This window comes from Hippoglossus hippoglossus, chromosome 4 (assembly GCF_009819705.1).
Source record: "Hippoglossus hippoglossus isolate fHipHip1 chromosome 4, fHipHip1.pri, whole genome shotgun sequence".
NCBI classification, from domain to species: Eukaryota; Metazoa; Chordata; class Actinopteri; order Pleuronectiformes; family Pleuronectidae; genus Hippoglossus; species Hippoglossus hippoglossus.
The window spans coordinates 24,792,939-24,865,027 of NC_047154.1; the positions used below are offsets into that span (position 1 = coordinate 24,792,939).

Below are 72,089 nucleotides of genomic sequence, written 5' to 3' on the forward strand. Positions count from 1 at the left end.
AGGTAATCTCATGTTTTTATACGTCTGCGTCTGGTATCAGCTTCATTCTCCTTCTCATGAGGGTCATCAACACGCCGCAATATGAAGAGTTCTTTATTAATGTATAAAAGTGCATTTGGGAAATTCATTTAGATTAAATCATTAACCCGGGACAGTCTCATTAAGTCTTGTGTGTGATGCATAATTGAGATTTAGTTTCCTTCAATAAAGAGCAAAAAAACATTTACTGCTTCTTGATTTTCTTAAGAAAACAACAAGAATTTTGTGATGAAACAAAAAGTTGAATATTCTCTCTGAGCAGTTTTTTTAAAAAGCTCCTTTTGTTCGTGAACTTTTTGTTCCCAAGTCTGCAGCGATAAGCATTTACCATAATAAACAGGCTATAATACTGCTCCGCTTATATTCTAATAGCGAATCTGTAGTGCCGCAGTAGATGATAGGTAACACCGGATCGCTTCAGGAAATCTCTATGAAGTACGAGGCGTATTCATCCCCTGCACCAAATAATCCCAGCTGTTTTAAATATAGAGGAGAAAACTGCTGGTGTGATGGCGTTCGGGAGGAAATGATAGACGACGAAATGAAGCCAAAATGAATGGGCCCTTAGTTGAACAGACCTAAATTCATTTCACAGGCCCGGGTGGAATGGAGTTATCTGAATCGACTGTCCTCCACGGCTGCCTGAGGGATATTGGAGACGGCTAAGGTCAAATTACGGAGGGAGGGTGGCGGAGGAAACTGCCTGAAGAGTTCAACGCAGATCTGCGAAGACGGAGAGCAAGAGCGAGGGGGAGAAACTGCTAATGGCGTCGTGTATTCAAGTCGTTGTAAAATCAAACAAAACAGCCCCCTTTTTTAAGAAAAAGGTCAAAAAAGGCCAAACGCCGCACGTGACGCGTTGCTTCCTGTGGGAGAGACGGTTTCTCAGGACTCGTCCCAGACAGCGGCGGAACGGGAATGGACGTGACGCTCTCTCTCTCCAGACACTCTCAGGTCCTCTAATGAGTCTGTGCTTAAGGTGTAAATTAGTTACGCAGCCTTACTCATCACTGACACTGGAGCAGCAAATCCACCGGGCTGCTCCAGTTCCAGCAGACATGATGGAGATCCATTTCATGAACATCACTCATTAATATGCTAATGGAGGTCATTAATGCTTGATAGCGAAGTTAATGGAATTATGGTACTTACCAGGTCATGGCCGAGAAGAAAGGGACACAGTTTCCAGCAGAGGCAGTTCCAGTATATATAATACTGAATAATATTTCTGTCTTTGCACCGTGAAAAACAAAATCGTGTCAGTCGTTTAGTCATCGTTGGGATTTGTGCCGTTAAACACCGAGGTGGGAAATAAGAAAGTACAAATACAAAGTTACTCTAAAGTTGATTTCTCCGATGACTTTTTACTTCTGTTCCCTACATTTTAACAGAGATATTTTTTCTTTCCACTTCTTACATTTTCAAAAACAAGGCTCGTTAGTTTGGTTTTATTGCCTTTGAGGCAGAATTATCTTTTTTTTTAATTTCTTGATCATCAACCAAAATAGAAACGTCCCTTTTACTTTCAGTTTGAACATTACTGGAAACAACCTGGATGATGTAAGAACACAAGGAAACAAACTGAATAACATAGGTCTCGTTGTTTTAAGACATTTTATTAAAGAATCTGCTCCATATTGTGTCTTTGAAGTGAAATTAAGGCTCGATAATACAAACACACTAAATGATTTATCCAATCATGTGATTCATCATGTCAATCTAAGTCCAACTTCGACGGCTCCAAACAGTCTGGTGGTTTCTCTGCCCCCCCACCATCAGCTCATCACCGCCGACCACGGCTCCAGTCGGGTTTAATAGGAACGACAAATGGATCAGGACGGGGGAACAACACGTTTATTTCTAACGCAGCAAAAACAGACGGAAGAATCCACTTAAGGAAATTGTTAAATTAATGACACTTTTCTAACAAGTTGTCACAATCTCGCGGGCGACGCCTGGACGGCCATTGACAGATAGGAATATGAAACTGGGTCCGTGTCTCAGCGTATCTGGCACAAATCTCTGCTGGGACGCGACATAAATCAACTTCAGGTCTATGGACAGCTCCGGCGCAGCGCAGCATACTAAACGGACACTAAAACTCACGGGGAACTGGGTTAATTAGCACCACACTGAGGCTGCTGCGCCTGCACAACTCCGCGCCTGATTGCTTCCATGGACTCATTTCTGCAATTTCCTTTTAAAGGTGGACTTCATTTGTTCAGTTCCAGGCCCCGATCACGAGTTGGCAAACAGCGTGACGTGGACGAGACGGCGCCCGAAACCAAGCGTCGCCACGTGTCACCAGTTTTATCTTCATTAAAACATGCTTCTGGAGTAAGTTTAATTCCAAAGAACAAGACATATACGAACAGAAGATGGGTAGCTAGTAAAGATCATTTTTAGTAGCTTGCAAATAAGCTATTATAAGGCAATGGGGGGGAAATCGACGTCCTGACTCAAGAGCAATGGATTAAAGAAATCTACACAATTGAAGAACTGACACTTGGCCTGAGACTACAAGAAGAACAGATGGAAGACGAGTGGAGGAAATGGACATTATACACATTTATTCTGCTGCTGTCAGTCTGTCACTGGCACAACTGTACAATTTGCTTCTGTAAACTTTAATCTTTACACCTTTATCTCATTATGCTATTTACTTTACTTTTAATTATTTTTCTCTTTTTCGCTTGTTTTACTGTCTTTGTTTTTACTTGAGTTCTGACCTCGTGTCCTCCTCCTACTCTCAGAAGTGAAACCTGGATGCTGTTTGCATTAAACAAAGTATTTAATGTGAACTTACTTTGATTGCCTGTTAAGATGCAGTTTTGCTGGAGCTTCCATTGCAAGTGAATTTTCCTACACGTTCACACTTTGGTACGCACGCATCCGTGCAGTTTACATCCTGTTCCCATCATCCTGTGAACTGTTGAGTATCAAACTTTACTTAGGGCTTAGAGTCTGTTTTCTTTCTGATCCGAAATGGCTTCATTTACACCGTGTGTTTAGCCTGAATGTCAGCTGTGATCCACGTGCATGCGGCTCCACTTTTAGGTTTAAAACTTGGTGTAAATGAGGCCACTTGGAGTCAAATTTGAATGTTGAGGGCTTCCGGACACTTTGATGACAGTTTGGAGGCATTTTCTGTTGTTTTTAACGTTTCAATAAGTGGTCACCATTTACTACAATTGCACCCCTGAGACACCAAAAGTGTTGTGTGGACTCACCCACCACCTCCATCAGCACAGTGGTGAGGAGATAATGAACGTGAACTATCCCTTTAACACAGTTTGGAGAGATCTGCTTAAACATATGTAGTAATAATTACATCTCTAGTCTTTTTTCCCCTTTTAAACCTAGTTTTGTGGGACCGGTTGGCGTAAATAGATGAAGTGAATGTGATGTTTTGTTTCTTTGAGTGGTGTGGATACTTAAACCAATCATCTGTCCATCCATCTATGTGAGTGTCCACTGGGGGATTCAGATTGTGTCTCAGATGTTTCTCAGCCAGAGGAACTCTCTCTCTCTTTCTCCTGTATCTCTGCATATGAAGTATTCCTCTCTGAGCCTCTATAGGAGCCAACCAGAGGACCAGCCTCGTCCTGTCCTCTCACCTCCCGCAGGCTGTGGCGGCGCTGGTTCCCATCCCTGCGGTCTGAAAATGAAACCAGGTGTCTGGGCACATATACAGTTTTTGGAAACAGCGCTGATCCCCGGCGCTGTAATGCGTGCTGTCACAGTCATTATGAAACCGCCAGCATCCATTCATCCAGCGGGGCGAGCTGCTTTCTGCGGGGCTGCCTGTGCGGTGCCACTTAGTGACTGGAGGCTCGTGCGCGGCCACGCATCACCAGGCGAAAAAAAACCCAGGGAGGATTAGACATTAACGCACTAATGTGGCACCTCAGACAGATCAGGACTTTGAATGTTGACGTCCTCTCCTGGTGGCGCTGCATGGAGAGCACCAGCTATTATGGGAGGAAGAGGGGGGGAGTGGGGGGGGGGGGGGGGGGGGGGGGGTATTCAATTACATCCATCGCCCATGTCTTTATAAATAACTGCGGCATTAAAAAGAAGTATATTAGGGCGTAAAGTTAATGACAGGAGTGTCATTTCGCTTAGTGCGCACCGGTGCTTTTCATTTAAAGTGCGGAGGAGAGAGGGTAACTGTTAACCAAACGCTGGTTAGGATTCTCCCCACGTCCCCCTCCCCCCCCCCCATCCTCGTCCACCCCCTCGTTGGCAGCTATTACAGAGGCTCCTTGTGTCTTAAACATGTGATTAAGTGAGAGAGGGACACGGGGGGTGGGGGGGGGGGGGGAGAGAGAGAGCTGAGCATCCCGAGCCTCTGCAGCTCCGGCACACTCCGGCTCCCTGCGCTCCTCCACACGGCGATGCGGAGTAGGCGGGTCAAGTAGCGGGAAGAGAACCGGCTCCAGGGCGGAATTCAGGACGGGATCTTCAACCGTCTCCGCGGGGGGTGTTGTGTCCGCATTCCGACGCGGGTCCCCGCCGGTTCGCGGCTGAAACCGATGCGTAAACGCGCCGTTTTAATCTGCTAATCGACAGCCCCTCTGCGCTCCTCCAGTCTATCCTCCTCCTCCTCCTCCTCCTCCTCCTCTCTCCTCTTCACTACATCTCCTGCTGGATGATTTCATTTTGTAAAGTCATTATGTGCAGAAAGGTCAAAGCCTGTGATTTGCAGGAAGGCTGCATTGCACTGGGATAACTGGGATCCAGCCCCAGCGCACGCAGAGCACCACCACCCCCCCCCCCCCCAACCGGCTTCTTTGCCCAAAGTTTCTCACCGGTGTAGAATCGGGATTTTGTCCGGAGCAGCTTCACCGATCACTTTGGATCCCTGACTGTTTTTTTTGTTTTTTTTACCTGGAGTGTTTGTTTCTTCATCTGCGGAGTTACTATTCAACCCCGTTCCCCCGAACTGGGAAACGAGTTTCTCGCCGATTTGGGCACCGGAGAGCCACAGAGATTCATCTGGAGGATGGGAAATACTGAGCTGAACTTTATCTGCAGTTCCAAACCACGGTGAGTTCTTATCATTGTGCATCTTGTGTTGGATCAGGACGTGTGGATATGAATCTAGATTAAATTAACATGCGCAGGATTTCTGTTGGAATAGCTCTGAAATGTGCTGTTGCAGTGACATGTGTGAGATGTTTTCTGAGGCTTGGTCACAATGCACACACACACACACACACACACACACACACACACACACACACACACACACACACACACACACACACACACACACACACACACACCAAAACCCATCTCCTGCTACTGCTTTCAGGAAACCAAACACAATATTGCTTTTCATGCCTTGTCACTATGTACATGAGCACAATGAGACTCATGTCCTCCCACCTTCCCCCCCCCCCTGCACGCACCCTTTATCTGCCTTTCCAACGAACATGTCTAATCTCTATTCCTTGGGGGTGTATTGGAATTCTCGCCTGTGCAGGATCAGATCTGTAACAGTGATGTGTGTGCATGCTGCTCAGTTTGCCAAGCACCAGCTCCTTCTCTGCCTAGGAATAAAATAAAATATGAAGAAATGGGAGGAGGAGGAGGAGAAAAAAAAAAAGGAAAGAAGTCCCACTGATTTCATAATTATACATTTCTCCCCCGAAGCGTCACCCACGTTGAAGGCGCATGAGTCAGGGCAGCCTCATGGGATCGTCAGTGGAGGCTCTGATAATGAGCCAAATGCCCTCCAAGAAAACAAACAACACTTTAAATGCAATCATGCTGGCCCAGGAGCAGACTGGCACAGGTGCTGGTGGTAGTATTTTAGATGGAACTTTATATTGAACCAGTATCTCAGAGTGAAACCCCCCCCCCCCATCCCAGTGGCAGGAAGGCAGTTTTGTAGCCGGGGCTTTATGGTGGAGAGCACAGTGAATCACTGCTGTAATTCTCATTGCCACTTGCCAGGGTTGGGCAGCGGTGCCAAAGCCTCAGACTGTTTATAGGGCCACAACAGGGCCACTGTTCGGCGGCGTCCCCATCTATCCTGGGAGACTGGTGAACCCAACCGTGTCCAGGCCTGAAAGGCACACTGTCTCCTCCCATGAAAAGAGAGATTTCCCTGCTGGTATCGGTCACCTGACTCCCAGGAGGATGGAGGTGAACAGCTCATTACATCCCCAGACGCCACAGTTTGTCACCGTTAGGATGTGCGGCCCAGCTCCATGTGTGTATACGTCTAATTCTCCATGTCTCAGTGCGCTTGTCCATCTGGGTGCTGACGACAGAACGGACCTGTGATCTGCTCAAGCTTGAAAAACCCTTTTGCATCGTTACATGGCGACTGCGACTGGAGCCATCTATAGGCCTCTGGACTAATGACAACACAGAGCATTTTCCACTCCGAGCCTCCTCGCAGTTCGGCGTTGAGCGGCTGGATGAGACGTCATCATGAGACGTGGGCGTGCGAGTGGGAGAGGAAGGAGGGAAACGAGTGGCTCACTGCAGCCCTCCTCCCACTGCCACTGTAAACATGCCACAACGGGGCTGAACGGAGTCAGAGTGTTCAGTGAGTACAGTCGCGGTTTCTCCATCACTATTCTAGACTGATGGGTAGGTATGGGAGAAGAATGCTAACAAGTGTTGGACTTAATGAACGAGGGCACTCGCCGTGTGAAGTGCTGCCGCAGTACATTACATGACTTGTGTTTGCCGGGAAAGTGGGAGTTGAAAAAGAAAGAGAGAGAGAGAGGTAATAGGAAGTCTGAAATAAGACTGGGGAAGAAAGAAAGAGAGAATTTTGGCAGATTCTGCTCAGTATCCACAGCCCATTATTTTATGATAATGAGCAAAAACCGGCGAGTTTGACTTCAATCTAAAAATGATGGAGAGGAGCAGCTGGCGGGAGAGTGTGAAAAGTGGTGAAGATGAGAAGATGAGAGTGAGAGCAAAAGAGGAAAATTATAAAAAAAAGAAAAGGAGAGAAGAACGATTTGTGACTGACTCGGACGCTGAAATAGAATCTCTCAGATTACTGAGGGACTGGGGCGTTCGACTGAATTCTCTCTCTCTCTCTGAGGCAGCTGATAAGTGAATGTTGAATCTGAACATTCTCCTAAAATCAAACACAATAATGGACGGACGAGGCAAGTGCGAAATTTGCAGTCCTGTCATTTTCACATTATGGCCGACAGGCTATAACTTATATTTAATATAATAACCAAATTACTGTTTTACGAATCAGAATGAAAGCTGCCTGCAGAGGGAACATGTAGTTTCCACATGTGAAGTCGGGGATCAAGAGGTTTAAGTCCCACGAGCACTCCTCCTGTGAGATAGATTATAAAGTAAATGACTCCCTATTCTTTTCATGGGTTTATCTATTAGCTATTATTACATTTTAGAGACAAAGGGAGGATGAAAAAGAGAAACTATTAAAGTTTATGGTTTTCACAAGTTTTAAAAACATCAGCATCTCAAAACAACCCCTGAACTCTGGTCTTTTCAGAAAAGTTTAATTTCTGAAAGTATGGATGCTAATTAAAATGTCAAGATTCACACAACAGCTACTTAAGGCAACAGAAGTTACAGATGAAGTCTATCTTGTGTTAAAACCATAATTATAAACATACATCGAAATAAAAAAAACACTTAAGCCACTAAATCTTTTGTTTAAACGCAAAACACACGGAGGAGTCAAACTTCTTTAGTTGCACAGCGGAGAACAGGAATCCTTCAAGAACCTCCCTGAGGACGACAAGTTGTTTGGATTAAGAGAGAATGAGACTGAATCATGTTTTCTTTCTGTATTATAAGTAATGTCGGTTCAAAATCCAGAAATGTTCTGGTGCAGTGATGATGACGGAACGGAATGACTCTTTGAATTTGAGTCGGCTACCTCAGGAACGTCAGGATGGTTTGTCTTACGAGCCTGTTTTAGACTGAGGACCTACGACACAATAATAAAATAATAAATATCAATAAATCATTACAATGCATCCCTCAGACAGTATAAAATATTGAGCTTCATACTTTTCCTTACCCCACCACTTCTGTGTGGTGACAGGAAGTGAAGTATAAGTCAGAGCTGCCTCCTGAAAGTTGAGACACTTCAAGTCAAGCCTTTGTGTAGTGTTGTGTACTTGTTGCCAGCCGTTGTGCAGCGACTTCTGGGGAAGTTTTTGGTCTCCAGAAGTAGCTGCAGAGTGAGCGCTCCTAGTTTTTACTCCACTCACTAGGGTCAAATTTGTCAAGTTGTCCCGTCTGTCTGCACAAGCTGCACAACTGCACCCAGGTCGAGTCTGAGAGAGAAACCTAATACGATTGAGACCTTGGTTTGGATATCTAGTGTTTGGGATCCATACACAGTTAGCATGCATTAGCTCGGAGGGATAACCTAAATAAATCATGCAAATATATGTTACTCCATTAAAAAAAAAAACTAGCAACTCAATAAAGCAATTCTCGATTTGTAAAGAAAGGAAGGAAAAAACAAACAGTCAAATCCGATTCCACCCTGCAGCCATGGTACGAAATGGAATAAACAACATTTTCATTTTTCAGTCGGGAGGTGTTCAGGAAGTCGGAGCAGCAGCTTGAAGACCCAAACAAAATAAATCAAAGAGAAACGGCCGAGAGAGACGAGTGAGTTCCTTTTTAATTTAAGAGCAACTTTTGTCCCTGTTTGCACAAGGCCACCAGCAGAGGAGCTCTGTTTGTGCTTCACCGTGATTCATAGCAGCTTCGCTCTCCGTGCGCTCTCGGACGCCCGGTGATCTGCAGCCGTATAAAAACACGTGCCAGAGAGAAGTTTACAGTCTGGGAACCATCTTTGCTCTGACTCCTCCCCCTGTTTGCTTTCAATTTCAGCTTTTAAGCAGCTTGAGATGATTTTAACTTGAATTTATATAAGTACATGCACATGGGCTGGAAGAGAGACACCAGCAGGGTATTGGATCTATACCTTAATAATGAATGTTGCTGTAACAGACACCGAGGACAACGCACAGACACACACAGACACACATTCTGCCTATATGAACGTAATTGATTGCTAATTAACAATTGATAGTCTCAACAATTAAAGTTGTTGTGAGGCTACTTCTCCCTTTTTCCATCTCTGCATCGTGTTATGTTTGGTTGTCAGAGAGAATCCATAATGATTAGTCGCTGTAATAAAAGAGAGGAAGGGTCGGCTGTGTTTCTTCTCATTTTATCGCTTCTCTCAGCCAAATTTCCATCGTGCAGTTTTATTTCTTGTGAGAGGGAAGGATTTGTCGGCCTGATCTGTTTCCGAGGACAGATCTGATTTGGACCCCCCCCCCTCCGCCTTAATAAGCTTCTGTCGTATTTCGTAGCAGCGGTCGGGAGCCGTGGAAGAAAGGGACTCTGAGAAAGACACGATTCTGAAGTGACATATGCTCCAGCTCAGAGAATAGATCACACACAATAACACCGGCCGGGTTTATTGGTGGATGTGCTTCTGTGGTTCCCTCTGTCTACCGGCTGCTTTCATTTCATATGGACAACAAAGACCTTGTGAATTTCTGTAACAACCACAGAAAACAGATCATTCAGGGCGTGAGGTGGAGCCCATGTTCTGTTTGGGTTCCTGCAAACAGCTCAGAACTGCCCTACTTCCATCAGCTTGATGTGTAATGAGCTTTTTTTTAAAATAGTATTAATGAGAATGAGTTAAATAATTTGGGGTGACATAACGACGTGTTTCAGGAGCCTGTTGCAGGAAGTGATGTCGTGCTTCAGGAGCCCTCAGGAGCCTCAGCTGTTCAACAGAGTTCAACAGAGGAGTCAAATGTGTCTGTGATTGAGTTTGAGAACAATTTGTGCTCTGGAGTTCAAACCTCAGGAGTCTGAGTTCAAACTGAGCAAGAACATGATGTAGAATGAGGCAAGTTTCCCAGTCAACTTCTCTGCTAAGAGGATATATATAACAATGTTCCTCTGCAGCCCAGGTAGCTGAATGTGGAACTTAACATCCTTCTTTATTTGACTTAATTTAACCTTGTGATCATTTGTCACCTTCATCAAATTATCTTGAGGATGAATTGAAAGCATTTAATAGAATTTACAGTTTTCAAAGATTATTTGAAAATAGAGTTTTAGGTAAATATATAAGACCCTTAATAAATGATAAAGAGATTATTTTGATATTGATGCACATGTGTTAGAGACGTTAACAGAAATAATGTGCATGTATAGCTGCATTCAGACATTTAGTGAACTCCGGATAATCTCCTGACATTATGGGGGGGCTGTATGGGGGGGCTGTATGTGAGAAAATGTCTGAGTAAGAGACTCCTGGCTATCTCCAGAGCTTCTCCTGGTCATGTGTGTCTGTTATTCATGTGTCTACAAACATATTTGGCCTCATAAAGTGTACGTATCCATCTTGAATTTACATGCGAGCGCTTTGTGAAAAGATAAATTCAAAGACAAACACAAATTAGCCTATTTCACAGACATCACAGGCTCCTAACAAAGAGGAAGTGAAGCCAAATTCAACAGAAGTCACGGGTTAGAGAAGCCGCAGGCGACAGTCGGTCCCGATGAATCTTCATATACAGTGAGTCTGCATATAGAGCTGCAGCAGATATGTAAATAACAAATGTAAATAAGATTTATTTTTTTATTTTTTGCGTGCGACTTCACCGAAGCTAATTTGCATACAAAGAGGATTATAAAAGATGAGAAAACGCTGCGGCTAAAATGCAAAGCGTCGCACTTTAAAGTCAAACTACAGCGATAAAGAGCATAAGTTGTTTAGAAGGCCCGAGTTAATATGCATGAAATGATGGTTCACGGTGTCCAGCTCCGTAATCTGAAGCTGGACCTGGAGACCACAGTGAGGGAAGTTGTGTTCTGTTGTGGACGGGAAGTTTTTTTGTCTGGAAACTTCTTCTATATCGTTAAATCACCTCCACGTCATCTCCAGGAGGCTGAGAAGTAAAATGTACAACTTACAAAACAAACACATCTCTACTATAACCCAGTTCTGTCTCTCTTGTATAAGTTCTACGATCTGTTCTTCTGATGCTTCTAAATATGCATGTTAATGGGTCTGTACATGCGAGTTCTCGTGCACGTGTGTGGAAGACCTTTCATGGAATCGCGTGTTTATATTTGATGTCGTATTCCCGGGACACCGTGGGAGCTCGTCCCTTTTCTGTATTTGTTTTGTACGACAGCCGGATGAGTGCGACTGGCAGTCGTATTATAATTTCACAAAGGCAGCGTTCTCCCCCCGGCGCTGGTGCGAGAGGTATTGTTGACAGTTGTAGGAGGGAAGATAAGTGGGTTAATTAGGGCCAAAAACCTCATTAGTCAGCGTGGAGGGGAAGATGTAAAGTTTATCAGTTCCTGTTTTCCCCCACTTTGAGGATGGTTTTGGGGTTGGCTCGCAGACAACCTACAAAGTGGATCCTGTTGAAGAAAATTTCTAATGAAACGTTTTAATCAACCCCCCCCCCCCCTGCAGAGCGAGCACCTCCCCTCCATCTTCCCTCCTTCTCCTCCCATTGTTTTCCTTCGAATGTGGTCAAAGTGTGAGATATCGCAGAAAGAGACTCGTTCCAATTTGCCTACGTGCGGGCGCCGACAAAGAGGATCTGCTGTGGTGGCGGTTCCAGTCGTGGAAAGCGACCACACTGCAGGGAAACGCACAAACATGCATCCACACACAAACACACACACACAGCTCGAGTAGGTGACAGTTACAGCTTTGGTGTTGCACAGTGAGCGGAGCAGATGTTTATGAGCTGAATGCTCATGGTTTTTGTCCCCGTCGCCGATGAAAAGCTGCTGCCGAGTCTCTAAAGAAAGATTAGGCTCAGAGTTCCCACATCTCATCAAGCTCACTGTATCCTCCCAAAGACACGGGCGAGCGCAGGCAGCCAACTCTGCTGTCAGCAGCCGAGCTTATACCTGTGGATTAAAAGCGATTCTGGCTGTTGCACAAAGTTACAGAAGGAGTCTGAAACATTTACCAACATTTATTTCTAAAGACAGAATGAGCCCATTCATCACAGAGGCGGCAGATTGGCGGGGAAGGCGGACGAACGAGGGTTGTTTCAGACGTTTGAATCAATTGAGGTATTAATTCAAAGCGGCAACGCTGCCAATTTGGTTCAATTAGCTCAAGGGGGCTGTGAATCAATCGCGTAATTTCAAAACAAGAGCTGACTAATGTCGTGAGTGAAAGAAATCACAACTTCTATGACTTGATGTCAACAAATCAGTGGAAATTGGGGCAAAGTGATACCTGGATGTTTAGGGGCACTACTTCCTGTCCCTTTCAAATTAATACTGTGGTGTCAAATTGGAGATTTTAAGGATTAAGTCATAATATTGCGAGATATTGCTTAATTTTAGCTTATGTGTCATTTTCGAAGGTGAATATCAGCGGATCAGTCCATCGCCTGTGTTGAAATGAGGAATGTGGAGCATCTTGTTAAGTTGTACTTTAATACTTTAATCTGTTCTGAAGACAGAGCCACACAGACCTGGAGGAAATCGTCTCTCTTGTGGAGGAGGACATGTTTGGTCCACTGTGAGGTCATCATCAGTTAAATCTGTGTCAAGAGGTTTCGTAGTTTCTCAAGAAAGAAACTCCTCAAATTAAGACTTTATACTAATAGTATAAAGCTTTTTGTTCATTAAACTCTGACTTTATTCTTTAATTATTAAACATATTACCCTTAAAATCCAGTTTTTTGTCAACATGGCCCTAATACTCCATCGTAAAGACCAATCTGCAGACATTCTATATCTATTCCCCCGAAGGCTGTGGATTTATAAATTGTAGTACGAGTCGAGCAGTAAACATTAAATTACATAACATCAGATTTTTTCTTTTTTCTTGGTCATCCAGAGGAAGAGGGTGAAAACAAAGAGCGTTATCATTTCTCTCCGAGGTTCCAAACAGCCAGAGGACAGACTCACGCTGTGCACGTCAAACCTCTTAATGCAACCACCAGGAGTGCTCGTAATGAAAAGTGCCTTTGACTCACTTGTCTCGTCACTTCATTGACGTTTTTTTAACATGGAGCCTCGGGGAAGAACATGAGCAAGCGATGAGTGCGTCTTTCCTTTTTTTGCTTTGATTGGTCTTTCAGCACCATTTCCTCTTTTCTTAACAACGTGATGTTTTTTTCCGAAGCTGCTTGGATTCCCACAGTGATCGTACTGCGGTGGGGGGGGGGGGGTTGGTGCTGTGTTCCAAGCTGGTCATGGTTCTACCGGAGATGAGATGCGTAATCGTCTCGAGTGAAATGAGGAAACCACACAAAGTTATAAAATCATTCAGATGAGTCAACGGATACTTTTGTGTCAAGCAACAATAAGATATTTCCCCCAAAAAAGACATTTGCTGGACGAATGCATCTGGATTGTTGTTGATCAAAGTGTAAAGTGAGTGTGATATGAAGGTAGAGGTTTGGTGGACGACCTCTCAGACGTAGCTGGAGATCAGATCTGAGCTTCAGGTACTTGATACTTACACTTTATTTATCACAAGGAAGCTCTGGTCCTTACTTCTCCAGCCTGGTCCTGTTGTTGCTGCCGTGCACAGATTAGATTTAACCGTAAATACCTCTTTGTTTATCGTCCATTGCTAATAAAAAGAGAGGAAATATAAAGATTTGACGGTAGATGCATTCTGCTTTATTAAAGAAACAAACAAATCCTGGTGTTTTAACCTGAGGCTATATTTTAAAATGTGTATAACACTGAGTATATATTCTGATCACACTGAACATATTCTGTTTACATTGTTTATATTATTTCTATTCTATTAATATTTCTATATTGCACGTTTACTTATTTATTACTTTTACTGATGTCTGTTATCTGACTGTTATCTATTGCTGCAACACAGCAAATTCCCCTGTCGTGAGATTAATAAACGATTATCTTATCTTACTCTTATCTTATCTCTCATCCTGTTTTATCCAACTGAGAATCCGATCCACCATTAAGTGAACTATCAAGAGTCTTAGATTCATCTTGTTTCTACTGTGTCATCATATCAGATCCATGCATTTGAAATGAAATCTTGCAATTTGACAGAAAGTGAAAATAAAAATCCTGGGTCAAGATCCAAACCAGAATGTCTTGGCTTCTCTCTCGCTCCAGGTTTCTTGGAAATCCTTTTCTTTTTGGTTTTTGCATAAACCCACACGAGGGGAAAACACAAGTGCTCCTCGGTGGAAGGTAATTATTTGATAAATGTTCAGTCAGCTTCGGTAAATAGAAGTGAACAGAATGAGGAGCAGGTCATCGCTGCCCCCGTTCACTGCGCTGAGCCTTTCTTCTCGAGTAATGACGAGATATTAAACCCTGCATCCGACAGGAGTCATCACAGGCGACTGGCTGAGAGGCTCCGCTGCTGAAGTATTTGACATTCAGTGGTGCTTACTAAATGTAGCCCTGTCATCATGACGGGCAGTGGGCGTAAAGGGAATGGTGTTGATTCTGATCCACTGTTGGCTGTACTTCACTCGAATGGCCATTTGTTTAACGCCCCCCCCCCCGCCCGCCTCCTGTTTCTCTATCAAACTGCCAGAACCGAGGAAAAAAAAAAGACGCATTTCTCTCCTCTGCAGAAACCAACAGGACCCTGTCATAGGTGTTTTGTTCCAAGATGAACTGCAGCGGACGTGATTTCCCTCGACTCGGAGGAACATTTTGTTTCCAGTAAACATGTTTTCTAAAGACATGAAAGGAAAATAATGCGTCTTATGACAAAGCTTAAGTGATCGTGCATGGGGGGGGGGGGGGGGGGCACACGCTGACTTTCAATTCCACCAGAGAGCTCTTTGTGAACCTTGAGGGCCCCATAAAAGACGGGAAAACACGGAAAAATGCTTCAGGGAAACTCGTGCAATTTTTAATTTAACTCGAAATTATGATTACCTCGGTGCTTTGAGAATACGTCTGGCAATGTTGTCATAATCTGGAGCGAGATTCCAGAGAGCCACTCGATAGCTAAAACCAACATGAGTAATTGGTAAAGGGGCCGAAGTTGCCGGATGATGCCACATCTGTCCCCCCCCGATATTATTCGTGGCGTTTGCCCATTCCGGGGGATTCCAGTCCTCATTACATCCGCGTGTGGGAAAATCTGTCGCCCGCATCGTTTGCACTCCCCTCACTATTCCATCGAGACGACCGCACAGGAACAAACACGGCTTTCATTTCGTACCGAGGTTCCAAACAGCCCCCGGGTCATCGCTGGCCCGTGTTGTGCAAAATCACATTTGAGTGGATCCACCGCAGCCGGCTGCTTACTGCCTGAATGGAAAATCACTTCCTGTATCGCACGACATTTTGATTTGTTGTTTCTAGATTAAGCGAGGGGCTCCCTGCCTCCAGGAGGAGCGTTTTAACATTGTTTTATGAAAAGCAGTGTTTGCATAAGATTGGAAATGTGACGAAATGTCCTTGTGAAGTGAAAATGGCAGGAATCTGATATCATCCGGGCGGCTGATAACAAACGGCTTAGTGCGAGCACGGCTTCTGTTTGGCTGATAATGTGATTAGAAGGCTGGCGGAGACCTGTCTGAAAACAGTGACTGTTTGCAGACACAGCGAGTGTGTCAATAAAAACACAACACGGGGAGGAGGAGAGAGTCAGAAGTGGGTTCTCGAGGTGTTTGCGACTGCAGAGGAGGACGAGAGTAGGTTCAGAGACAAACTACGACAGAGTGGGAGAGGAAGAGGAGGAGGAGGAGGAAGGAGGCAGGTGAGCAACAGGAAGCTGAGAGCCGCCTGCGTTCTCCTGCATCAGCTTTTTGGACACTTGCCTGTCGGATGATGGGATTAACGCGTCTTTGAATTTGACCTCTGTGCTCTGTTTTGTTATTAACACGCCACACGCTCCCCTCTGAGCAAGGTCACGCTGTTCACAACGTGCACCATGTAAAGCAAGGCAGTGTTTCACCCACATTGTTTAGTCCAAGCTCAGAATAGCTTTGGATTTTACTGACAAAACATGGACCTACAGGTGATCTGGGGTCTGTTTTAATGCAGCACAGACACATTGTCATGCGTCATCGTACAGGAACCCGGTCTCCAGACGTCGTCTCCTGCCGACAACGCCGAGTTTGAGGTTGCAAACTTTGCATCTGTTGAATAAAGAGTTAAGTCATCGCTGGACTTTGTTAAATTTAATTCGACAGCTGCAGATTGACTCACAACGCATCACGTCCATGAGATGTGAAAATGAGCAACGTGAAGCACCAGTGATTTTATTAGTCAGGTCACACGTTATCCAACACCGATCGCAAGCCCACATCATCGTGTTCTGTGTGTCGTGCAAAGATTGTGAAGAATAATGCGTCGGAGGAAAATGCATTTTTACAGTTAAAGATAATTTATAAGAAAGAAATGAATAATGTAAAGATTAGAAATGAGTAAGTCCAAAAAACTCAGTGTCAGATTTGGCCCGAAACTCGCTCGGTCCAACTCTGTGTGGTCGTTCCTCTGCAGAAGGAATGGAAAGTGAGGAAGAGGAACAGAGAGCATGGCATATACGAAAACAACAAAGAAGACAGAGGTCTCACTGTCTCGCTGCCAATAAACTATTCAACACAGCTGGAGTGAGAACAGAAACTGCTGAAGGACTCGTTCGTAGTTTAACTGCATCAACAACAGAAGAAGTTAGAGCACTGGGGGGGTAACTTCATCCCTGCCCCCGTTTCACTATGTGCTGCAGTGCTGAGCAGAATTCTACCAGAGTTACTCCTGCATCTTCCATCATGTTGTACATAAGGTGAAGTCTACTGTGTTATATATAAAAAGTGAAAACTTGAGAATGAGGACTGGAGTCGGACTCGTAATCGTGATTATATCGTTGATCAGGGATTTGGTGACGAGACTGATTGGACCAATTTGAGCTGAGACTGTCACAGTCTGAGCGTCGGACAGTTTGGATATAAAATTATATATTCTGTCGTGTTTTAAGGAACAAAGTTAAATTTGTCCTTCTTCTCAAGTCTCTGCCCGTCGATAAAAACATGATTCCAGTTGTAAAAACGTGCAAATACGAGAAGGGCACTGAGTGGACAACTTGAATCTGCTACACGTTGCAAGTTTTCAGTTGTACTTGTTATCGTACGTTAAATACAAGTCAGATACAATTACCTCTGACATATTTTTCCATCAAGATCCATCTTAGATTCCCGGGAAATAGGTGAAAATGTCCAAAAAAACACAATGTCACAACGTTAAAGAAAATGGAAAACTGATTTCTCGATCAGTGCCAAAACTCCGAGGGTTCTCTCTTGGCCCGTGATCCATCCTTCCACCAAGTTTCATGTAAATCTGTTCATTAGTTTTTTGCACAATCCTGCTGACAATCAAACACACTCTCAAGCCGACTGGGGGAGAAATCCTAACCTCTTTGGTCGGCGTAGTAAAAGCCGGGCAAACCGAACGGTTACGCAGTGTGTTGCTGTCTGTGAACAATTTAATCCACTTCCTCATATTTCATTGTAGAGCAACAGCCGAGCAGAGTTCACCTCATTCCCATTAAGCTTTTCTATCTCCCGGCTGCAGAGTCCCCGGTTTCCTGCATTTACCTTTTCACCACCTCGTCCAGGCCCGAGCCTTTGGAAACGGCTCCTCTCTCTCCGTCTATCTGGGAACAGTTATGCTCTTTGTAGGTTTTAATAGTCTCAGGGTTTGTTTCCCAGTCCGAGCAATTAAGGATTGTGAGACTTCATTTGTACTTCGCTGTTCCGCAAACGTGACTTGAGACTTAAGAAGCACAGAGACCGGAGTCCGGAGTCCAAGCTGAGACTCAATTAAGCATTTTTTGACGATGTGACAAAACCTTTAAGGGCCTTGACAGTAAAAAAACAAAAACGCTCAACTGCTTTGAAGTGTCCCCGACCTGGGATCAAGACTCGCATCTGAGGTTTGACTTAAAACCTGCTCTGATCGACTGGAGACTTTAAAACCAGCTCCTGTGAACGAGGAGAGATCTGATTTAAAGACGGAGCGGTTTTACAAATCAATAAAAACTCCACGTATGAGCATCAGAATCCAGTCATTGCCTATTTTTAATTAACTGCACACCAACACATGTACACCCCCCCCCCCACCGGGGTCACACAAAGCTGGGGACAGCGATGTCTCACCGGAATCAATTTCCAAATTGCCTGTTAATCTTATCTTATTAAAGCTACTGAATTAAAGTCCACCCACGAGCTCAACTCTAACCCGTATGTCTGTGGCTAAACCAGTCGCTGTGTTTAATTCTACATTTCATATCTGTTGCGGCTCCTCGTCCACCTCCACACGTGGCGTGGTGCTCGTCCCAGGCTGTCGGCTGTGGTGTGTGATAGCAATGTTTTTTGAAGTGCACACACACTCACACACACACACACACACACACACACACACACACACACACACACACACACACACACACACACACACACACACACACACACAGTGGCTGAGTTAACTTGACAGACTGTCATTGGAATACTGTAATGGGACTCAAACCCCCGGACACCCCCACACACACACACACAGCAGAGGAGTGTGTCACAGCGGGGGAGATGATTGACAGGCCTCCGGATGGTGATGGAGACTGACTCGAGCCCCGGACATCAGCGTGAACAGCAGGTCGTCTGAGAGAACGCAGCAGCAGCACAGACTTTATTTTGCTTCGGCAACATCTCCTTGATTTACATGTTGATACAACTCTTAATAGACGTGTTACAGAGAATTTGAAACCGACGACCTGGGGTTCGAATTCACAAATAGAATCGTAAATTGCAGTTTAGCAGCAGCTCTCGTCTCCTGTTTGTCAGTTGAATTTAATAAAAAAAAGTCTCAACTCACAGGAGGAAAAGATTAATTTGTTCTTTCTGTCTAAACGAGGACTGATAATAGCACAAAATACATGGATCGTATTCTATGACATTTATCATGTGAAAGTATTTATGCACATTGGAACCTTTTGAAAAATCTGAAAATTGGACCAGTTAAAGTTCATCAGTGTTTGTGGTTTGAATTTAACAAGACCCGCATTGCAGACTTCAGGGGGAAGAGACATTGGATTTTAAATAAATCAAATCCATAAAAAGAAAACAGGTTTACAGGCAAAGAGAAATGAAAGGGACCTAAAACCGAAAAAAACAATGAAGAGGAAACATGAGGGAACAAGTCAGAAGCTAAACAGGACCAAACAGAAACGTGAGGAAACACTAGGGAACTAAATTGATAAACACCCAACACTCCCCTTATGAAACCACATTCAAATTCACTAGATCCAGATGTTTCTTTTAATTTGGATCTGCACCAAATTGCACACATGCATAAATATCAGTCCCCTAAAATTAAAATTAATTTTCATCAGGAGAAATTTATTCAAAACTGTTGAAAGCGACCAGAATCCTGGATCCGTCCCATGATACAGATCCATAACAAAATTGTGTGGGTGCTTCCCTGACTCATCCTTCTATCAAGTTTCCTGGCAAATCATCCAGTAGTTTTTGCAGAATCTTGATAATTAACAGGCAAAAAGAAACATAAACAAAATCAAAACCAATCAAGAAGTTGTTTAAAGTCGTTCACAGGAACCGATCAGAACAGTTTTATTATGTTTTGTGATTGTGATGCTCGTCGGTGTTTATCCGTCTCCTCAGCTCTGCGTCTGTCTTCCTCTGCAGGTGTCCGGGGGACATTCAGGTGATGCAGGTCCCCCGCTCATCCCAGTGGAGGAGCCAGCGAATGACGAGTGGCCTGGGCTGCTGAACGCCCCCCCGCCACCACCGCCGCCACCGCCGCCCGCAGCCCCCACCTCGCCCCCTCCATCTCTGATGGCTCTATGGGGCGTCGTCAGCCTCAGCCTTCACTGCTGGGTGTGTTTACGGTCTGTAGCTACAGCAGCAGCGGCAGCACCGCCCAGCCTCCCCAATGACAAGCCCGGGGGCCCCCTGGACTGGCTCCTGTCTGACAAGGGGCCCTTCCACCACTCGTCGGAGTACATCGACTTTGTGGAGAAGAACCGGCAGGGCTTCTCCACCAGATACAAGATTTACAGGTAAGTCAGGAGGAAGAGGAGCACTGGGTTTACCCCTGCTTCATCGTTACTGCCGTATGAAAATGTCACAACAATAATTATCCTGTATAATTTAAGTAGCATCACTTTCTTTGTGGGACCCACACGCTGCTTCGGGGGGGAAATACCTTTAAAGAGGATTTTGAGGATTCAGCATCATCCTTTAATGTGGAGGGAGAGAAACCCTGCATGATGCCATTAATACTGCATACACGGGATATATACTGCATATATATCTGAACTGGTTCGTTAGAGGAAAAATATATAGTCTAGATTTAGAGAAGTGTTCTTCATAATTAATGTGAACCATGAATGCCAGGCCCCAGAATTTGTACAAAGCCTCACCTGACCCTTATTAAAGCGCTGCAGCGAGAATTATATAGCTTGCAGTGAAATGTGCTGCAGTTAAATCAGGTGGAGTCGAAATTAAATGATAGAGATGAGGAAGGAGGGGTAAGTGAACTTTATTCTGCTTCGGCTGACTCAACCTGCGAGTGTACATCCGCTGTGATCGGTTTGGTCGAGGAGGAGCAGATTAGAGTTGAGGACAAGGTCACTCTGAGGACGTGTTCCTCCTAATTGCACATGTGATGAAGTCACGGCCGCGCTCACAGCTCACAGCTGCACGGGGCTTTCTTTTTTATTACCCGTACATTTGCTTCTTTTTATTGTGACATCAAAATGATGTAAGGGAGAAAATGCAACACAACTGCACGTCTGATATTAGTGCACACAGCGGAGGGAGGACGTGCTTTGTGCATTCAAGGCTGCTTAGTAGGCAGACTGCAGTATGTGGCCTATGCTGTCATGCAGAAAGGTTCCTCACAGCCGGCGTTCACAAGATGTCTGGCACTCGCCTCGACAGAATCGCAACGCGTGGCGTGCAGACGTGTTGCTGCCGCCGGGCAAGTCACCTGATCAGGTGGTCGAGTGAAATATGTTAATTTAGCAACTGGAAAATGAAGCAGATGATTTGTCACGGCTGCAGCAGCAGCACGGGCCGAGGCGTCGGCATGTGACCGAATTAGTGGAGCTGGGGTCGTGAATCATGTCCGTCGTCATTCAGGAGGACGACGTCCAGGCCTCGGGAAAAAAGACGGACAGGGTTCCTGCTTTACGGCTTCACCGATCGGCTGCCGTGTTAGAGGTTTTTAATATTTCCTTCCCTGGCAAAAGGCAGTGGTCCGTTTGGAGCCGAGCTGCAGGAGCGGCGAGATTAATAGTCTTATCATGTGGCCAAGTGATTAGTGAGCTCTTAGTACTTATTACTCTGCATTATCACAGAATCCCCTGAGAGGCTTCTGTCAGCTGCAAGGTTGCGTTTGAGGCCCTCTAGATTACCACAATGCGGCGTTGATTAATAGTGATGATATTAAAAGGAAAAACTAACCTAAAAAGTAAATAGCCTGTAAATCTTCCCCAAATTGAATTCACTTGGAATCTGTCCCGTTCGATTTTTTTATAGAAAAGAATCCAACAAAGACAAGAGGGCCACAGCTGCGGCGTAGCTTCTGTTTTAGCAAATATAATGTCTTTCCTTCGGTGCTGACGCCGGTTGGGTTGAGATGTGGTGATCGTATTTCAGAAACGCACATCTGGAGTTGGCTCATGAAAAATTCAGCCGGCTTGTTTTGTGTTAAAATTGCAATACTCTCTCTCTAGGGGGCGAGACTTCGCAGCGACGCCCCCCTGCTGTGTGTTGCTCTGGAACAGACGTCCTGAGAGTTTCCTCATCAAGGCCGAGCCCTCGCGTTCCAACTGGAAAATAACAGGGCGCTCAGGGCGACTCAAAACCAGTCTGAACCCTTCTGCTCGCCGCTCTTCACCACAGGTCGAAAAAACATCAGAGCAGCGCAACCAATGGCTTCTATAATATTTAGTAATAATTTAATTAGAATAACAAACCAGATCAAATACATGGTTCTGGGATGTCGACGCAATCAAGTCAAATTTGTATTCAAACTTGAAACTTGAAATGAACCACTGGTGCTGTTCTGCGCTCGACTTTTTAACGATGGGGTCAATTTCACACTGTTGGTGAATTATTTAATATAACAGTCCTCAAATTGATTTTCCCATCAAATATCCTTAATTGGAAAGTCGCTCAAGGTTAAAATGTGATTTAAAGTGTCAAAAGTAAAGAGTATGAATGTGTTTAAATAGATTCAGCCGATCGTCCCTGGATCAAAGCTCCTCATCAGAGCTGCTGGAGCGGTCAAAGCTGCGGGACTGGCCTCTTTCACTCAAGGAGCTTCTCATCCATTCATACAGCAGGTTTATATACAGCTCCTCTATCACTACATCAAAATCCTGATGGCTTCAGTGTCTTGCCCAAGAACACTTCAGCATGGACAAGAGGACCTAGGAATTGAACCTATGACCTTGTGGTTAGTAGACGACCCGCTTTACCTCCACAGCCTCCCCCAGAAATGCCTCCTATTTCATTTCCTTTTTTAATGTATTTCGAACATGTAAATAATAACAAGAGAAATTATATAAACACATGGAAAAAAAAACATAATCTAAAAACATTATTTACAAACTGATGAGGATGAAGATAAACTCAGGAAAGTGACTGCAAACCAGGGATTAGTGTTTTAAAAAATGCACCAGTTAGCGTCCACACATAATGAATTAAAAAGCAACGAGATATCTTTAATTAGTGGATTCAGGACGTGCCCACCCTGTGAGTTCACCTCGATCAAAGGAGGAGCAGCTCGGCGTTTGATACAAGAGCCGCTTCAAACACACGGAACAACAGCAGATCTCTGTGATCCTCGGGGGAGTCTGCAGCTGCGTCGAGGTGAGTGTTTGAGAGCAGATCCCCTCAGCGCTGCTTCTCACCAGACTCTCACTGATGCTCCTCTGCCTCGTGAAGCTCCACGTTGCTGCTTGGGGTGAATACGCAGATATATTCTAGATGATTTCCCTCAGTCTGGATATCAAATATCACTTCTTTATTTTTTTGGAAAGTCATAAGAGACGAGACATTAGATATTAGATATTCTACCCTAAGCGAGCTCTGTTAATTGTTCAGGTTTTTTCTTTGGTTCTCACTTGTATTCAATTTGTTCGCGCTGCAGGCAACTCTCTCGTGGAGCCGCCTCGCAAAAAGTCGGATTCAGTAAAAGTGTAAAAAGTGGTGATGATTCTACTTTAACGGAGAAAAACCTCATTTTGATTCCCCTTCCGTTTTTTATTAGCCACAACAGCAACATGAAAGGATCCGACACTTTGCTCTCAACTGAAATATCTAAATAACTTCTGCACGGATGGACTCAACATTTTGCACGTGCCTGAATCCTGACTCTTTTAAAACCTGCAGCGTTTCGCCCACATCTCGTCGTGTCAGCAGATTCTGAGCAGTTGCATTTTCGGATGAAGTGAGCAGCTCACATCCTGACGTTGAGAAGATCCAAACGGCAGCGACAATACATAACAAACCTCGAGCTTGTGTTTGCTGTAAATGATCATTTGTGACAAGTCCGTGTCGGGTGGAGCGGCTCGTCTCTCGGGCAGAACACAGGGCGGCGGAGGGTGATCGAAAGTGACACCATTATTTTCTGGTCTGGTCTTCGTCACGTGCAGACCAGACCTCTGCTAAATCCTCATAAACGCTCGATGACAGGAGAAGATGAATTCACCAGACTGGGTCGTGTGAGTTGCAGTGTTGGAGCCACCGCGGCAATGATGTAGAAATGAATCCACAGCACGTTACCCCGCCGCTCGATGTCCCGCCTTTCTTACTGATTGAATTTGAAAGAATTTTGAACAAGTCCTCTGAAGGAAATGAAAGAGTGTGTGTCTGTGTGTGTGTTGTGTGTGTCTGTGTGTGTGTGTGTTTTGGATATGGGAGAGCATATCCATTGGTTCCAGCACGAACACAATGTGGGCCTTCCGCTTTAGCCACCTGTCCACGGCGAACGTTGCCAAGGGAAAGCTGCCACATTCACCAGGGGGGGGGGGGGGGGGAGCAGGAGTGTTTACATGCATTTTGGCCCTTTTCTGAACATATTGCACGGGGATAATGTCTGTGATTATTATTTTATGGACCAAGAATTCATCCATTATGAATATAATTCAACAGCGGAGAACTCGCTATGCCCATTAAATATTATTAAACTGCTTAAACCGGTGAGTAAATGTGAATATAAATGCAAATGCAGGAAGTATTAACGGGCACAATAGCAGAGGAACTATTTCTATCCTTAACTAAAGTACCTAAGTATCTAAAAAATACATTAACCGAAAATCCCTTTTAATATTATCAGCTAAATAGCACCACAATTTTAAATAGTTTTTTTTTGCAGAAAATGTCTCATTTAACAAACTGAAGTAGCAGTTATGTGTTTGAGGTGCAGCTCATGGTAACGACTTAATATTCCGGTGGGTACGGTGGAGTGGTCCAGACTTCAGGGTTGGTCTCCCTCCGAAGGGGTCACCAGATAAATCTTTGGGTTATCAGATGATTAATGGAGTTGGAAAGTCATGAAAGAATAAAGCTAAAGTTTTGTTTCACTAATTTCAGATTCCTCTGGACTTAGTAATAGTGGTAATTTCACCTTTTCGGGACCCAGACAGTTACATTAGGAGGAGGGGAAATTATTCTGTGCATCTCAACAGGTAGAAACAACTATTTCAATCATAACCACACTCTGCATCGTGGAAGTACATAATGTTGGTTTTAACTCAAAAATAATGGCTGTCAAATAAATACACTGGAGAAAAAAAAAAGTAAACCAGATGTCGTCTAATTCGTCACGCAGTCGTGAAAAGTGATGTATGAATAATAGAAACCGTATTATACTCCTGATCTTTGTTATGTTTCCCCACCAGTGCGTTTGCAAATAGGATTGAAGCAAGCTGAGGAAAAAAACGTCTCCTTCTCCTTCTGAGGAAACTCAACAACCCGGCCCTGAAAGCGTTAAACTGATGAAAGCGATGTGCCTCTTGCGACGAGGTGCAATGAAATTGATAATAATAATGACTTAGCCGGTTGTAGGGGAGAGGATTGCAGCCACCTAAAATCTCCTGCGTGGTGAAACCCATTTCATTTCCCCTCTCTCCCCGCAGGATGAACCATTTGGCCTATTGGGGGTTTAAGATAAGACGGGGGCCTAGCTTATCACCGCCAACGATAACTGGAGAAACGAACGACAGCGGGGGATTTGAGAAATACTCGTTCTATACCTGGTCTCTGCCCCCCCCTCCCCGTGTATTTTCCTCTGCTGCCACAGAACGTGCCGCGGCTCTGAACTACTGCTGCAGAGTGGAACTCGAGAGACACGGCGTCCCATCTGAAGAGGTCATTTATTCGCGTGGCATGAAATGAGGTGAAGATTAATAGCGACACTAGATACATGTGAGCGAGAGATTAGTCAAAGGCTTTGTCTGAATACTGCAGTGTCAGCAAAAAGGTCAACGGGCTCCACGTATCCATTTAGCATCGTTATGTTTACTTCCCACTCCCGGCCTGCGGTTCCTGCTTAATGCCGTGTGCCTCGGTGTCTCGTCTCGTCAGATGGAAAACGAAGTGTGCGCTGCGAATCTCGGCTCATTGTCTTTTCTCGTGCGCGCCGCGGTTGGATTTGACTCTTTGAGCGAATCAAACATCTGGATTGTTTGAGCTTTCCTCATTACTCCTGGTTTAATGTGATGTATACCCTTTCAAAAGGCCAAACTCCCCCCATCCATCATCATGTGGCCAAGGTTGTTCAACCCGTTCTGATCACAACAGTCGGGCAAGAAAAGAGCAACATCCGACTAAAGGGCCGACGCCGCTTCGCATTAACTCGCTGAACGTTTGTCGGTGGCTCCCACGATGACATAAACATCCATCCGTCAAGGCAACCGTATTATTCTATGTGGCTCCTTCAAAGAAAGATTTTTTTTTAATTATTCTCTGAAAAGCATCACTATGTAGTCCTTCAAATAATTTTTTTTTTAAAACGAGCGGAGCGCTGTCTTGAGAGACAGATGGCTCTTTGAGGAACACGTCTTTCGAACCTTTCTTCTCACACAAGCGTGATTATGTGAGTAAATTGGGGGCAGTGCCAGGCGCGTAGCAAAAAAAAAAATTGGCATCGCACTCCCCGAAAGAAATTTCAAAGCAATCACAGACGATCTGTTGTAATTGCAGCTGTTATATTTGTCTGCAACTTCATAACTGTCTCTTTATGAATCCATCGCCGTGCAGATTTGTGATACAGAAGGAAAACGTGCTCCCTGAAAATCAGCTCGCTGCCGGCGTCGTGTATCAGAGATGTACTGTTTTTAAAAACATCAAGAAGTCGTCGTGGGCTTCAGACAGAATCTTAATTTTTTTACAAGCACACATTTAATTAGTTCTAGTTCAAATAGGTTATTGCTCTGTAGGTGGCTTGTCTCGCTTCATGTTCTCTATATGTAATAATAACCTTTGCAAACACAATCTTTAGTGAAGAGCCAATTACTCGACGTGCAGAAGAAGTAAACAACTACATACACTGAAAACCTGAGAGCAAGGGTGACATCTCCTTTATACCTTTTAAATATGAGATGTCAATGTTACTGCTAATCTGTATCGACCACAAATAAACAGAACTCTTTAGAAACTATTTCGGAAAAATACAGCACATGACAAAGTTAGCCAACGGCTCAAAATTACTGAGTTCAATGGCTTCTCACAAAGAGACAATAAGATAAAAGGGTAGAACACAAACACACAGTCTGTTAGCAAGAGTTTCACTGAGGTTATGAAGATAGAATTGTTTTAAAAATCGATGTGGATTCTCTCTTAATGTTTTTGACCTTTGTGAATTCTGAACAAAATAAAAGGTCTGAGAATGTTAATAGCTCTCTTATGATCTTCCATTTCCCTCTAATAGCATCTGTACTTGTTTACAAATCTGAACTATTTCTTTTGCACGTTAAATGTTTGTGCTAAATGAGCAGCAGTCGAGAAATATTTGAACAAATGTCCGTTCATCCGTTTTCTTTGCCACGGCCACAGTCGGGTAATAGAGGCAGTGGGCGAAGCAGAGTAGACCAGACCTCCATCTCCCCAGTAACGTTCTCCAGCTCCTCCAGGTCAGATGAGATGTATCTACAGCCTGTTCTGGGTCTGCACTGGGATCAAACCAGTTGGGGAACGTATGATCTGCCTGAGTAGCCTCATCCGGGTCCTTTTGACGTGATTAAAACTCTGATCTTCCTCTGGATGTCCGGCCTCCTTAACCATTGTCTAACTCTGAGCCCAGCCACCCTGAGGAGGAACCTCATTGTCCACTTGAATCCAGGAATATAATTCTCAACTTCCAAAAATGCACATGGGTGGGAAGTAAATCGAAAGCTTGACCCTCCGGCTCAGCTCCCTCTTCGATACAACGTCCATATTGTTGCTGCTGCTGCACCGATCCGTCCGTCAATCTCAGGCTCCGTGTAACAGTCGGTTGTGAAGAAGACCTCGGACTTGGAGGTCTCGACCCTCATTCCAGCCGCTTCACACTCGGCTGCGGACCCTCCCGGTGCAAAGCGAAGGTCGCGGCTTAATGGAGCCAACGGAGCAACTTCATCTGCAAAAAGCAGAAAGGCAACAGGACGCCCTCCTTCCCCCTCGCTGCACTTGAAAATCACGAACAGAATCGGCGAGAAGCCAACACCGACTGGAAATCTTATTAACAATCCTTCAGCGAGCGTCGTGGCTCTCACACCACACTCTGAACATAAGGAACAGATGGCTTCTATTAATAACCTGCATATCCCATACAGCCACCGTGCACCTGTTGCTAAGAATGGGAACCATAGACAGGAAGTGTCCCAATGATCCTTGAGGGACCTTTGGGACAAGGGGGGGGGGGGCTCATTCACCTTCACTATTTGTTTGGGTTCACCAGGTTTTTTTTTTGTTGATCATGAATCTTTGCCCCAAGGTGCTTTGCTGCAAAGTCCTTGTGAACCACCCTGAGCTCAAACCTGTTGTTTGTTGTGCAAATTCCTGAGCAGCTCAGACGTCCTCGGACAAAGGAGCACGGGGCTCCAGACCTCGCTGGGTGTTCTGCTCTCCATGGCTGCACATTATGAAGTGTCAGGGTTGAAGAGTTCCCCGGTTGTTTCCAGGATCCAATCCAAAGACTCCAGGAAAGCTGGATACTCACAGTCACTTGTAAGCGACCTTCTTATCCTGTGCTCTCGTCTACAGGAGCTGGGGCTTGACACAAACTTATTATCGCCAATGAAAATTAGGGACGTGAAATTGCAAGATTTACAAGAGGTGTTTCCTTGTGAACATATTTAACGTGATTCAAAGTTACATCGTAAGCAATGAAGGACTTTTGCTCCACGCCGATTTTTTACCAAAAATCTCACCACGTTTTCTACTAATCCAAATTTACAATATGTGAGAGGATCTAACAACCTTTTTTTTAACTGGAAGCCAGTCCAGAGAGAAAACCACAGACAAAACACAAATACAGGAATCTGTCATGTGAAATAACCTAAACGTTGGTGGATAGCGTGTCCGTGTGGGATCCCGTCACTTTGCGGAAAGTAAAAAGAGAAAAAGCTGATTCCTGAGATGTTTCTGGGCCTTTAAACTCAAAGAGGAGCTACAGATGTGGAATCCCCGAGCTCGGCGGACGTTTCTCGGAACTTATTTTCTGTTAAAGCAAGTTTATTCTGCTGGAGTTTGGCCGTTAGTACTTTGTATCCAGTGATGACAGCAGGTGAGCGCTGGTCAGAGTCCAGCCTCCTGCTGCTCAGTCATCAGAAGAAAGCTTCTCGTCTCACCTGCTCAGGGCAAGTGGCAACATTACAGCTTATATATGTGTGTGTGTGTGTGTGTGTGTGTGTGTGTGTGTGTGTGTGTGTGTGTGTGTGTGTGTGTGTGTGTGTGTGACAGAAGTTGCTGATTAGTTTCATCCTTGTTTCCTTCGTGATTAACGTCTCACTCTTGAGGCTCGTTAAAAGCTGTTCATTCATCAGTGTCTCCTCAAAACTGAAATGACAAAATTAAATACTTCTCCTCCTTCACCATAACTTACACTGGCTTCATCTTCCAGTTTGCAGACAGAGTTGGTCCAACTCCTGCTGTCATTAATGCTAATTGATCAGAAAGTAATTGGGCAGGATTCATTTAATAAACTATCAATTAAATATCTGTTCATTCTCATTATCAACACAGAGCAGATAAAACACACAGTTGCTCTAAAAAAAAAAACACATAAATAATAAAGATTTAGAAAGAGGACACAGGATCTGATAAAATGGAGCACATCATAAAAACAAGTAAAAATAGATCCCCAACAGATTTGAGGACAATTTAAATCCGGGTTCTGAGTTTGTAGAATTAAGTTCCTCATAACACAGAGGGAGTTCCACAGCAGCAGGACTCGAACAAATTTAAAAAATTTAAAAACAACTGCAGGGACGATGAGGACGACCCAACCTGAGGAACGCAGGAAGCAGCTGTAGCCTCCTAGGGCACAAATAAAGTGTAGTAGCAGGCCACAACCAGCAGGGGATCAATGCAGTGTGGGTGTACTATGGTTAAATATCTGGCAGAAGAGTTGTTTAGCAAGCTGGAGATGAGATACAGATGTGTGGTAGTGCTCCGAGTGCAGAGATTCAACTTGGGTTCTTTGTGATTGTATCGTTTCCCTGACAACATCTGGGGTTCATTCACACCTGCACCGTCATGTGGTCAAGCACCGTCCAATCGCAATGGAGTCGCCCAGAACACACTTGAATGTCAGGTGCAGTTGGTGTAATGGTCTTTAAGGTATTTATAATAATACCATGGTCAACTGGATTCAATACAGAACTTGAATCTAGCAAAAACGCCAGCAGCAGAAACTGCAGTGAGCATCAGGTCTGAGAGTTACTTTAATAAAAAGCTGTTTCTGTGCTGCACCAGGCACAAAATCCTGAAACAAGTATATAATATGTGAAAGAGCACTTTTCTAAAATGTTTGTCTAAAAAAAAGGTTGAGATGGAAAACTGTTAAAACAAAGAGGAGGGTCATGTTGAAAAGCAGAACTGAGCCAGTGGAGAATTCGTGGCTGTGAAACACTTCCTTTAGAAATCATGTTGGGATTCAGGCACTTATCAATCAGGCACTTATCAATTAGATAAGTGTCTGAATGTAAAGTGAGTGTTTAACTCGTCCTATTGAACAAAGAAACGTGCATGAATTGTGATATAAAAAGGATTCAGCACAGATGAGCAGCTTCCTGGTCGCAGGTTGTAACATGGAGCCTGATATCATAATAATTATATTTTATGAAATGACTGAGAAACATACGTCACTGGATGCGTCTAAACGCCGGCGGCGAGGAAATGGAGGCTTGACCACTGAGTTTACTGCTCGGAAATAAAACCCGGTGGTTGTGGCTGCTGCTCCTTATTAAATTTGAGAAATATGAACACCTCGCTTCTTTCACATAAAATAAAATGCCTTTATATATTTCAGCGCAGCTCTCCCTTCAGTGACACATCTGACTTTGCAGAGCTTTTCAGATGCCGTGCACACGTCTCCTCTCCAAACCCAACGTGCGGCGTCTTAAACCTGAACTGTTTCTACCAAGTGTCAGACAAAGAAAACACGGAGTCGGGCGGGTTTTGCTGCACGGTGCGCGCCGCCTGTTGAAGTGAGTGTGGAAGTGCTGGAGAGAAGAGTGGCACAAAGGCATCTGTGAAGGACACTTCGCATGGAGATCTCCCACTAAACAGCTTGAACTCGAGCTGGTAGTGGAATAACTTTATGTACCGCGTGAGTCAAGGCGCCGGCGAATGCGATGTCAGCTCGGAAAGCGGCGCCTTGAGCAAACGTACGAGGAATAATGCATGTCGGATGCCAGCCCGGCCTTTATTGATCCGACTTCTGTATCCATTGGTTCCTCGAGTTCTGCTGCAGTTCAGCCGCGTTTGACTCATCTGTTTATTTCCCTTAATAATGTCCCAACATGTGCTGCAGGTTTTTTATTTTTTACATGAAAGTAGAAAAAGTACAGGAGCTTAAAAGCTGTAAGACGGAGATACGGAGGAAGAGAAGTCTTTTTGCAGGATTCAAAGCGTTATTCAAGTTCTTCCCTTCCTGCTGTGTGGAGCAGCAATTTCCTATCAGGGCTAATCACATGGGAACATGGCCAGACATATTTGATGTCCGCCTCACCGGATGTAGGCAGCTGGATTCCCCCCTCCCCCCCTCCCCCCCCTCCTGTTTCTGCCCTGGTACACTTGGTTTTCAATTCCCCTGTTTCACAACAGGAGCCGAGCTGGAAACCTACGCACAGAAAACGACAGGTTTTGATGAGGAAGTAAACCGGGGGCCTTCGCAAAGTCCACAACATCTGTCTTCTGTGTGGAATCGGCCGTTTTAATGAGTGCGATCTCCTCCCCGCGTGCAAAACATGTCCTCCCACCCGACACGGCGTTACAGCGGGAGGATAAAGGCTGCACGGTGCTGACACAGCGCCCAGGAGACAGGTCTGGCTATGTATGCGACACCGATTATAATCAATGAAGCACTAGGGATTCATATAAGCTGCACTCATAGCCGGGGTCAGGTCGATTAGCTGTCAGAGGTCAGAAGAGGAAAAGGAAAATGCAACAAAAGCTCTCAGTCTTTTGTTTCTCATTGTAAAAACAATATTCTCTGTTTGAGGAATGAGCTGATTTCTTGCGCCATCTTTGACTTCATCCATCTCCATGTGCATGACGAAGCCATTGAGGGAAAGTATCTGTCGCCTGTGTCGTGTACGAGCACATTTCAGGTTTCAAACGATCAAACTTGTCTTTTCACCAGGTTTCTCTCTTTTTTCTTCTTCTCTCACTCCATCAGTTCACTTTCACTTCAGCTCGCTCTCTATCAGCGGCGGTCCAGGGATTCCTTACATCGCAAAAAGCAGAGAGTGACATTGATTCAATTTAAGTCTCTCGCTCTCTCGGAGGATGTTTGATATGATATTGATATATATATATATATATAAAATTCAGAGAGGGTGAATTTGCCTCTTCAGACTCATGTGGTGTGAATTCAGTACGAAGGTGAAAGACATGAGGAAATAACTTGTTTTTTTTACAATACAGAAAGTCTGAAGAACAAAAGTTTAATAAATAATTGCAAATAGTAAATGTTTGGATTTTTTTACTTACTTACATAGATCATACAACTTCCCATTATTACAAATTACATAATTTTTTATTCTGATTCTGATGCTGGTGCTCTGGTGTTTGTGTGCAGGGAGTTCGGGAGATGGAAGGTGAACAACCTGGCTGTAGAGAGGAGAGATTTCCTGGAGTCTCCCTTGCCTCTGACGCCCGAGTTCATCAGGAACATCCGACTCCTGGGCCGCCGGCCCTCCACCCAGATGGTCACTGACAACCTGATCCGGAAGTATGGCACCCACTTCCTGTTGTCAGCTACACTGGGAGGTAAACGATCATTGGACTATTATTTTATTACATGGTTTAAAAGAGTCTAAAATTCAATCGTAGGAATTTGTGTCCATCTTAAAAATGTAAAACCATATGTGGTAGGTCTTCAATACGTTTTCAGCAAGTCTTAATAATGTTGAAAATGAAATTAACTGCTCAGAAATTAGTTTTTGAAGAGAAAGACCAACGTGCAACTGATACTGATCATCTTCAAACCCCCTGATGATAATTATCTAGTCTGCTCGGCTCAGCTGTGGGTGGAACTATGGATACCTGCTGTTTCTGTCATATAAATATAACAGCGTGGTGTTTTGAGGGTTATTCTGTACAACGCTCTGCACTAAAAAAGTTTGGTAATGCTGGGACCCCAAAATTCCTTCATATCTGTCGTACCTGACATGATCACAGTCTTAAATTTAACTCTGAGCACGTATGTTGGTTATTGCACATCGATGTACTGCATACATTTGTTTATGCCGTCTTTTTTACTGGCAATAATAAACACTCTTTCATTTCATAAATCGGGGAACTGACAACCTCATTATCGCTCAGCATGTCTCCAATTTGCAGCTACAATAGCGGCAGATTCTAAATCCGTTGTATTTTTGGGGAACAACAGATCCCTGATTGCCCACAGATGCAGACAGAAGCAGCCGGTGCATTGTTTTTTTGTCAGTGAGCGACCGTCAGTTTTTCCAGGTGAAATAAAACCGTAGCTGGCAGATTTAATCAACTGTAACCAGACGGATAATTAAGATGAATTCTGTGAGTTGGATGAAAACTCTCTCTCTCTCTCTCTCTCTCTCTCTCTCTCTCTCTCTCTCTCTCTCTCTCTCTCTCTCTCTCTCGCTCGCTCGCTGCTTGATTTTTAAACGTTTCAACGAACTTGACTGAAAATGAGAATTCAGCAAAATAGGTCTTCATGGATGATGATCTTGCAACGTCAGTGCAGCGATGATAAAACGACGGTGTCTCAGGTGATGTCGGCTGATGATCCTCGTACGAGTAAAATTTAAAATTAAGAAGCAGTTTCTTCATACCTAGAGCTACTTCTGCCAGATATAGTGTTTTAGACCATTACAAGGAAAACATGTCCTCAGGAATCACATCTCCCCGATGACATCGGCTCCAGTAGAGTCCACACTCTGTGTTGATGAAAGGTTTTAGAATCGGCTCTTCCGGGCGCCGCATCTGGAAAACAGATGGACGTGGCACAGTAACTCGGTCATAGTAAGTAGCTGCATAACAGACTGCAGCAGAATAATACGCCACTGGCGGCACAGAAATCCCTCTTCAGAGATGTATGAATACATGCAAATGCCTGTGTACTGTAAATACACCGCTCCCACCACCAATCACAGTAACCCAATTCAGCTTTTCTTCTGCAGCGTGATGAATGGACGAGCGTTAATGGTCCTCTGAGCGGAGAGAAAGAAATAAACTCATTTAAGATGCCGGAGAGGCCCAAAGCAGATTTTCTCTCAAAGAGCAACACTTGCCAATTACTTCAGACCTGACTCCTTGGTTAGGAAAGGTTTAGTGTGAGTGGATGCATATAATGCAACCCCCCCCCCCCCCCCCCCCCCCCCCTGGCTGCCTGGGCCGATGCAGCCCTGCACGCTGGCTCCCGGCCACTTAGCCGCACGAAGGGGAGAATGAGGAGTTTGTCTTGGACTGTGGCCAGAGATGTGCCTCTGTGGTTCTGAATGGATTGCCTGCGTGGTTCAGAAACACATGGACTTAATGAAATTAATAAATAGATTGTGATATTAAGAAGCCGCCCTTCAGCAGCCGAGGAAGAAAGACAGACCGTCGGCAAAAAAATGGCCCTGAAGCATTAACGCTGCATTACGATGAGAAATGGGATGTGCACTCAACGCAAAGTGTGTGTGTGCTGCACCGAGGCCCCTGCTCTTATGAGGGGCTGATAGCTATGATCAGTGGCGGCTGATAGAGGGGGTGATGTCCTGACTGAGGTCAAATATCTTTGTGCTTCACAGGAAAAGCTACGGCTGAGCTGCTTCCACCTGGGATTCGGTCTCCGAGCAGAGCAGGTGGCAGGTTTTTTAAAAACCACGTAAACGAGCTAAATTGTAGTGAAATTGGGAAGAAAATGAGCAACGTGCTGCATTAAAACGTTTTCCAGATGCAAACTCAGGCCCCAGAAAATCTGAGTAAAATAAGATCTGACACAAGTTAACACCCGATTTGTGGGAAGTGCATCGTTTGAACACCTCAGCAGCGAGTGCTTAGAAGCAAAGATACTGACAAACACCGAAAGTCACTCAGGATGTTTACGCTTTGATTTTATGTCAGAGACGTGCAGCTCAGCGGTTGACTGAGTTTATTCTCTGAAGCCCTTTAATGGCAGCAGGTAATGTGACCACACTCCCTTCTCCCCCGTGCAGGAGAGGAGGCCTTGACGATATTTGTGGACAAGAGGAAGCTGAGTAAGAAAGCGGAGGTGAGCGATTACTCGGGCAACTCCTCCGCCGTGACGCTGGAGGCTCTGCACCAGCTGGCCGCCTCCTACTTCATCGACAGGGAGAGCACCCTGCGCAAGCTGCACCACATCCAGATCGCCTCCACCGCCATCAAGGTAACGCCTTTGTTCCCCCGAGACGCGGCCCCAAGGACAAATGCGCCAAATTATATAAAGATTCTGTTTACTCATGATTCTCCGTGATTCATCAATCTCGTCAAACTCACTTCATCCCAGCAACTGAAAACCTGACGGTGTAAATCAAGAAGGTTTATCGTGTGTCTCCATCTTCCATCGGCAGTCATCCTCTACTTCTGTTGTAAAGTTTTTAACTGGTTATAAAACAATCTCATTTTAATATTGTTGCCTCTTTATGACCCACGACAGCCAAGGAGTCCGTGGTCAGTCCTAGAACCATTATCCTGTGTTGCTAAGCTACGCACACTTTGCAAATTATAATATTGAGCTAATTCCAGGGCGAAGTCACATCATTAGTCCTTATGAGGCAGGCTGATCTCCAGTCAGCACAGAAGAAAAGAAATGGCAAATCGCTTTGAAAGATCAGCGGCTACTAAGTAAAATAAGCAAAGAAGTTGATTAAGGCAAAGTTGGGACGTGAATAGAGCCGATCAAACAGTATTAGTCCAAATAAATCAAGTATTTTTATAGTTAATATTAACAAAGGTCTGGAATATTACATCCTTGTGTCTCCCCCCCCCTTTACATCTCACTGGCTCTGATAGTAAACATGAACATTGACAGTAACGGTTCATGATTTCTTGGGTTTTAATATTCAGGATTCACCTCAGTGCCAAGAGAAGCTTCTTAAGAAACCCCTTCGCTGAATTAAATATGAATTACCTTTGGGAGAAGTGATGTGAGTTTCTGTCCCATACTTTTTTTTATCTTCTATTCATGAAGAAATATTGAAATACTGTCACAATAAGATAAGATAAGAAAGATAATCCTTTATTCACCCCACAGTGGAGGAATGTGCAACCTGACAGCAGCAAGAGTCAGAAATAGATCGAGGGTTAAGTAAAGTAAAGTAATAATAAGAAGCATACTTATAAATGTGGGAGAACACATGTGCAGTGAAATGGATTATATGTTGACGTTGAGTTTCACTGACAGAATTGAAGATCGCACAGATAATAAGTGCAAAACCTGAGTTATGCAGCAGATAGTATATTCAATAGGAGAGAGTAGATCTGTAACCATGAAAAATGAAATACTTTCCATTATTCACCATGACACCGTGGTACAGCCAGTATGATGATACCTGCAGGTCCAGGATTCAAGAGACATTCATTGTTGTTTTGTGACATTATGAATTTAAGAAGGTGCCAAGTTGAGAAATCATACAAATATACATGTCATGATATTTCAGAGGGAAAGTGATAAATCTAGATATTAACATCATTAAAAAATCCACAGCTGAGAATTAAGCGACTGGTGAAGAAAGTGTGAAATTGTGTAAACATTATAAATCTCTTTATAAAAACACAATTTCATCGTATTTAAACTTGTACCATGTGGTTTTATGGTTTATAACAACTGTCAACACTGTCCCTGTAATAATAAAATCATAACAGCGAGGCCGAGTAAAGACGATGCTTTTTATCAGCCTGCGTGTGGTGAGATATGATCTCCGGCTCCAGGAGTCACACGGAGTTTAGGGTAAAGCGGCTTGACGAGCACATATGGCGAAAAAAAGGGACGATAAATGAATCAGGTGAAACACGGCTGATGTCAGGTCTGTGCCTCCGGCTGTCGCCTGCAGGTGGCACCGGGGGTTAATGGGGTGATGGCGAGGAGAAGATGACCCTCCCTTTACGCCTTCTCTCATTCCTCCGTACAGTCGACTTGTGATGTGTGCGACTTCTTTTTTCCACTGCAGCAGAACATGAATCAGACTCCCTGTACTTATAATCAAAGCTCTGTCCTCTCGCCGCCGTGCATTGTGTGTGTGTGGGGAGGGTGTTCCTCTTCGCAGCTGAGGTGGGCACATCTGAGGTGCAGAGGCAGATGCTTTTGTCTGTTTCATTTCTTGGGAATTAGAGGGTTTTTTTCTTTTCGTAGCCGTACAGAAAAGGAAGCGAGGAGGAGAGAGAGAGAGAAAAGGGCTTTCATGCTCCAAAGGCAGTCATCTGGCTGCCAGAGAGAGGAGAGAGGAGAGAGGAGAGAGGAGAGAGGAGAGCTTCACCTCCATCACAGGGGGTGGGGGGGGGAGGAGAAAGTGAGTCAAAAGGAGTGGGAGAGATTCCTCTGCTCATCGTTTCCACAGGGCGTTGACCCACACAGAGGCGGCACAGATGCAACTAAGCACTCGCAATGAATGAATTCAGAATCAAACAGGTTGAGAGGGGGGGTAAACGGGAGAGGGCCGGCGAGGCAAAGCCCCCCCCCACCCCCCGCCCGCCCTTCTGTCACCATGCGAAGGGAGGAACTGAAGCTCGGCTGCAGAAGTCAGTGCAGCAGGAGAGTCTGTGATCGGAGGCTTTGTTTGTTCGCCGCTTGTGAGTAATGACGCCAGTCGTTGAAAAAGGGGGGTCGTCCATGAGCGAGGGGGCAGTTATGTTACCGTCGGAGAATTTCCTTCGACTGAATCAATGGCAATATCATTTGAAGATCATTTCCTGTCCGTTCACACACGCCGCTGATGAGCCAGGCGACAGATTTGAACGAGGGAAACAGCAGGAACCTCCGGGCCTTCGTGTTTTTATTCCTCTTGATTGTATCGTGTTCTCGTTGTGGAGGAGAAATGTATTTTTGTGTCTCCGTGTCACAACTCTAATCAGCCATTATCTCACTAAGACCTTTATTTATTGATTTTTGGAGCCTAATTGTGGTATATGAAGATTTTTAGCTGTTAATCATCTGCTGTAGGTATTTTTCAAGGGTTTGAAATTCTCTGTTTCTCGTGAATCTCTTACGATCACTCCTCTGTTTGTATGAGTAAATAAACAAAAATAATAAAATACTTAAAGCAACACTATGTGACTCCTACTGAGCAACAGCGCCCCCTGCAGCCACACCATGGTGATTCATTCCGTTGGCCTCAGTGTCAGTCCCACTTACTAAATGGTGGATATTACCCATGATCCTCTACTTCCTGAACCAGAAGAGCTGCTGCTTGTAACAAATCCACCAAACTCTGTTTAGAATTCTTCATATTTTAAAAGTTTCCTCCTGAATATTGGAGATAAACTCTGGTTTTTAAATAACTTCTGAGTGTTTTTAACTGATCTACAGTTCAGCTCAGTTACATAGAACAGATGCTCAGGGAATGAAAGAGGAAACGTTCTCCAGATTCACACCCACTCAACCATCAAACTCATTACGCTGCTATTTTCAAGGTATAAAATATTGTGTTTCTTTTCAAGCACAGTTAAGATTTAAGATAATGCAACAGAGAAGTCTCAGATCGAGCTCCAGGCTTTCGCCTCGTTCCCTCAAACAGCCACGTGTCCCCATGCAGGTGGCCAATAACGTCCTATTAAGTATTTTTTAATATACCAGAATGTATCTACAGTGAACAACAGCTGCTCAGCAAAGCGGAAATTGAATGCTCTGCTCATCAGTCAATATTTTTGCCATACGGCGTATCATATGGCACTATCAAATAATTCCTTATATGAAATCTGTATTCAGAGGGGTTGTATCTCATTTCCTCACATTTACAGCAGCGTTAAAATCCCCCGTGAGAGTAACAAGGGATCTAATGTGATATAAATATTACAGTTGAACAATTGCGCTCGAATTATCTTCATTCTTTTCCTTTTCGCTCATTCATCGTGGATATTTATTCCTCTCCTCGCCGCCAACCTCTTTCCTCCGGATCGTGTTTTTGATTAAAGAGCCCCCCCCCCACACACACTGGCTTTTTGCACTTCACCGCAGCACCGGCTCCAAACGAGCGCCCGAGCCCCACGGTCCTCCTGCGACTGTGTTACTGATCGACTGACCCTCATTGTCCCGCCTAATCCATCTGTCACTTTGCGCCGACTGTCCTCTGACAAGCCCGACCAGGACAAATCACTGAGCAAAATATGGTGTCCCGCAACCACAAAGGGAGAAAAATGAGAGTGGGTCAGGTGCTCCCCCGCCTCGTCGCAGCAGGAGAAAGCCGAGCGCTGAAATAAGATCTCCTCTTGCAAATGAAGTGTAGAAAGGGGAAAGCTTTGCTGGAGCTGCTTTGTGGCAAAGGTCAATGGAATCGTCTTCAATCAGCGGCGGGATGAAAAAAAAGGGAAACGTTGTGTGTGGCACAAAATATGAGAAGAGTGCAGAAGAAGAATCCAAATAAGTGTAGTTTCTTCTTTTCTGTTTCTTTCACATTGACAATCACAGTTGATTTTGGAGAAGTGACTTCATTTACACAGAGAAAACTGTTTCTGTTGCACAAGGAACCATCTGTTTGTTTGTTTCCCCTTCGAAAACAATACATTTTGAGCAAAGAAATGAAATCAACCCGGGGAATGTTGTGCAATGCAATCTGTGGAGAATTCAGAGATGAGCTTAATTTGTATTTGTTGTTTCCCAGGTGACGGAGACCCGCACAGGTCCTCTCGGATGCAGTAACTATGACAACCTGGACTCCGTCAGCTCCGTGCTGGTTCAGAGTCCTGAAAATAAAGTCCAGCTGCAAGGTTTGTACATCTACTTCTACTTTTAATGTGATTCTCACGTTTTCCTACACGGGACAAACGAGGATGATGTTACTAAACTCTTTGTTCGACAGGTTTGCAAATGATCCTCCCGGACTACTTGAGGGAAAGTTTCGTGCAGGCTGCTCTCAGCTACATCGCCTGCAACGGGGAAGGCGGATTTGTGTGCAGGGACAGCGACTGCTGGTGCAGCTGTGACCCCAAGTTCCCAGAATGCAACTGCCCCTACATGGACATCCAGGCCATGGAGGACAGTCTGCAGAGGATCACAGAGACGTGGGGGATTCTCTACAAGGAGTTTGAGGAATCAGGTAGGAAAAATCCTTGAAAGTAATGCGAGTGTTGCAGGAAAAAAATCTAACTTGTAGAGTATAAATCATACATATGAGAGGAAGAGAGGAGGAATTCAAGTGTTTTATCTCCACCATTAAATCTGAGGAGGAGGAGGTGGATTCCTATATGCATGTTTCTCCCTATTCTATGATTTATAGGTGAACTATAATAGGTGGTTGTCGGTCCTGGGTCCTGGCACGGCGTCGGAAAATAGCAAATTAACAGGCCGACAGAACGGGATTAAATATTTCACCAGCTTTCTGCTCGGCTAGTTTACAATATGTCTGCAGCAGATTAATCAGCTGTAAAAAAAACATTCATTGGTGGTCCAGCTTTTCACATCACCAGGGAGACAGAGTTTGAATGGAAGCTCTTAGCATAATGTTGGGCTGTTATCGCTGCGCTCGGTCACCCTGCTTCGCTTGTTATTACTCAGGTGAAATCAAAATGGATGCATCTCTTTTTTTTTCCCTCACTCTTCAGATTTGGCTGAAATGTCCCAAAGTGCAATTACTCTCAATGTTTTCATTGCTGGGTGTGAAATGAGGGCAAGCTTGTGCCCAGAATGCAGATATGTGCAAATCCATAAACGTGTCCTTCCCCTGATTTCTACTTTGCTGCTTTATCAGCAGAAGACGGGGACAGTAGGTGGTGAAAATACTGAAACTAGAGCCCGATTCATGCTTCTGTGTCTGAGCTGCGAACATCGGCTACGCACGGGGCCGAGGATTCATAGCTGTGCGTAGGTGTGTGTGAGTCGCGCTGAAACACAAGTGACGGTAGAGTTTCTATTCTGGTGTTGAGCGTCTTCCTGTTTCCGGTTCCACAAATTCTCTGGCGTCTCTGTTTACTTCAGAAAAATGGCGAGTGTAGCTAAGTGGATCGTGTTGGAGTTGGAGCTGATAGATGTTGAACAGCTATTAGTTTTCTTAAAGATCTGCAACGAAGAAAACAAAGAGTCGTCCATGTTCGTTACTTCAACTCGTTTAAAAAATGGCAGCGAGTTTGCCGGAGATGCGACGCTACCAAGTGGACCAATCACAGCTCTTGCACGTCAGGGTACGGCGTAGGGCTCTGTGTAGGGAACACGTCTACATGTAGGAGCATGAATTGGGCTTCAAATAAGATGATGAATAGTGATTCCTGCCTCTTATTGTTATCCTTAAGTCAAATGGTGACACAGAAGGAAATAATACTGGAATCAGAAATGCGTCGGTCATTGTTCAGCTCTGCTTCATGTGCAATGCAGGTAATAATGATGATGAATAACTTGTTTGGAAAGTTATTTTCAAACGAGAAGTTATAAAGTGTTCATAACAATGACGCCAAATAAAATAATACAACACTGTTTGATATTAATGGCAAAGGAAAAGGATGAAAGAAACACAATTATAGCTAAACCCATTCTGTGAAGATAAATGTAATATGAATGATGACAGAGAAAATAGAGAGTAGAATATACATTTTCATTAAAATGTAGTGATCACAAAGTCAATTCGAAATTTCTCCAAAACAAAACGGTGAACGATGTGGAAGGAGGGAAGTAAAGATAAGTCTAATATAGTTAATAAATGTGGTTTCATCACTGAGGAGATAATAATGTTCAAGGGAGTTGATTCTTTATTTCAGTCTGAGATTTATTATTAAGAAACAAATGAGTAACGAGTAAATATAAATATATTGAACTTAATGCGAACAAGAAGAAATGAAGTTGAAAAGCTTCTGATCAGAGGGGAGGTGACCCAGGGTGGAAGTGGTGTAGGAGTGGAGGGGAGTCACTCAGAGGGAACATTTTAAACTTTGACATCTTACAGGTGATTGGCTCAAGGCGTGAGGGTCAGACTGTGATTGGATGAAAAGAGATAAAGATAGCAGGGACTGTGCATGTGACCAGGAGGCGCCAGGAGACCCTTCTTCCTGACTGACCGTCTCCCAGGCCTCAGTAGTTGTAGAGGAAGATGCACAAATAGGAATTACAATAATAAATAATAGTAAAAGTAGCATTTGCAGTAATAAAACCACCAGTGATGCAATTTTTATCATTTAAAACTTGACGATGATGAGTCAGTAAATGTTTACGATACCGTGGTAAAGCTCATTCTAACGGCGCCGGTGGTTTTTTTCCAGATTGAAAACCACAGTTCCCATAAAACACTTGGCTTCCTGCTGCAGAACAGCCCCCCCCACACTCCCCCCTCATCTTTTACCCTCCTAAGTGACATCCTAGTAGCCTTTGATTTCCTTTTTGCTTTGCCGAATATGATCAAATTGCTAGAAGTGATCTTTCACAGCGGCACCTGCCAGATGCCGTGTCCCCAGTTCAGCCACTACAAAGTCCACGTTTCCAGCCCAAATAAAACCGGCTGCCAAGGTCTCTTTCAATTTCAAAGGCTCCTCGGAAGCGACAGAGAGGCAGCGTCTCCTCTGCTCTGCTGCATCCTCTGGTGTCTATAACACAATCCAATGGGCACCTATCAATTGTTTAACGGAGCTTTGAAATGAGCCTCGTCAAGGTATCCGGTTTCAGGTGGTCATCATCGATTGGTAAATATCTGACAAGACCAGGACGCATGAAAAAGCTCCTGCAGGACGTAAACATGTAGGGCAGGAAAATCAAAGCTAGGCCACATAGACACATTTATTATTAACATAAAACACTCTGGTATTTAAACCCACACAATAAGAGTAAAGCCTAATTATATACACATCAAGGTTGATGCAAGAACTTCAAAACAACACCTGTGCATGAATTCCAATTCACAAATAGTATTTATAGATATTTAAAGACAATTTAGACATTTGTTTGGTCAAAATGTATAAGAAGTAAACTATTCATCATTTTAAGATGCATCAGTGTGAGCAGGTTGGATGGATAAAGGTTCCATATTGTATATAGTGAGATTTACATATCTTATATTAGTATTTACATATCTCCATCGATAATAAAGCAGGTCTGGTTTGTAAATATCTATATTTTGTTTCAACCAATCGTCGGATCACTTTTATCTTGCCGTTTCCATTCTTCCAGTTTTTATCAGTCCTGTTGTTCTCTGAGTTTCACTTGGACTGAGAACCAGCGGATCTCACGACCGAGTGGACTGAAAACTCGCTTACTCACAGTTAAGGGATGAAATCTACCGCCTGGAGTCAGGGCTCAGAAGAAAGAGGAGGATAAGCTGCCGCTGCCCAGGCAAAGCATATTTCCAGCATAATTTCCCCACATACTCCACAGTCATGCCGCGGCCGGGCTCCCGTCTGCAGTCCCAAAACAATCCCATTCAAAACGCCACATGGTCTGGTGGTGACGGAACGCTAGACTGCTCCTTCTCCTTCACTCAGCTGCCAATCCCCCCTCCTCCATGTCCCTCATGTACCTTCTGCAACCATGCACGCTCGACGCACATGGGCACTGTACCAGTCCGTCCACAGGGGCCATGTGGACAATCACCTCATTACAGACAGATGTTCCAGGGGTTTGCAACCGAATCAGACCAAAAGCCTCCAGTGCATACGTCTAAATTGGTTTGTTTTGGTCATTTCAGTGCTTATTATCGCTGTTGGAGTTTTACCAAGCTACAGTAGGAGGCTCCAAACCCGAACCCTCTCTCCCGTTATTGCCAGGACGCCACAGAGATGTTCTTTAACCACAACTCTGATCATGGAGCCCATTAACCCATCCACATGAATACCAGTGTCATAAAACCATATTTGTCATATTGGGCTTAAATTTCTGTCTTCCGTCTTTTTGCCGTCACAGATGAATTCAAGGGGTTCTATGCGAGGCTGCCCCAGAACTACTTCCTCAACGTGTCGACCATCCAACATCTGTGGTCCCTGGACGGTTTGTTCCAGTGGCGATACGAGCAGCTGGAGAACAGCATGCGGGTCCTTTCCAGACGAGCGCAGCGGGTGATCTTCAAGCTCTTCAGTCTCAGTAAAAGATGTCACAAACAGCCACAAGTTCGACTCCCGAGGGACCGGTAAGCGCCAGCCCCCCCCCCCCCCCACCACCACGAAACATGCGTTTCAATTCTCCACGTCTGAATCGTTTCTACTTTTTTTATATGTTCCCAGTCAAGGGAAACTTTCCTGAGTAAATAAGACATCTCATTTTCTTTTTAGTAAATTCCCCCATTTCATGTTGATGTTAACCCCCGTAGGAGAAGCAAAGTTCTGGCATTTCTTCGCCCGAGGCTGCGTGGAGTCGTAGCCTGCAGTTCTCTCAGACTAATCCAGGAGACGTAGGTGGAGGTAAACAAGCTGACGGGTTGTTGCAAAGTGAACACAGGAGAAATGCCACCGCAACAATGGCAGCGTATGCAAAAAGGATTTCACATTTTAATCTCTATTGTACAGCTTTCACCAACAAATACGTTCATCCTGCTAAGAGCTGGAAACGCAGTCATCAACGTCAGTAGAAACAAGTGAGACGTCTGTTTTTTTTAATAAGCTCTTTGTCTTTGGCTGCTATAAAAGTGAACTTCAAAGAAATCCCCCATTAAATCTTTACACAAAATCATGAAAACTTAATTTCATTTAAAAGGGCTTCATCTCCATGATATCCTCTCAAATCGGGTTTGATGGCTTCAAAGGAAGAAATTCCCCTTTAATGGTGGTTTTGGTGTATTATTCATATTACTTCTAAAACTTTGCAATCAAAATGATCCACGAGGGGCCAACATTGCTGTCTTTCCTTTTTTGATGTAATGTTTTTGAGTATTTTTCTATCACTAAACTCTGTACAGCTAAAAGGTTGTGAGAGTCAATTAACCATTATGAATTATAAAAGTACTGACTCTACAAAAAACTACAAACATCTGCAGGTTCTTTTGAATAAAATGTTGCTTAACACTTGAAAAAAAATTGCTCCAACAGATTTCAAAATTTTGAAACATGAACAAAATGTTTCTTAACGCTCTATACGTTATTTTTTTCGTGCTCCCGCTGTTATCGACACATATTTCACCGCACGTAACGAAACGTAATGACGTCGTTACAAGCGTACGATGTGTATGTTCTTATTATTATGTTTTTTATTTGATTAGATCTAACAAACAACAATCTCCAGTCAGGTGCATCCATTTCCAGGGGGGATAATAAGAAAGACTAAACTTTATTCTACATTAAAAAAGGGTCACAGTCCCTTAACTGTTTAGACCGATGTGGGTTTAACTTGGTCTTAAATCCACAAATCACCAGAAAAACAAAAACAGAAAACGCAGTCTACCTCCATCTGTCAAAGAGTGCGACCGCTGAAGGTGATGGATCCAACCGTCACTGTCAGTCACGGCGCGTTAAGTTTGACGGAGCCACCACAGTAATGGCAGCGACGCTACGGAGCACAACACATAAATCAAGCGGCAGATGAATCTATACAGTGGAGTCCCTTCAATGTCCAGTCCCTCTCTCCCTCTCTCTGCCTCGCTTCACCTCTCCCTTCAACTCTTCTCTTCTCGTCGGCGCCGCGGCAAAAAAACAAAACACACATTAATCACTGATGTGTGCGGCTGATCCTCCCGCCCTCGTGCGTGGAGAAGGAATGGGGATCGTCATCGTCCTCAACCGTGGGGTGTTTATCTATTTCCATTACCGCAGCATTAACTGTGAAGCTTTTCATTCTTTTTCCGTCTTCAGAGAAAATCTCAGAGTGAAAATGGCAGATTTGTCAGTTTGTCTAAGGTCCTCTCTCTCTTTAGCATCCTTGAGATAGATCAGAGATATGTGATTGATTTTGCCGGCTACTTCTCGTCTGTCCTGACAATTATGAGGGGATAAGACAGTGGAGGGAGCAGGCAGCTTGGTTTTTATTAGGCCTGTAATGATAAAACACACACAGCACACTTGGCAAAAATCCTCCACATTGTCATTCAAGAGGAGTTTTCACTTCCGCTGCTTTAATTAGATTTTTAAAAAATACCCTTTTCTTAGTCATACGCTTCTTCCCAAAAAAAAAGGAGTCAGGTTTATTTTTAAAAACGCACAGAAAGATCTTGATAAATGTGAGTCCTCTCATCTCAAACAGTGCAATTAAGATGTAACCCTGAACATGTTGAATAGGTTTTTAATGAACTTGTCGAGGCACTCGGACCAATCTCATCTTTACAGCCTCGCACTGTTTCAGTCACATTAGGAGAAGATGGCCAGAGGGGGAGATAGCTGCTGGATGTGGCCTTTTCATTCCTTTACACTCCTCATATTTTTTACTTTACTACTTGGCTGTTTTTATATTTTCAGATGTAGAGTACCTCTGAGAGAACGTAGGGGTTAAAGGACCATTGTGTAGAATGTAGTACCATCTAGAGGTGAGGTTACGTATTGCAATACCTCTCCTCTTCCCAATGTGTAAGAGAAGTAAAAATGATGAAACCTTCTCATCTTCCGTTGGCCACTGTAGCGACATGACGGTGCAAGATGGCACAAGGGGCTCATACCATTAGTGTGTAGTGTATATATACCAATGTTATCATACTTATGACTATTTTATTATATTTTTGCAGATAGAGGAACTTAATCCTACACACTGGTCCTTTCATAAGAGAAATTCATGAAATACGCATCAGTTATTCTTTAAGTATACCCTGCAGTGCAATTATGAGTGAAGGTATAAAGTACTGCATGATGATTTTATGTAATATTCCATATGCATCATCAGATACACAGAAAATAAATAAACGAAATGGAGTAAAGATTTACAAGAGCAACTTTAAAAAATGAGGTGGTGCATTACTGTATTTATACTTTTCCCAGTTTGGAGTCAAAGAAGTTGACTGACCTGAAAACATCCCTGACCTCAGCCGTGGGATAAAGTGGAGCCACGACTGATCTCTGATCTGTGCTTCACCTCATTAATGCACATGCAGCTGCACGGGAGCTAATCTCCTCAGCTAAGGTTTCAAAATCATGTAGAAGGTGTCAGAGGAACGCAGGCTGCTGTAGTGGCAGATCTGTGCCAATGGATTGAAAGTGTAATGTCAGGGTGGTTTTTTATTTCTCTAGTTAAACTCGGCGCGTTGGTCTTGTGTCAGGGAATCCAACTGTGGGTTTAATCTTAAATTCCACAAATCTTCAGCACGTCAAACTTCCCGGGTTCAACTATATTTTTCCTTCCAAACTGTGTTTCCTGCCCCTTCACCGCTGCAGTGAGACGGCCCAGTGATTTACAGCGCTGGTTGGGAACCAGACTTGCGGGGAGCAGAAAGGCTGTACACAGTCACACCGGGGAACTAACAGCACAACTGCAGGCTTGTCTCGGCGACCGCTTTGCCCCGCTGACGCTGTCGGAGGCGAATTGCTGTGCCCACAGGTAGCGAGGTGATGGAGAGGAAATGCCATTTTCGGTTCACTTCCCTTCGCTGCTTTTTCCCATTAGAAGGTTTTGATATTCAAATCAGTGATTTTCTGAACTCGGAGTCGATTCCCGCACCCGAGCACACAATGAGATGGGGACACGGAGGAAGGATGCCCCCCCGAATGTAATCTGTAACATTTTCAGATTAGCATAAAGTTTACCACAATACACCACCATCAAAGAAAAAAGCTTTTTTTTCTGTTTCTCTGAAAGGGAAGCCAGCGGTATGCACTGCGCATTGCTTCTCTTCAGCAAGCAAAGAGGATAAGAGGCATAAAGGGATCACAGTCAAGAAAGTGCCACAGACGGGAATCAAACTCCGGCTCACAAGGGGGAATTATACAGTATGCATGTCTGAGAGCGAGTTGCCCTGCAGCTGCAGCGCACTTCTAATATTAATGTCGCAGACTGATCAAAGACAACTTTCTCTCCACATCCCGTCTCCCGCTTCCTCTTCCTTGTCAAACACCGATGTTTGTGCCTATATCCTCTGCATGTATATATCCTCCACTCATCAGGAAACTTGAAGGCAAACGCAGGAAATGCTCTGAAAGAATCTCAGGCAGAACTCGCTTGATAATGCAAACAAATAATCCTGAAGAAAGAAAAGTCCTAATGGATTGTTGTGCAGATATCTAGAGATTATTTTCCTGCTGTGAATATCCAACTGAAACATAAAGGAACAGACAGATACTTTCTTTAGTTATGGAAGTTTTATCTGTTTAAAGAAAAACAGCAAACCTTGTGATGTAGAAAAATCATAGATTCCAGAAGGACAGTAATTTTTGAGGTTCTCAATTTTTTGTTTATTCCATCAACAAACAAATATTCAATTATTTAAAGTTATTTTTGAGGTGTCAGCACCAAAGACATAATAAACTACACTTGTGGAAAGAGTTTGCTTGGTTATCATGGACATTGTTCAGTTGTCTCCTCAAATCATTTGGTTTTATGTTGTACACAGTATTTTACTATGTAGTATAGATATAGTATGTATAGTATAGTATATAGTATGCACTGATATGGACAGATTGAAATGATGGCTGTGTTTATAAATCTAGAAAAGAAGGTTTCTTTCCCTGTAAATGATCTAAACCATGATTCCCAGAATCCTCTCAGGCCTCATATATTATACTTTACATTTCTTTCTGAGCAAGCTGTCTGCAGGTGCCCTGGACCAAATAAAGTCTCCACTTATTAAACGAGTTAAACCCATAAGTCCTGTTCAATAACCCACTCTCCCTCTCTCTGCTTGTCTCTCTCTCCATCTTCTGTTTATCTCTCCTCCCCGGTTCAGACCTCAGTCCTACTGGCTCAGTCATTTCCAGTCCCTGCTGTATTGCTCGGAGAGTAACCAGCTCGGCGCGTTCTCCGAGGAGCTCCACAGCTGCAGCTGCAGATACGAGCACAGCCCGTGTCAGCTGCCTCCGCCCTGCACTGTCGGGGAAGGCCCGGCGTGTGCAACGTGTGCACCGGACAACCACACCCGCTGCGGGAGCTGCAACCCGGGCTTTGGCCTGACGCAGGGGCTCTGCAGGCCGATGGTGGCGGACTCCACGGAGAACTACCTGGGATTCGAGACCGACCTCCAGGACTTGGAGCTGGGCTACCTCCTGCAGAGAGCTGACCGCAGGCTGGAGGTACTTCTCTTTTAGCCTTTGTTTAATCATGTCAGGCTGACTGGGAGCGGAGCTGTCGTTCACAGCGGTGGCCTGGGGTGCGTACGTTTACTCATGGGAGCCACTCAGCAGTACAGAGTCTTGTCCTTCTGGCTACTGAGCAACTTTATAGTTTCCCCTAGTTTGTTTCCCGTTGGATTTATTGTACAATGTTTTAGATGTTCTGTACATCTACAAGCTTAGAATATGAGAATATTCCATCAGGTTACTATAACATAACAGTAGTTTTTAGCGTAATCTTTCTTATTGACAGACAATCGGCACTGGAAACATAACCTCCTTGGCAGAGGTAACGATCTGGAAACAAACAAGACGTAATTAATAAATAGCAAAGCAGCCACATTGGCCCAGGGGTGTATCAAGAAGACAGTATATCTGTTTTTTCAAGGTGACGCCCCCAATCATTTCAATGAAATGACTGGGTACCAAAAAATACTTGAGATTATTGGTTTTGCAACTGGTTTATTACTACACTTATACTGTTTTCATGTCTGCTTTCTGTCAGGTCCACGCCATCTTCATCAGCAACGACATGCGACTCAACAGCTGGTTTGACCCCTCGTGGAGGAAGAGGATGCTGCTGACCCTGAAGAGCAACAAGTATAAGTCCAACATGGTCCACATGCTGCTGGGAGTGTCCCTCCAGATCTGCCTTACTAAGAACAGCACCCTGGAGCCGGTCCTGACTCTCTACATCAACCCCTTTGGAGGGAGCCACTCAGAGAGCTGGTACATCCCTGTCAATGAGAACAATTTCCCGGACTGGCAGGCCAAGAAGCTGGACCTGCCCTTCGAGTGCTATAACTGGACTCTGACACTGGGCAACAAATGGAAGACGTTCTTTGAAACCATTCACATCTACCTTCGGAGCAGGATAAAGACTCACGAAGGGGTGAACGACAGCGTTTACTACGAGCCTTTGGAAATGACGGATCCCGCTCGGAACCTGGGCTACATGAAGATCAACAGCATCCAGGTGTTTGGCTACAGCATGCACTTTGACCCGGAGGCGATCCGCGACCTGATCCTCCAGCTGGACTACCCGTACACGCAGGGCTCCCAGGACACGGCCATGCTCCAGCTCCTGGAGATACGAGACAGGGTGAACCGGCTGTCGCCCCCGGGTCAACAGAGGTTGGACCTGTTTGCCTGTCTGCTCCGGCACCGACTCAAACTGACTCCCAGCGAGGTGGTGCGCATCCACGCCTCCTTACAGGCCTTCAGCTCACGTCTGCCCAACTCTATGGATTACGAGACCACCAAGCTGTGCAGTTAACAGCTGCTGGAAGGGATATCTGGACTGTCACTGGCTCGGTGAGAACTACGGGACGTGATCGTGGCTTAAAGTTGTTCTCCGTCTCTGTGGATTACCGAACTGTTTGGTAAAACCCGGGAAGGGGACCGGCTGTGGACAGCTGACGAATGTACTTATCTGGTTGTTTTGGTTTTTGTTTTGTGGCAACTAACTTCAGTGCTATATTATATTAAAATGAGGTGGATGAGGCAAGACAATGCACAACTGGAACCAGTTCAACAGTAGAATTTCAGATACCACCGCATAACGTTGAACCATCCTGTTTCAATATGATTCTGCTCATTTATACTGTAAGTACCAAATGCCAAACAGAAATCAATGGACATTTTATGGTTAAAAAAAAATAATATATATGGTACAGTATGTTTGTTTGTAATTTTTATATGTTTCTTTGCTTCGGTGACAGTGCACTTTCCATGAAGACCAGAATAAAGTGGTGTCAGTAAAGATTTTGTAGATAAATTGATATTAAAACATCATGTTATAACAGATCCCAGCTGTGGCAACATTTCTTCATGGCACTTGATTAGATTTCCTCTCGTTTTGAAACAGAAATTGGAGTCGGGGGAAATTGAAATGGTTCCAAGTGATTATAAACAGATTTCCTCAGATGTTTTTTCTGATCACTTCACAAAACAGACATTAACTCAGGTATTTTTCTCACAAGCACTAAAAAGCCCAACATTTAAAAAGTTAATCGCAAGCAGGTCAAACTAAAAGGGTTTTCAGACATCAGTGTATAAACTGACTCACCGTGGTCGGGTCTCTTTGTGTGAGACAGACAGATTTAGAACATTTTAGTAAATTAAATAAAACTAACGCAGATCTATTCATTGTCCGTCTCTTCCAGAACAACCAACAGCCCCTTTTTAATGCCAAACACTGACTCTGTTGCACTGAGGCAAGCTGATGTAAACCTGAAACCGTGTTTGAAAGGTGATATCACTCACAGGTTTAATCACGTACACACCAACTCACAAATGCTGTAAATCCATCAAAGTAATTTGCTGCCGAGTGTGATTCAGTGGTGCGCAAAACAAAATGTCATTTACGGATGAGTGAAGGGCGGAGGTCTAAAATCGTGCATGAACCGAGTCCGAGTGTCAGCGTTGTTGAGCAGTGGTTTCAGGTCTGGGGAGACGAGACTATTTATATTTATTTTTACTATAGGAATTGTGGGAAAGCCCAACCTCTCCCTCTCTGTAGTGCATTGTTAGAAACATATCTTCACTCCCCACTCTTCCCAAGCATCTGTTTGCATTTTAACTCTGGCAGCCGGCTACACCAGCTGTGTATCTGCTTGTGCCGCGCTCACAATTTACATACAGTACGTAAGCGTGACCTGACGCCTTTGTCAACACTTCCACCGCTCTCGCTTATCGCTTACACACACAGATACGCTCCTGCATCGGGCTGAGAGGTCTCGGGTGCACGGCAGTACCATGGCTGAACGGATCCAGTGCAGATCCTGAGGACTGACGGCGGCTGCTGCTGAGGTGGAGCTGACGTACCGCTTCCACCGCGCGGCTAGTTTAGACAAGGTGATGGCACAAATACCAATTAGGCTCATGCGGTACACCACACTTTGTGCACAAGTCAAGTGAGTAGCTGCATAACAACCGATTGTTGAAGTGTGCTTTCAACACAAAGTGTGTGTGTGTGTGTGTGTGTGTGTGTGTGTGTGTGTGTGTGTGTGTGTGTGTGTGTGTGTGTGTGTGTGTGTGTGTGTGTGTGTGTGTGTGTGTGTGTGTGCTGAGGTAGAAGAAGATGAAGGAAGGAAACAAGAGTTAAACTTGTTGGATCAGAGGACAGTGGACAGTGTTGTGCAGACGGTGTTGTTTCCTTAACCAGATCGACCATAACACCATTTCGCTTCTCAACTCTCGCCTATGCACAGGTGCAGCTTGATCACAGTTTGATTTGATATTGAGCTGGAAATCCTGAACACAATCCTGCACAGATGCATCATTACCCTTTCTTGCCATTTGAAACAGATTGGCACTGCAGTGTTTTGTTTTGATGAGACACCTCATCTCAAAGGCATCACACTGAAGCAAACTGATAGTTAATTAGTTCATTAGTGTGCAAGCTATCAAGCTGAATGACAGTTTTAAGTTGTGCAATGTGATTGTCTTTCATTGTGGCTGCAGAACCCTGAAGCCACGTCCACTACGATACTGCTGCACAAACAGCTGGTCACCTGATAAGTCAAAGTTCGGTGAAGCCAATCCCCGAACTAGAGGATCAGTTGTCATCATTGTCGTGAATACGCTGTTGTCATGAACAACAACAAGTGTAGTAGCTATATTAATCTAACATTGGGTTTATACTTTATCTTAACTTCCTTGCGACAAGAGGCTGATTTACACGTTGATTCGGTGACGGTAAACCAAATGTGTTTCTCCCGGCCGTAGCTCGTTTATTTTTACAGAACCTTATAATAATACAAGTTCACTTCCTAACTTCCTGTCTATGAATTCAGCCAGTGTACTTTCACAATAAAACAAACATAAATGGCGCTTACACTTACTTTAAGGAATCCCAGCCGCCACTGCTGCTAAGCTTGTTATTGTTTATTCATTTATTTGACATATTTTCAAGATTCAAGATTCCATAGAGTACCATGTGACACTGCACTTGGTCTTTAGGATTCTTGAGATATTTCTTCCACATACAGACAGACAGACAGACAGACAGACAGGCAGACAGACAGACAGACAGACAGACAGATTCCCTCAGTAGATAGAACATGATGTCTGTAAATGGAGGCGGGGTCTTGTGTACCCAGCAAATGCACTTTGGAAGCTGTGGCCTCCATCCTCTCTGAAAGTAAACAAGTCAGACCAACTTTACGATCTGATCCATGTCGGCAATGAACTTTGAAAATGTCACTAGTCCACGGTTTGTTGTTGAGGTTAAACTTGGAAAGTGATGGAAACTGGAAACTTTTTAAGTGTAAAAACTGTCTCTGCTCTTTAGCTGCTGTTTCAAGACTCAAGCTTCTTTTTAATCTTTTAAAAAAACACAGAGTTTTAATTCAGTGACGACTCAAACACTGATTTGCTTCTGAGAGATTCTGCCTGAATTATTAAGCTCAGGTAGAAGCTGCCACCTGTAACATAGATAGTGACACCACAGACCAAAGGGAGGTCACGCACCTGAAGGTTAACGCTCATCACCTCCCTGTGTCCGCCCGCCCCCCCCCCCCCCCATTTTTCAAAGAGAAAAATGGAAAAAGAACTGAAACATAATTCTGCCCCCCCCCCAACCGTACGTGCTCCTACTTCAAAAACACAACAGATCCCAAGGTAGTGGAGCGATAATTATGATATTTAAAAGGCACCGTGCTCAATGAGCAATTTACCAGACCAGTTCAAAAAACTTGTCCTGCAGATACAGTCATGATTCATTAGCTTGAGCTTGTAAATACGTTTTTTCAAGGCACCGGTGGCTCCGTGCAGAGTGGGTGGTGTGAGGTGAGCTGTGATTAGAGAAGCTCTGATGTTTACCACTCTGCCAATCAAAGGTAGCAGGCGCAAGAAACTGAGATTTAATTTGCTGCAAATCTTGATGAGATTCTGTGTTTTTTGATTTACCGGCAATTATTTATCTTACTTTGGTTTTTTTAACTCTTGCTTTGACTGAACCTGAAGATTTTGTTTTACCCAAAATACAAAATAGTCACGCTGTTGTCGACCTTGGATGAAATATATCTGCAAACAACAGGTGAGGTTCACCTGTGGAACATTTCATACAGCTGGATAAACTAAACATGGAGGAAAAGTGAATAAAATAAACTAGTGTTTGTTATAATTAAGTGTAACAGATGTTTAAAGCATCTCTGCCTTGTTCATATTTCATTTCTTTCAGCAGAGGCCGGTGCCGTCTCCCCTCAGAGGTCTGTTGATATTCCTGCAGAGCCAGGATGTAGGTTAGCCTCAAAAAGCTTTCAGTGATTTATGAATGAGGAGATATTTAAAAAATAAATACAAAGATGTGAGAGCCAGACTGATCTGACCCAGGTTAGAGACGGTATTCTGACTTTTTATTTTTTTTACCTCACCAAAGAGGTTATGTTTCACCCTGTCTGTTCGCTTTTCAGCAGTTAGTTAGTTTTTGAGGATTCCTCAAAAAGCTACTGAAAGGATTTTCATGAAACTTGGTAAGAGGATGAGAAATGGGCCAAGATACTGCCCATTAAAGTTTGGCACAGATCCCGACAATGGGCTGATTGTGACATGGGACGTTTTGACATTTTCACCATACGCTAATTCATGGATCTTGAGGAAGAAAATTAAGTATTTCAGCAACTGATATTCTATAAGTGTGAAATTTATTGTTTCTCGATTGAATTTAAAGTAACACAATGCAGGATTAGCTCTCTTCTGATTAAATAGGAAGTCGACAGTTCCACGTACACAGCTCAACATGAAGCAAGCAGGACGGCACAAGACAAAGATAACATGCAAAAGTTACGATCTTCTTGTCCAACAACAACAACATCCGCTCCAACAAGTAAAAGTCTGCTTCTATATTCACCCGTTTTCAGTTTCTTACTTTCATAACTTTCTCTTTTCCTATTCTTCATTTCCTCAGACAACGCCGAGCTAACCGTCTCGTATATCTGGCTGCTATCGCTCCAGCTTTGGTTGTTGGTGTGTGACGTAAAATTCCACAAATTACATAGTCCAGGCCTCCAGGGGGCGCTGTGACAAATGACAGAGATACCTATAAGCATCAAAATGAAAACTCTATTTTAAAAAGGTATAAAACTACCCAGTGCTGCATTAAGGGGACTGTCTGGCCTTGGATGTGTTATGTGCTCTCATATTGTCTGACACTCTTTTTTTTCTTTCTTTTTTTTGACAAAGACGTGAGGAAAACTAATTTGTAAAAGGTGAAGGTGTGAATTATTCCCTTTAGAAACATGTGTGGACATGGATTTAATATAATTTCAGGTAAAGTATAAAATGTGAATCCATGGCAACGTAGGCTTTCCCTCTTCATCTCAGCAGAGAGCGACGATGACCAACTTTCACATTTCTAACTTTGGAATTAAATAAAGCTACATTTAGCTTTTAGCCCTGAAAGGATCCAATAGAAAAAAGCAACACATTTCTGTAATGAAGTGACTCCAGGTAAATTTCCAGTGGAATTGTAGGGTTTTATTTCAGGGGGGGGGGGACCATACTGTGCAAATTCAATCATGGAATTTGTTAGTGTGCTTTCAGTGAAACTCCAGGCTGTATTGATTCAGGGCGTACGTGAAGATTGCACGAGAATGAAAAACCTCAACAGGAAACAAGCGTTGCTCTATATTAAGGTTGAACTTTTCCTTTATTGCGACGGTCTAGTATTGTTGGTGTTCAGGTGAAATCCAGCTGTGGCAGGTTTCCTTCTCCTGCTCTCACATCCGCCGCTTTGTTTCCCAGTCACATTCACACAATTACTGGCGGCTCCCAGTTGTTATGACAACTCGAGGAGATCATTCATCCCCGAGTGGAGATCAGAAAAATCAACAAACATATTTGTACACAATGACAAAGCTCCCAGTCCTCCACCAATACCCATTCCACACACAACAACAACAAAAAAGAATCAGCTCGTCCAGATCAATACCTTTTGCATTGTTTCTTTTCCACCGGCAGCTTGATTCTCGGTGTCAGTATGGATGTGCATTGTCTCGCAGCAAAGTGTCGAGCTTCGGCTTCAATATAGACCAAACTTTTCCTCCCCGGGGACCCGGCGCCGCAACGAAGCCGAGAACAGGAGGAGGAGGCGAAAGGTAACTGTCGCCCGCCAATAAATCAATACGCTGCTTTATTACTTCAGAGAACAAAAGGCTCTGCGCCGAGATCGATCGCACCGCCGAGGAGCCTCTGATAAGAAAGAAAATATATATAAATAAATAAAACTCTCCTGGCATTTGGCTGCTTCGTGCCGGCGACCAGATCAGCATCAATTTATTACCGATGTGATGGTTTCCTGCCTGATGTGTTTTTGTATGAGCACAAAATCAATCTTTAGTTTATTAGCCACTATGATGCATTCTAAAGAGACATTATTCAGGGCGGCAGACCAGCGACAGTCGTTTGGACGTGAAAGACGCATCAGCTGTGAATCTGCTGAGATTAAAAGCCAAAGAGAGGAAGGGCAGAAATTATCATAGTTCAGTAATATCTCTGTATCTAATTAGCCTGCGTCTTAATATGGAAAATATGGTAAATATTAGATAAGATGATCCTTTCTTGATCCCTGTGGAGGGAAATCTGCATAGTACAGCAGCCCAAATATAGAATATAGGTAGAAATAATATAATAAAACATTAGAATGCAATGAAATAGAACTTTATAAGAAACAATCGGGCACAAAACACAGTGACACAAAAATGTATGTCAGTTAACAAATTATATGATATATATATTCCTTATATGAGAGTGTTCTAGTACCTGTATATGTTTTTAAAAAAGGATTTCTATTGTTATTATTTATTATAAGACAAGTAAATGACCTACATTGAAAATTGTACCAAAATAACATATTGTTATTTTGGATTAAATGAGTAAATGTGGTGAATTTACCATCGTCTCTTTTCCAAACATTTTCTTAGAACGAATGTTTGTATTGATGGACTTGTGCTGCTCTTAATTTAATAATACACATAAAAATACACATGCATATCATATTGCAAACAGCAGAGAGCAACATGTTTGACCTACTGTTGATTATTCAATCGGGTTTAGTTTAAAAAGTCTTTCACTCTTCAACACCAGTTCTTATTCTCTTCCATTCCTTCATTTCTTTGTGCCTTAACGAAGCTGCAGAAGTGTCTCAGCAGAACAAGGTGTCAGGCAGCACAGGGAGAGAGGGGAGGAGGGGGGGGGGAGCAGCATGAAATCATCAGCGTGGACGATGAGACACTAACTTGGACACCTCGGCTCTACTTTCATTATGGAAATGTTGTTCCAAAATGTCACACAGCAGCAGCAGCGGCGGCATCTCGCTCAGACGGCCCAGCAGAACACAGACGGCACCGGGCCTCAGTGGAAGAGCTGCTCAGAAGTCGTCAAAAGCACATTGTGAGTCCGTTTTGGAGCATTTTCATAATTGTCAGATAACTCCGGCGTATGTTTCAGGCGATGCTGCGTTCAGGGGCCGCTGGGTTTAGCACCGCCGGCGAGCTGCTGCATGGTAATCCAACACAATACTGGATCCACCATGTATTACACAGGGTTTTTATATGTGGTGTATGGTGTGTGATGTGTCATGAGTATTGCACAGTAGCCAGAAGATTACCCGTGTAATGCTTTTACAGAAATGTGGTTTCATACAGGAGGGATACGTTTCAACTGATCTGATTGGACCCTGTTGAATCGAGGAGAATAAGTGGAACACCGGGACATTTGCATTGAGTCCCCAGAGTCCACGTGACAGAGAGTACAGAAAATAACACGAGAAGGACGAGAGCGCCATATTCATCCCTATAAATTATTAATCGCGTTCAACACTCCAGAATAAACTCCAGCAGCTCGTTCTGTGTGTGTTTGTGTTGTTCATCAGCACGAGCGATGGTCAGCGATCAGGCTTTAATATTAATGCGAGGGACCCTTCTGGTCCGCAAACACATATTTAGACACGGGATGAGACGGGAGTCAAGCGACGGGGGGGGGGGGCGAGGAAAAGGGATCTGCTCTAATGGGATAATTGGATGTGATGTCATTCCACCTGCTGAGCCACTGTTTGTGAGCATGGACAGCAGACCAGACAGCAACACACAAAAAGCCCCAACCTAATCAGCCTGGCCCATGGAGAGCCATTTCATGCTGCAACATCAATTACAGAAGAATTGCTTTAGGGATCCTCTGACCAGGCTTCCCGTTGCATCACTTATTAGACAATCCTTTGCTGTGACATGTACTCATCAGAGGACCGAGGCCCCGCTGCGAGACAAGGTCAGTTGTGAATTATTTTGATTTGTGTCACAGTTTTTACAAATACACACCACTCCCAGAGTCGATGTGTGAGCCCCTGCGTGAAATCCACACCGTTTCTTCTCTGGATAACCGAGGCCAATGCGCCGCCGCAGCTCTTCCACAAAGTATAACTGACTTAATGCTCATCAAACATCAGACTTACCCTTAGATGATGGTAATTCTGCACCAATGCAGCCATTTCAACTGGGCTCTCTCTCTCTTTCGGAATATTTCACACGTGCATAATCAGCTGTGAACGGAGCGTGATGGGAATGAAATGACTCTTCATTCTCTAAACCATCTTTAGGTTTTGTATCTTAACAGTCATTGCCCCAGTCGTTACTCCGTGATGGTGATAGAGGTGCTGGGAGACGTGTTCACATCTTTGCTTAAGCATAATGCGAAATATCAAGGCTGGAGTCACCAGCTAATGGACCCTGAGGCTGAAATGAGCTCCGGGGCACGAATTCAAGCCCCATCCGCTTTTTTTTTTTTAGTTATGAGCAACACGACAGTGGAAGACGAGTAAAAGCTGGATGGTCAAAATCAGGTGAAGCCTGTTTGAGCGTGAGTAACGATTAATTAAATCTGCTGCTGATGCAAGAAATTATTAATGGTTGATGTGGAACAAAATTACAATTTTACTTCCTGTTGGGTTGTTAAACATGTCTTCAGACGTATATTCTTTAATCTCATCAGGTTTTATTTGTAGCTGGAGCCTGAAGTCATGTTGTCACGTGTTCTTCTTCAGCCGAACGACTTCACTTCGTCGTTAAGTTCATGTAGTAAATTAAATAGCTCAGCATCACACTCACTATCGAACGGCGGCACAAAATGTGGCACATCACATCTGACACCACTTTTCCAATGTATTCATCAACATTACATGCATGTAAGGTCCAGTACATTAGATATGTACAGCTCTAAATTCAGGAGAAGAATATTATGTATATCAAATGTGAAAAATAACGTTATCTACAATATAAATCCTCACAAAGAACCTCATGTTTCATCCTCCAAAATATGGTGGAGCAAATAGAAGTAGAAAGAAATGGCACAAAGTTGTACTAGTACTGTGTTGTACTACAAAGTAAATAAACTCTACACAAAAAATGTAAAATGCACAAGAACAAAGAAAACATGGACGTGCTTGAAAAGTTATTGCTCCATAGCGCTACTAGTGGTGAAAAACTGAACAGGGTACCTTTAAAGTATTTAGATGTTATACAACCATGACCCAGAAAACCATTGTTCCATTGTTTCCCTGTGTTCAGAGCTTCAGTATTAAAAGCTGTTCAGTAGGAAAAGTGCCTATTCACTACTTATCAATATTTATATGATATTACAAAGCAGCAGTTTTCATCCATCTCCCTTGTTTTTCACTTGACGCCAGTTTAATTAAAAAATGCTTAGAAATCAATAGAGTTCAAATGAGATAAATAAACGAGTTTGTCCGATTTTTTTCACATCTATAATCGCAAATCCCAATGAAAACAATATGCATCTGAAGCTGTTTACTGGGATAATTATTTTCTAATCATTTGAATACAAGGCAAATATTTCTGTTTGCGTCAAAGTGAGCATTTACCCGATTTCCACGCGATTTGAGCAGAGGCACTCGATATTTAAATACAAGTTAGAAAAGGAGGTGATTTAATCCACTCAAAAAAAACCAAACACATCTTAACATCCTCAAGAACGATGAGTCAGGAAAAAAAGCCCCAAGTCCCCTGAAAAGGCAGCACTCTGCAGAGGAGACGTTCCCGTCCCGGTGCCACACACACTCCAAATCAAACCCTGAGCAGCCTGGAGTGTTGGGAAGTGATCATTAGGAGCCTCGGTGGCACTTGAGCCGCCGCTGTTGACACGCTCGGGATGATGCCGCTCGCTGCCTCCCGGTGATACGCGTCAGCAGTCACAGGGAGACAGCCGCGGTAATTAAGGTTGAACCAACAAACGCAATCAACGTCCAATCAGGCGGTAGTGTGGCAAATCGGTGAAGCCTGGTGAAGCCCCTGTTTGTTTCCTGTGTCCTCGGGAAGTGGTTGGTGGAGGGAACTTGAGTTGTCCTGCATTTGAATACGATTTACATGACAGTCGGTAGGTTCTGGACATTAGCTGTGGACAGGTTTTAAAGTAGACACTGGATTCACTCTGGAAATGTGACCAAACCAAGTATACTCCAAAGGTCAACACACTAAAACCTTTCCACGTTGTGTTCATGGAAACCGTTTTAATCACAATGCAAAGACCTGATTAATTTGAGAAGCTGCTCTTTGCTGCAAACCATTCGGCCACAACACATCTGTTGCCACATCTGTAATCCTGTGCAAGTGATTAAAAACTGAAAAGTGAAGACAGTGTGATAAGAACCACCGACAATGACAAACAACCCTCAGGAAAGTTTGATCCATGTCCTTTCTACCAACATGGATGAGGCAGGGTTCATGACCTATGCTGCAGCCAGCCACCAGGGGGCGATCAGGATGATTTGGCTTTACTTTTAGGACGCTGTCGTATGCTCCATCTTAATACGCAGTCTCTAGTACTTAGTGCACACAATGCATCATTTCCTCATTTACACAATGACACATTGGCTTGAAAACACTTTTTGTTGTCCACATTATAATCTGCAGAGGTTTTAACAACATCATTCAAGTACTAATACATTTCAAGAAGGAACATTCAGCTTTTTGATTTACGTCTAATTTGTGCGTATGTTGGATCATCATCAAGTACAAAGTGGTATTTGCAAAAACATATTTTGTGTCTGTCATTTGCTTTGTGTTTCTTTTTTTTCTTTTTCATATAGTGCTGGTGTGTATCATTTGATCTAGTGTTGTATTAAAGTACCTGACGGCCTTCTGCGATACATCATGTCAGACCGCTCCCTCCCAACCCTTCACCGATGGAACACAGCTCAGAGACAAACACAAAGACAACACATTTGTCTCCGACATCAAAATCCATCAGACAGAATTTAACTGGAAACATTAAGGGGAGTTTCCGCCTCCTCCTAATCTTTCTTTTCTCTTGGCTTGATTACTTTTCTCCCTCTCGCAGAGGTGGAGGCATGAAATCCAGTGAAACAGCGACGAGGCAGCGACGCCTCGGCTTTAATTAAGGAAAGCTATCATTGTAATCATTTTGATTCATAAACAAGAGTTAAAAGCTGTAAAAGATGCTTTAGAGAGAGCGATATTATTGATTGAAGGGAGAGATTAGAAATTAATGACCCATGTGTCCCAGATTGAATAATCAATTTTAATTAATATCAATTTCACAGTGCAGCTGCTCTGTAACAGGTTTTGGTGCCGTTCATTTTTCAAGCTCTCGGGGAGAACACCCCCCCCCCCCCCCCCCCCCCCCCCCCCCCATTGAGGGAGTGCAGCGACTGTGCAGGAGGAATCAGAGCCTCCATAGATTTATCCTTAATGCCGTTTACCCCCACAGGTTATTAACCTGAGTCCCACTGACCTGTAACTAGAACCACCCGTTGTTTTATCTTCAGATGAGGAGAATATCAACACCAACAGTATTGATGCCACATGTTACAAGTCCTCCTGGCAGAGCTGGGACAGTGGAGGGGCTGGGGGGCTAGTGTTCCTATTAAGCCTTGAATACATCGTGAAACCATCCATCATTCCAGTTTTACTCCAGATGACAATGATGAGGTGCTCCAGTGTGTGTGTGTGTGTGTATGCACCTGCACCTGCAAGCTGTGGAAGGTGGTGCAAGTGATATTTCAAATCCTACGGGGTGATTGCTCCGTGAGAACAGAATAGTGACATCTCTATAGCTGTGCCCTTATCAGGAAAATAATAAGGCTATTTCCAAGAGCAGAATTAGACGTGCATGCTGTCAGATGAGAGGAGGAAAAAAAGGTCTGAGCCAATCGAACCAGAGAAGATGCTCATTAGAGAGGTGCAATTTGCATATATTGCATGTCAGACATATTGGCAAAAATGTCAAAAACTAAATCAAAAAGGCCGTTCTAGTGTATCCGCTGGAATTGCTCCTTGATCAGAGTGAATCAATCTGACAGGACGGTGACGTTATGGTTATGTGGTGGAAATAAATCACGGCGGAGACATTCATCAGGCGTAGCAGGAGTTCAAGTTCCCCCTCCCAGATTGCACCGGGGAGGGAAGTCAGGAGAAAAACAAAAAGGTTCAATCAATTCCTATTCTCTGAAAACCAATTCTGATACACACGAATGTAAAAACGACACGGTTCAGGAAGTGTGCAGACAATCATGGATCTGTGAGAGCCATAAGAAATAAAAAGCTTTACACAGAATCTGTGAAAGTGCTTCTCTGCCTCCCATCATCCCCGAGCCCACCACTTAACCAGCTCTGGATGAATTGCTAAATGGGCCAAAGCCTATCATTGCCCCAGTACTGATCGAGTAATCTCTCTCATTCCGAGATGCTGCAGCCTGGCAACAGGCAACAGGCAACAGGCAACAGGCATCCCCCCCCTCGTAGGATCGTTCTCCGACCTCAGCTCCAGTTGTTTTTTCCAAAAGTCGTCTCAGTGGTTAACTTTTAAAGTGCACACGAAGAAGAGACTTCTGATGGATCAGTTCTGTCTCGCGTGGCTCCAAATCGCCTGGCAGATCCCCGTCATCCTCTCGTTGAGATGCGAGCCGGAGGGCCCGTAATGTCAAGTGCCTCTGACACGCCAGACAAATGATGCTCTAAGCCCCCACATTCGAGAATATTAGGGGAACGCCGCAGACGGATGAACGGCGGGCTGGTGCCTGCACAGACACAGGAATCCTAATAGAGCTGTTATCATCATCACCATCAACGTCGCCGTCATCACGTTCACGTCCAGTGGTTTCAAAAAAGCGAGTGCGGGGCAGTGAGAGCACCTTATCGTTCGTGCAGGCGCTGGCGCCTTTCAAAACTTACAAGCATTAATTAAGAATCCATTATGAGCCCAAATCCATCAGAAATGTGGACATTATGCAGAGCGACAACCCATTATTCCAGCCGATGTTGTGCTTTGTATGCATGAGTTATAACAATTTCTAGTGGGTTTATGTAAAAAAAAAAAAAAAAAAAAAGGCAGCAAAGCCATCTGTTTGTTGTGGGTCGAGATGCGGACTGAATATTGATGAGGGCGCCGGTCGTTCCTGGTAATGTGTCACAGCTCCCAGCTCCATCAGATAGGCCAGAGCGACAGGAAGTCACGTGACTCGCGTCATGATGATCAAACCGATGCAGCGTTCGGCTCTCGGCCGGGAATCCAACGGATCCGGACGTTGCCAAACTGGAAGTATTATAAGCTTTTTGCCGTCAGGAGACACCTGTGGCGTCCAAAGCCCTGGAATTTCCATGCAACATTCCCGTCAGACCCACAATGCAACGTTCACGGAGGGTATTGATTTTTCCTCACCTGTGTGGGCAGAGCGTTCACGTTCAGGCGTCGGGTCAGTGAGAGATGTGAAAGGATTGTCTATTCACAGACCAGTCTTTTACCATTCTAATAGGGTGAATCCCAAGCTCGTCTCACTCTGACCTATGAATATAATAGATTCTGGCCTGTGGAAGGTTATTTTTTGAATGTAAATGCTTAGAGCCGGTATTTTCGCCAGGTTTTTTTAATGTCACGTTTTAATTTGAAGGTGACGTTATTGTAAAGGAGGCCTGTCAGACCACGTGAAGCGTTTCAGATCTGAAGGCTTCAGACCTCGATGGGACTTTGTTACTGAAAGACACGTTAATTCAAAGTGATTATAGAAACATCACCTTTGAATGTGAACAGTTGAAAGGTCCGATTGATTCATAAATAAATCAGCCGAGAGGTCAAATGAAAGGCGCACGGCTCCGACACAGTTCCAGCGCCTCCTCTTACGGTTTGCACGGCTCCTTCTAATCTCCAGCCTCCGTACCAAAGCGGTGAAAGACACAGAAACAAGATTCATCTGAAATCCCTCTAAGCCTTTATCGAATAAATGCTCATACACAATGAACCCGGCGCACTGGAACAGATGTAAACAAGGGCTTCAAAAACAACACATGTACACACACACACACACACACACACAGCTCAAATCCTCAGGGAGAGAGAGGGCGGCCCTGCAAATGTTCACGGTTAAATGCAGAATTTAAATTCACGTTAGAGAATGGACTGGAAAAACAAACATCATCCTCCTTCATGAAGATGCTCTTCCAGCAGCATCGACACAAATGTTATCGGTGCTTAAGGTTTGCATTAGACATGAGGTGATGTTCCTCGGAGGCTGCGTTGCGAGGCCCGGTTCCTTTAAAATAAAAACTGTTTTGCAAATCCCCCTGAAGTCCAACCGAGCATAAAGACAAAAAAAAACAAATCACCGGACGTTTATTCCTGGTTATGATCGTCATGGAAAACAAACATGGCGTCTCTCAGAGACACCAGCTCGCTGCCAAGTCTGCATTTAATGTCAAAATGTCACGAGTATTGTGATTGCTTTTGGAATTACTGACCCAGTTGAAGCCTGATTAAAGTTAATTGCTCCCCGGCGTGCTGTGACCGAGCATGACAGACTGCACGCCGATGTACGTTCACATTCACGCCCACCAGTGTGGATTAACACCCCTGTGGGCGCCGCCAGGAGGGACGGCAGATGAGAGTTAATGTGAGAGCCATCCATCATGTTTTGATCACTATATTCTTTACGGTTACTCGGTGGGAAGTGATGGTAAACTGTGGTAAACCCACGTGAGGTGCCGCCGAGCCGCGCTTCGCCTTGATGGAGCGAGATCAAGAGATAGATATCAGAAGGTGTTGACCTGAGCCGCACGCCGCAGGTCAGCGGGAGGATAATTAATTCTCGTTTTCACCCACGTCTCCCGCGTAAAGATTCAATTACTTCTTCGATGACTCATAACATTCCTCCGCCGGGCCGCTCGGGATCCCCCCCCACTCGCACAGCAGAAGAAGTGCATTATGCATAAACAGGGTAAATAACAACAAATTCAAATCCGGTCATTTGATTACAGGCCGGGACAATTTAATGATCATGAAATATTCAGAGAGCGTGTCCTGGATTTTGTGGATTCGTGTGAACATCCTCTCCAGCGCTACTTCTCACACAAAGATATCCACTCAATTGAATCCCGCTATTTAGGATCGTGACTTTCTTCTTGGTGAGAATTGAATTCGAAGTTGAAGAAGATGAGGAAGCCGGAGGAGAAGAAGAGGGAGGTCATGATCCCCGAGCCTCTGGACCCCCATGACCATTGACTGTAAAGATGGACAACATGACAGAGAGCATCTCGATCACCCCCTGGTGGCTGTCTGTAGTATAGCTCATCAACCCTTCCTCCTCCTGGTTGGCAAATGGGACATGGACCCATCGAACATCAAAATACATGCCAGGCGAGAAACGAAGAAACTGAGAAAACTTCCCCAACTGTATCTGTTGTTCTGATAAACTTTCATGATCATAAAAAACTGAACAACAAATTACACGTTGTACCGAACTTGAATCATTTGACCTGCTGCCATCCAGTTACTGGATTTACCCCCAAATGTTTTTCATGACTTATTTGCTGCATCTTAAATTTTGCTGCAAGTAATTCAGAGAAAACTCAGCTTCATCTCTTCCCATATACGTTCACAGAGAACTATTTTTTTCAGATTATACATCACAGACTGCTGCAGACTGTAATAAACAACTGGGATCCCAGTATTTTGGAGCTATGGCCTCTTCAAAAGTGACAAATTATGAATTTGACTTTCAAATTCTTGTATTTCGGCAACTCATCGTGTTGTTTGCACTTTTTGGAGGTGAATAATGTGACATTTGCACATTAAACGTCTTCCTCTGATGCAGAATTCATAAACAACAAAGACAACACGTTCTCCAACTTGCACGGAAACAAAAAAAATATGAATAAAAAAAGTCAGTCGGAGGTAAACGGTTCCTCAAGGGGAATAAAACCCAGCGACAGTGACGCCTTTGCTGGCTTTAAAATATAATGAGGAATACGGCGACATTGCTCTCATAAGCTGCTCAGAGATTTTCTTTAAATTATTCTTTCCTCATATCTGACTTTGTCCATAAAAGCACAATTTCTCTCTCTGCGTGATTTGAATGTTTTTGATCAGGGGATGACAGACGGGTCACTTATTTATGATATCTGCCGTAGCAGCACCGACAGAAGCGACAGCGAAATTCTTCTGGTAGAAAACACAAAAGGTTTAGAGATTCCTTCCCTCAAAGGGAACTGGTTAAACCTCATTTCCATTTGAAAGTTTTATTTTGCAGGAAGTCACTATACTGGGTTTTTAGAGGCTCTTCAACAGAATACACCATCAGACGCCTGAGGAAGTTCTGTACGACTTTAAATTACACATTCTCTGACTCATGTTTCAGGATGAACAATAGTTGGATCTTCACAAAGAGAAACCACAATTACCAGTCACAGGAATGTTTGTTAGCTACAGGAGTTTAAAAATTATCCTTTTAAATGAGTAATGATGGTAGTTATTATATATTTTCATGACCAAATAAGATTCTTCAAGCACATCCATGTAATTCAGGGACCTTTTGCAGTGATGTTGGGATGGAATACTATTTTTTTACCTTTGTGATTTCTGTTTTCGTTATTTTACATATTCTGTTTATGGGCATTTGTTCAGTTTCCTGTTTCTTTGTTGTTGGGCTCTGCTATCTTTTAACACAACTTTGTAGGGGGGGGGGGGCATGATCACAATGGTGCAGAGGTGTGATGATCTCCCTTTACCAGATGACTTACAGCTTTCTAACTTTACATACAGAGAAAAACCTCAACAACACTGGAGGAAAGGAACATTTAACAAAGCACAAAATGTCTCTTTTAACCTTTTGAGGAAATCCAGTCATTAAGGTCTTATCGACCGAGAGCTCGGCCTCAACAAATTGTAAATCACATCGGTCTCCATTGAGCGAGTCACCTGTCACCTCCTCTCAGTTGAATGAGTCCTGCTAACACCAGGGTTATGGAGAGAACTGGATGAATGTGTGTTCAGCATCATCAGGTCCTCAACAATCCAGCTTCACCCAACAATGTCCCTGCACTTTGAATATTGATGACGCCAAGTGGTTTTCCTTTTTCTCTGTCCGACCTTTTCTGTGTCTTTGTCGGTGCACATCTCAAGTGTGGGTCTGAAAGTGAGCAGTGCAGCTCTATTTCAGTTCTGCAAGACCTTGAAGTGTCCTCGAGCGAGACGGTGAATCTCTCCACCAGCTCCTATGTGGCCTCTCTCTTGATGAACTCGACCTCTGGCTGTCGTGTGGAAGGGACAGGAGAAAAAAAGAGACCTTCCCTGCGAGGAGCAACACTTCTCCTCTCGCCTCATGCAGCCGCTCCATCAATTCCTATTTGGCCATAATAGAATATTACCTTCTGCCCACAGACAGCAAGCCAAGTCTATTTTATTATATATTTCAAATCAACTGGATGTAGGATGAGAAGTTTTGCTGCCAACAAGATAAAAAATGGGGGGGGGGAGTGTTGGGGATATTAAATTGCTGTGACTCAATTTGCACAAACACAGATGAAGTTTTAATTGGTTTATTGTAATAACTGGACAGGCTGGTGAAGATGGGCTCTGGACTGAGTTCTGGACAAAACTGGCGAGCGTGGTTTTGGCTGAGGCCAGGGACGGGCAGATTGTTCAGGAGGAGAGGAAACCAGAACGAGAGGAGGTTGGACCGGAGGGTGAACCTGAGGCAGATGAGGATTTGAGAATATCTGACATGAGGAGCTTCAGGTGCACGACTTTAAAGTTACCACGAACGATGTGGCAAAGTCTGGAAGGAGGGTTCAAATCCTGCAGCCGGTTAGTCATTGACCGGAAGTTTGATTTATGTAGTTCTCAGATGCACCTTGACCTTGAGTTGTGGATCCTTCCAACTCTAATGATCTTCTGGTTCACCTCAGGCTGTGGACGTTGTTGATCCCCACATTAACATGACAACAATACTCTGGGAGCTTTACAGCATTTCTGGTCTTTTCCGGTTTAAGTTCTTATTGCTGAGGTGATGTCGTGGTGTTGGTTGTTCTGGAGACACAAAAATCACAATTACTGTTTACCTCCTAAGACTGGCCTCTTGAAAGCTGAGAAAATGACAAGAGCGACAACAATTTTCCATCCATTATCCATACCACTTCTCCATTAGGGTCATGGGGGACTGGAGCCAGTCCCAGCTGGAGGAGATGTGGGTGACACCCTGGGCAGGTTGTCAGCACATCATAAGATTCAGACACGACCAACAATTTGCACTCAGTCTATAATTAAACCAAAGAAGCCAGAGCACCCGGAGAAAACCCACGAGGACACGGGGAGAACATGCAAACATGGAAATGGAAAATCAACCGAGCAGGATTTGGACTAAATCTTTCCTTTATTACTGAAGCCAGATTCAAACTACTGATTTGCATGCAGGAGTTATTAATTCCCAAGGATGGATGATTCATTTCGGGGCAGAAATCAGCAACACATTTGTTTCCTCAAGTAAATAACATCAAGATATTACAGCAGTCGCAGCTGACGACACAAGTTGTCGTGTCTCCGGAGAATATTGTTGTTGCCGCAGTGTTTCTGAGACTAACCAGTCAGACTGAGTGTGTGATTCTCTGGAACCCGATCCCTTTGAATTCTGTGGGGTTCTGTAACGCGGCGACACTCTCGAGCGTACACTACCGTTCAAAAGTTCGGGGTCACTTAGAAATGTCCTTGTTTTTCAAAGAAAAGCACTGTTTGTTTCAATGAAGATAACATTAAATTAATCAGAAATACACTGTATACATTGTTAATGTGGTAAATGACTATTCTAGGTGGAAACGTCTGGTTTTTAATGAAATATCTACATAGGTGTATAGAGGCCCATTTCCAGCAACTATCACTCCAGTGTTCTAATGGTACATTGTGTTTGCTAATCGCCTTAGAAGACTAATGGATGATTAGAAAACCCTTGAAAACCCTTGTGCAATTATGTTAGCACAGCTGAAAACTGTTTTGCTGGTGAGAGAAGCTATAAAACTGGCCTTCCTTTGAGCTAGTTGAGTATCTGGAGCATCACATTTGTGGGTTCGATTATACTCTCAAAATGGCCAGAAGAAGAGAACTTTCATGTGAAACTCGCCAGTCTATTCTTGTTCTTAGAAATGAAGGCTATTCCAATGCGAGAAATTGCGAAGAAACTGAAAATGTTCCTACAACGGTGTGTACTACTCCCTTCAGAGAACAGCACAAACGGGCTCTAACCAGAGTAGAAAGAGAAGTGGGAGGCCCCGGTGCACAACTCAGCAAGAAGACAAGTATATTAGAGTCTCTAGTTTGAGAAATAGACACCTCACAGTTCCTCAACTGGCAGCTTCTTTAAATGGTACCCGCAAAACGCCAGTGTCAACGTCTACAGTGAAGAGGCGACTCCGGGATGCTGGCCTTCTAGGCAGAGTGGCAAAGAAAAGGCCATATCTGAGACTGGCCAATAAAAAGAAAAGATTGATATGGGCAAAAGAACACAGACATTGGACAGAGGAAGATTGGAAAAAAGTGTTATGGACAGACGAATCAAAGTTTGAGGTGTTTGGATCACACAGAAGAACATTTGTGAGACGCAGAACAGGTGAGAAGATGCTGGAAGAGTGCCTGATGCCATCTGTCAAGCATGGTGGAGGTAATGTGATGGTCTGGGGCTGCTTTGGTGCTGGTAAAGTGGGAGATTTGTACAAGGTAAAAGGGATTTTAAATAAGGAAGGCTATCACTCCATTTTGCAACGCCATGCCATACCCTGTGGACAGTGCTTGATTGGAGCCAATTTCCTCCTACAACAGGACAATGACCCAAAGCACACCTCCAAATTATGCAAGAACTATTTAGGGAAGAAGCAGGCAGCTGGTATGCTGTCTGTAATGGAGTGGCCAGCGCAGTCACCAGATCCCAACCCCACTGAGCTGTTGTGGGAGCAGCTTGACTGTATGGTACGCAAGAAGTGCCCATCAAGCCAATCCAACTTGTGGGAGGGGCTTCAGGAAGCGGGGGGGGGGTGAAATTTCTACAGATTACCTCAACAAATTAACAGCTAGAATACCAAAGGTCTGCAATGCTGTAATTGCTGCAAATGGAGCATTCTTTGACAAAGCAAAGTTTGAAGAACAAAATTAATATTTCAAATAAAAAATCATTATTTCTAACCTTGTCAATGTCTTGACTATATTTTCTATTCATTTTGCAACTCGTTTGATAAATAAAAGTGTGAGTTTTCATGGAAAACACGAAATTGTCTGGGTGACCCCAAACTTTTGAACAGTAGTGTACATCACCATACAGTGCCGCGACGACTCACCCACCGCTGTAGACCTTGAGCTTTTGTTATGATCCAACGTGGACGAGAAAAAGTTTCCTGCACTTCATCAGACTGTTTCACATAAAACCCGCTCATGCAGTTTATTTTTTTAATTCAATAAAAGATGTTTGAATCATCAGTCAGAGTGCGAGTCTGTTATTATTGTACCAGACATGAGCTCAGTTCTTTATGGGAGTGCAGGAGCCTTCAGGCTGCAGATTTTCCCAGAAAGCTTTGCTGTGTTCAGCACTAGTTCTGAAGAAATATAGGAGGCATTTCTCGCAGACACCCCGGTACCTTGAAAATAGCGTTCCATTATAAAGTATGAATCATCACCAGGTACACCTGCAAAAAAAAAATAGAGATAGATGGAGAGCAGTAATTATATATGTGCTACTTTGTGCTTTTAATGGGCCGTTACTGAAATAAATCCTCACCATCAAAGATCCAGTAAACATATTAATTGCCAGATCAGATGAGCCTGGCATTCAGGGGCCGCAGCTGCTTATTAAAACCAGTGCACATCCAGTGTTAGTGGTCACACGGACGCTCCCATGGAGGCGTCCTGCCTGGCTGCGTTGTTTCCGAGTCATTAATGCTGCGCCCCTGCCGAGCAGGTCACCGGTTCTCAACAGACGGGTCAACCAGGAGGAAAATGGACTCAGCTATTCTCGGCCACCGCTATCGAATATGGATTTTTTTTCAGTTTTCAGTTTTCATCCTTTCACCTCTTTATCATTTTCTCTTCATGCAGAAAAGTTGTGTTTTATCATGAGACACACGACTGCAACGCACCGCTTTCCGTCCCCCAGCGTCACAGACCTGTCTGGTTTACTCTGTGCACGATCTTGCACATGCACATTTTGTTTTTAGGTTTTATGTCACGGAGCCAGGGCCCTCACGTGTTTGCCGACTGGTTCTGGCAAATGTTTAATTAAGCATGTGCACATTGTTGCACAGCGACATTGTCTTAGTGCAACTAATGCCTGCCTGCCAACACTGTTTTTCCCCCCAAATTACAGACTGAGCTGTTTTGCCTGACATCTCTTGTGTGCCGAGCAACAGTAATGACGCATGCTCAAGCTCAAATTATACATGCTAATGACGGAGATTTGGATTGTGCTGATGGTGGGACTGGTTAGATTCTTTGTTTCAGCCTCACGTCACGTCTCAAACAATTGCAGTGTTGGTGGCTCAGCCCTCCAAGTTCTTAAAAAACATTATACTGGCATGAAAATGTGTATTTATATCCATCAATTTATTTTGTCTAATGCTACTAAAAACGTTGGTGTAAACTTAACTAACTATCTCCAGAAATATTGGATGAGTTGCCTTGAAATCTGGAGGGAACTCATGTCACCATGGGTTGAATTGTAAAGAGTTTTTTAATCAAGCACCATCATCAGGTCAAATTGATTCT

At 44.0% G+C, this 72,089-nt stretch overlaps 1 protein-coding gene across 1 annotated transcript; it reads left to right on the top strand.

Annotated features, from left to right (window-relative positions):
- Window positions 1-4,824: 4,824 nt before the first annotated feature.
- On the top strand, window positions 4,825-50,855 carry brinp3a.2 (bone morphogenetic protein/retinoic acid inducible neural-specific 3a, tandem duplicate 2). Its single transcript, XM_034583412.1, has 9 exons — window positions 4,825-5,088; window positions 19,731-20,104; window positions 32,344-32,534; window positions 34,946-35,136; window positions 39,566-39,671; window positions 39,764-40,000; window positions 43,780-44,002; window positions 48,668-49,010; window positions 49,555-50,855. The coding sequence occupies exons 2-9, from the start codon at window positions 19,881-19,883 to the stop codon at window positions 50,323-50,325; spliced, it is 2,286 nt and encodes a 761-aa protein (XP_034439303.1). The 5' UTR covers window positions 4,825-5,088; window positions 19,731-19,880; the 3' UTR covers window positions 50,326-50,855.
- Window positions 50,856-72,089: the final 21,234 nt, after the last annotated feature.

Bases quoted from the DNA above. Each gene is read 5' to 3' on its own strand.
- brinp3a.2 (XM_034583412.1), top strand. From the start codon at position 19,881: ATGGCTCTATGGGGCGTCGTCAGCCTCAGCCTTCACTGCTGGGTGTGT. The intron at 20,105-32,343 runs GTAAGTCAGGAG...GTTTGTGTGCAG, and splicing joins ACCAGATACAAGATTTACAG to GGAGTTCGGGAGATGGAAGG. The intron at 40,001-43,779 runs GTAGGAAAAATC...TTGCCGTCACAG, and splicing joins CAAGGAGTTTGAGGAATCAG to ATGAATTCAAGGGGTTCTAT.